Source organism: Haliotis rufescens, unplaced genomic scaffold, assembly GCF_023055435.1.
Source record: "Haliotis rufescens isolate VD_foot unplaced genomic scaffold, xgHalRufe1.0.p SCAF_4, whole genome shotgun sequence".
NCBI lineage: Eukaryota > Metazoa > Mollusca > Gastropoda > Lepetellida > Haliotidae > Haliotis > Haliotis rufescens.
This window is the reverse complement of record NW_025964112.1, coordinates 40,455,953-40,528,041: the sequence shown is the minus strand read 5'-3', so window position 1 is coordinate 40,528,041 and position 72,089 is coordinate 40,455,953. Positions and strand designations below refer to the sequence as shown.

Below are 72,089 nucleotides of genomic sequence, written 5' to 3'. Positions count from 1 at the left end.
TGAACGAGTCCTGACTGATGACGATTTATAGTGCTAGCTCACTGACATACCATGCCGCTGTTTAACATAATACCCCACTCAGACACAGTATACTGACTCCGAGCCGACCAGTCCTTGTTTTAACCCCTATCGGGGTAGAATAGGTCTTCAGCAACCCATGCTTGCCGTAAAAGGCGTCTATGCTTGTCGTAAGAGGCGACTGACGGGATCGGGTGGTCAGGCTCGCTGACTTGGTTGATGCATGTCATCGATCCCAAATGTGTGGATCGATGCTCATGATATTAATCACTGGATTGTCTGGTCCAGACTCGATTATTTACAGACCACTGTCATATAGAATATTGCTGAGTGCGGCGGTTAAACAACAAACAAACAAAAACCAAATCATAAATGGGACATTTCTGGGATTACCTTTCACGACCTTTGAACCCTAACAGCGTGAATATATATAATTTAAGGCATATAAGTATAAGGCAAAAGAGCAGTGAAACTTATATGCAAGGAACAATGAAAATCAGTGATGACACCAGGTGTTTGCGAAAAGGGTCAGCATGTCCAGCTCTACTGGTATCACCTGTCACGCACACAATGTATGTAAAACTAAGTCACGTTTGTTTGTTGTCAGAAGAAACCCACCTGTTTCTCAACACAGCAACTACGGTGATTTTGATCCGTAAGACACCCGAACCCGCTATGGATCCGGTTAATCAATTTTCTGATAGCACTAGTAGCACTGTTTGTCGGAACTACTTTCAGTCTACCTCAGGGCCACTATGGTTTTCAGAGCAAGGGATCAGGTGATGTGAGGTGAAATTGGTTTTAACGTCGCAAGATTATTGCACTTATATAGCGACGTGCATGCACGTGTGTGTGTGGCTGCTTGTACAAGTCCGGACTTTTGCCGATTTTATTGTGCTAGCCCACTGAAGTACCATGCCGCAGTTAAACATGAATACCAAAATCAGACAAAGTGTGCTGACTCCGAGCTGACCTATCCTGACTCCAGGCAGGGTAACAACAAGTACCATGTTAAACGTCTTTTGGTATGACACGGCCTAGGCTCGAACCCCCGACCATGCGCTCTTGCGGCAGACCACTAGACCACTGAGGCGGTCAATAGAACATTTGTCTTTTTCTTGTCAAAGTACGTGGTTACCTCCTCTCCTGACCTGCCGAGTTAACATTTTGACTAATGGCTGCGCCATTCCTGAAAATATAAACTTTGCAGATCACTGGATGGGATAAACATGTTGTTTCCTCAAGAAAGGACAAACATTCTCCACGTATTGGCAATGCTCAGATTCGTTCTCGCATATATTGGTCTTCCACTGAATCTTATGTATAAAGCTCTCAAGGTGGGAATAGCGATAAATTCAAATACATTTTAGTGTAAACGAACTCGGCCATGCTGCAATTTTGATCTTCATCTCATGGCTCATGGCTTCATCACTAGCTAGCACTCAACACACTATACTCTCCGCCAATCGACCAAAGATAAGGTTCGCAAGATGTAGGGTACATGTATGTGATGTGGCGTGTGTTGCGTGTTGTTTTATAAGGTGTGTATAATGCAGTGAATGTTATGTGTTTGAGAACTTTTTTTTGTGCAGTAAGTGCGTGATAAAGTGTCATGTGGCGTCTGTGATGCCGTGTGTGGTGATGTGTGTGTTATGCATGATGCGATGTAATGCATGGTATGAAGCAGGGCGCGGAGCAGTGTGTGGTACAGAATTTGATGCAGTGTTGACGTAGAGTGTAATGCAGGGTGTGGGTAGTGGGGTTTGTCGGCGTTGTGGTGTTGGGGGTTGAGTGGTGGCATGCAGGTGGCATGCAGGGTGGTATGCAAAGTGGTTGCAGGGTGTAATGCAGGTTGGTATGCAGGTTGGTATGCAAGGGGAATGCAGTGTGTAATGCAGGCGTTTGCACTATGTAATGCAGGGTGGTATGCTGGATTGTATGCAGGGTGGCATGCAGGGTGGTATGCAGGGTGGTAGGCAGGGTGTAATGCAGGGTGGTATGCAGTGTGTATTGCAGCGTGGAAGGCAGGGTGTAATGCAGGGTCGTATGCAGGTTGGTATGCACGGGGTATGCAGTGGGTAATGAAGGGGTATGCAGGGTGTAATTCAGTATGTAATGCAGGGTGTAATAAAGGGTGGTAGGCAGGGTGGGGTTGTCGGCATTGTGGGGTTGGTGTTTGAGTGGTGGTATGCAGAGTGGCATGAAGGGTAGTATGCAGAGTGTAATGCAGGTTGGTATGCAGGATGGTATGCACGGGGAATGCAGGGTGTAATGCGGAGGTTTGCAGGGTTTAATGCATGGTGGTATGCAGGGTGGTATGCTGTTTATATGCAGGGTGTAATGAGGGTGGTATGCAGGGGGTATGCAGGGTGTAATGCAGGGCGGTATATAGGTTGGTATACAAAGGGAATGCAGTGTTTAATGCTGAGTGGTATTCAGTGTGTCATGCAGGGTATGCAGGGTGTAATGCAGGGTGGTATGCAGGGGGTAATGCAGTGTGTAATGCAGATCGGCATGCAGGGGGTAGGCAGGGTGTAATGCAGGGGTATGCAGGGTGTAATGCAGGGGTATGCAAGGTGTAATGCCGGGTGGTATGCAGGGTGTAATGCAGTGTGGTATGCAGGGTGTAATGCAGGGGTTTGAAGGATGTAATGCAGGGTGGTATGCAGGGTGGTATTCTGGTGGTATGCAGGGTGTAATGCAGGGTGGTATACAGGGCGGTGTGCAGTGTGTAATGCAGGGTGGTATGCAGGGTGGTAGGCAGGGGGTAAGCAGGGTGTAATGCAGGGTGGTATGTAGGTTGGTATACAAAGCGTTTGTTCGTCACGCCGAAGACCCGGGTTCGATTCCCGACATGGGTACAATGTGTGAAGCCCATTTCTGGTGTCCCCCGCCGTGATATTGCTTGAATATTGCTAAAAGCGGCGTAAGACCATACTCACTTACTCACTCACTGGTATACAGAGGGAATGCAGTGTTTAATGCTGATTTGTATGCAGTGTGTCATGCAGGGGTATGCAGGGTGTAATACAGGGTGGCATGCAGGGTGTAATGCAGGGTGTAATACAGATCGGCATGCAGGGGTTAGGCAGAGTGTGATGCAGGTGTATGCAGGGTGTAATGCGGGGTTGTATGCAGTGTGTCATGCAGGGTGTAATGTAGGGTGGTATGCAGGGGGTATGCAGGGTGTAATGCAGTGTGTAATGCAGGGTGTAAGGCAGGGTGGTATGCAGGGAGTATGCAGGGTATAATGCAGGGGAGTATACAGGGTATAATGCAGGACGTAATGCAGGGTGTAATGCAGAGTATAATGCGGGGTGTAATGCAGGGGAATATGCAGGGGTGTAATGCAGCGTGGTATGCAGCGTGTAATGCAGGGTGGTATGCACGGGGTATGCAGGATGTAATGCAGGGAAGTGTGCAGGGTGGAATGCAGGGCGGTATACAGTGTGTAATGCAGGGTGTAATGCAGTCTGTAATGCAGGGTGGAATGCAGGGTGGTATTTAGGGTGTAATGCAGGGTGGTATTTGCTTGATTTCAATTTTGAATTGTTTTGTTTTACTCCGAGCTTGGCTGCTGTATATTCAATGTTCAATGGATTCTGTGGAATTGTTTACAATTTAATCAGCGAATGAAATCAGATATTCCATTACATCACATACAACGACATGTCCTACGTATGCCTAATCGTGTTCGGTTTTAGTTGAATAAAACGTTTCGATTGACAGGAACCAGATAACATTCAACTCCCATGAAGTTCGCGGCTAATCAACATTAGAGTGATAGAAACATCTTCGAGGAGTCTTAACACGAGCATGGTATTTTCAGAGTTATCTGTGGCTAGGAGGCGCGAGTCCCGTGTCTGGGAAGCAGGCACCACGTGATCTGTACGATGTCGGGAAAGATACATATGTGACAGAGCAATCTGGCGCTATCTGCATCCAATATCTTTGGCGGAAATTAATTACTGACGGTGCAGGACGTGATTGATACATATTTAAATGATATTTGGCATTGTGAAGGAGTATACTATTCTCAAGGGACATACGATATCGCATTTAGATCGCTCTGCTTGACTCCGTCTCGCTCATTATTGAAAAGGGGCATGATACATCTCGGGGGGACATTTGTTCACGTCTCCAGCCTTTATCTTTATATGCTGCGGCTTTATGTGAAGGGGATTCGTTGAGACATCTCAGTACGTCCCCGACACAGGGAATGTCTACTTTTCCCTCGTCACATGCGATTGTGTCGGTGTCGCATTCAGAAACATTATAACCCAAGACAGCCTCAGTAACTTGTTAAAGACATCTTGATTGCGTTCATATTGCCACGTAAAAAGAACCAGCGGGAATGTGGATATATTCATAGTCCACTTTGAAAAGGTGTGAGGCAAATACTGAAAGTTGGGGGATAATTCTCAGTTAATAGTACCTCACTAGAGCACATCAAACATTGTCCAGTCAACAAAAACTAACAAATGTAACGGATATAGTCAATATAATTAAGCAATGTCTCATAGATTTCTCAGCTTACTTGCAAAGCCAGTTTAATAACATTCTCCCAGTCCAATGTCAGAGATAGTCAGTTATGTCTCGGACAAGGTCAAGAGATAATCATCAATGTCTCAACTACGTGCAAAGCCAGTTTAATATCATTCTCCCAGTCCAGTGTCAGAGATAGTCAGTTATGTCTCGGACAAGGTCATGAGATAATCATCGATGTCTCAGCTTACTTGAAAAGCCAGTTTAATAACATTCTCCCAGTCCAATGTCAGAGATAGTCAGTTATGTCTCGGACAAGGTCATGAGATAATCATCGATGTCTCAGCTTACTTGCAAAGCCAGTTTAATAACATTCTCCCAGTCCAGTGTCAGAGATAGTCAGTTATGTCTCGGACAAGGTCATGAGATAATCATCAATGTCTCAGCTTACTTGAAAAGCCAGTTTAATACCATTTTCCCAGTCCAGTGTCAGAGATAGTCAGTTATGTCTCGGACAAGGTCATGAGATAATCATCGATGTCTCAGCTTACTTGCAAAGCCAGTTTAATAACATTCTCCCAGTCCAATGTCAGAGATAGTCAGTTATGTCTCGGACAAGGTCATGAGATAATCATCAATGTCTCAGCTTACTTGAAAAGCCAGTTTAATAACATTCTCCCAGTCCAGTGTCAGAGATAGTCAGTTATGTCTCGGACAAGGTCATGAGATAATCATCAATGTCTCAGCTTACTTGCAAAGCCAGTTTAATACCATTTTCCCAGTCCAGTGTCAGAGATAGTCAGTTATGTCTCGGACAAGGTCATGAGATAATCATCAATGTCTCAGCTTACTTGCAAAGTCAGTTTCATAACATTCTCCCAGTCAAGTGTCAGAGATAGTCAGTTATGTCTCGGACAAGGTCATGAGATAATCATCAATGTCTCAGCTTACTTGCAAAGCCAGTTAACAATGTCTCAGCCCAGTGTCAGAGATAGTCAGTTATGTCTCGGACAAGGTCAAGAGATAATCATCGATGTCTCAACTACGTGCAAAGCCAGTTTAATAACATTCTCCCAGTCCAGTGTCAGATATAGTCAGTTATGTCTCGGACAATTTCAAGAGATAATCATCGATGCCTCAGCTTACTTGCAAAGCAAGTTAACAATGTCTCAGCCCAGTGTCAGAGATAGTCAGTTATGTCTCGGACAAGTTCAAGAGATAATCATCGATGCAAAGCCAGTCCACAATGTCTCATCTACGTGCAAAGCCAGTGTAATAACAATGTCCCAGCCAGTGTCTGAGATAGTGAGCAATAATTCATCAAAGAGACAATGCATATGTAAATAATACAGTAGAACACTAATGGCTTCCTGGAGGTTCCGTCTCCCACAAACCGCTACAGTGTCTCTATAATGTCCTCATCGATGATCGCAATTACTGTCAGTGAATATCATATTTAATGCTCAACCCTTTTAATTGACGTTAATGTGAACGTGACAAAACAATGCAGTGTCAAATAACTGAAGGTGACGCTGTCTATTGTCCAGGACGTTATTGAAAGCTTTATGTGACTTCCAACATGCTACAGCAGTTTGACAGTACATGTGGGTGGAGCGTGTGTTTGTGTTTGTGTTTGGGTTTGGGTAGGGGGTAGGGTTGGGTTGGGGGTGGGGGTGGGGGTGAACACGGATCAAATATAGACAAAAGACTGAGAACATATTTCACTCATGACAAATTCTGCTTGTCCTACAAGAGATAAAAATATATGATAAAACGTGTTAGTTGGATTAAATTATTTTTTTAGACTTTTATTTATGTTTTTGTCATTTTGTTGACACTATTAAAGTAATAGGTGGCTAGAATTGGTGAAATATATTTTTTTAAAAGCTCAGTATACACACGCATTTCAAAGATGTAGAATCAATATTTGATCAGATAAAACTCGTATGTAATAATACATCCGCAGTGATGATGGGGCGAGTTGAGTACATCTGTCCAGATTGCCGGAGCCGTTCCCCTCGTGATGGTTCAACTGCCAATATCCTTTTTCATATACGCCCGTACTGAGAGACGTTTATGGTATAATATACAAGCAAAACTAATTGACACTTGATGAATTCCATTTTAGATTGTATTCCTGCATTGGTTTATGTATCCAGTTTACATACTATCCACAACATTTTCCAAAGAACAGTATCAATATATAATCAAGAGTAACACTGTCTCAGAACCGGAATCCAATAGCGAAGAAGTATTTATGATACGGACACAATGTTGGTGACATTCCGACTTTACAAGAGAACATGTAGAAATGCATACGATGAAATAAATCCCCCTTGACTCAGCCCATAATTCATATCTGTCGACAGATCACTGTATTAGGCATGCACTCAAAGAAATAACGTTAGACCCTCGTGTACCTCTTTTAATCTACAGCAATCACATTTCGACATCTTCCCCTTGCCCGTTTGATGGATTAAGCTGGAAATTATCTTAATGTATCTTATGCCCAGGCCAGAAGCGATCAGGTGGCCTTGTCGTGGCTTCTTCTGTTTTAAATCCTCCTCGTGGCCATCCATGCTGCCCACCCCACCCCCATCTAATGCCATTCCCCTAGTTTCGTAGGAACTGCGACATCGCCCCTAAATAAGAAACTTCAAAGGATGTGTTTATTTATGAACTGTAGGCCAAAGGCCGTAGTACAAATACAACGATCAGAATGGTTGAGTTTACGTTTGACAGTATGTGGTGTATAAACGAAGCCAAATTCTGTAGAAGCTGATCATTTGGTGTTGACCTTAGTAAACAAAATTTTTTAATTGATCGATAGGACGTATATTTAGATGAAAATAACGATTCCTTAGATCTCTATAATATGTACAGATGAGAAGGGCATGATATTTGTCTTCAATATTACTGTCACACATTCTACATAATTCTACCATAATGTCCAAATCCGGTATCTTACATCATTTCTGTCAAATCACCCACGCTACAACAGCTCACTGTGTAATAAAAGACAACAATTCTGTTCATTATCATAAAAGAAACAATAATTTGTTGCATTATATACATCTTAAAAATAATTCTGTCTGGTTACCACAAGCAAAGGTCAGTTCTGTTTATTAATATATATTACCTCCAACAACAATCATATCTTCTGAAACAAAAAAAAGAAAAAAACATCAATAAAAATAATAACGGCTGAACCCCAAACTTCCGCACTGTTACTTGTCTGAATACACAATACAAAATATTCACAGGATGTCTTCCAATGATTTTATTTACATGGAGCAGAAAGGATCCAGAAAGGGATGTTGGGGCTGCAAGAGTCAATCGTTGGTTAAAAAAATGTTTATTGAAGAGGCTGAAACTTACCACCGTAACCTCTCAATGTGTTATGATTCTGTAGCTCAAGAATGGATTCTGAAGTACAGATTGGCCTCTCCGAGCGGTTACTTGTTTTACTCAAGACGTTAATGAATTTCTGGACAACTCAACTTGAGATGTATTCGCAGTCATTTGCTTTTCAGTATCATTAAACCCTTTAAGCTTTTTGCTCAGCAAAGTGGGGTAATGTTGCCACCCTGGACCTCTGTAGCACAGATCCCCAATACCCCTTACTCATCTCCTTTACATGGATGACCTTGAACGTATTGCCAAAGGAGAATCTAAACTAAAAAAACAGATTTTTCTTGTCGAATCCTTATGGTTCGAAAAATGCATCATTCTTTATCTGAAACGTGGCAGGGTAGAAGAGAGAGGATCGGAAAGTTTACTTGGGGGAGGCTTTATTGATTATCTCGTGGAAGATCAGGCTTATAGTTCTTAGGAATGCTGGTTAGGGACAAACTCCAGCATGCCCATATCAAAGACAAACTCCGGGCAGCATATAAATGTTCACTCTGGAGTTCGGAGCTGAACGCTCGCACTAAAGTCAAATCCACAAATACTAATGTTATACTCGTCCTTTTTTCTTTTATTCTTTTGATGCTGTAGACTGGATGAAACAAGAAATTCAGGGTGTTGACAAACACACATGAAGAATCATGTCAGTCAACAGATCCCAACACCCTCGCTATCCCCAATCTTTTATATTTACCAATTATACTGGGAGGGCGTGGTTTGATTAACGTGGAGATTCTTGACAGAATTGTACTGTGCACATTTGCACACATTTATTTGTCTGATGACCTTTTTGTGAAGCATGTCAAAACCCATGATGAAAACAAGCATTCGATAGTTTCCTTAAACGAACCAAGGATGTGGGACGTAATCTCTCAATGTCAATGTTGATTTTGTTGATGGTTCTGTAGTGCTGGACGGTACAGAAACGAGTGTCAATCAAGCAAAATGCCATATCAAATCGGCCCAGACACAGTTTTTCTCGGAGTGAGTGAGTGAGTGAGTTGGGTTTAACGCCGCTTTTAACAGTATTCCAGTTATATCGCAGCGTGTCAGCTTTATGTGGGAAGAAAGCCCGAAGTAATGCAGGTCTCAGACGTTTACCACTTCAGTGAAACCCACGAGCACGGGTATGGTGCTGACAAACCTAGAAACATAATCGGGGCGAACCGGGATTCGAACCCACAATCATAGGTTTCTGGCGTGCCCAAGGGACGCAACTCTGCACAGCGAATCGCGGCGCCTTAGACGACTGGGCCACCCGTGCCCCCTGTTTTTCTCGGAGAGGCTATCTGAACGACCATAGAATCGAGTTTATGTGCAGTGCTTAGGTGAATAGTCACTTCCCACTCAAAACCGTCAATTTGTGATTTTGCGTCAAAATGTGAAAATATGAAATTAATGTAGATTATGCAATGAAATTAATGAGACTGTCTACCACATTGTCAGTGGATACCTACCTTTGGCACAAACACAGTATCTTAAGCGACATGATGTGGCTCGATCATTTTATTACCGTCTTCGCCATGCTTGTGGTTTTGACACAGCGGTCCATCCATGGTACAACTCAGAATATCTACAGGGCGTCATGGAAAATAATAAATACAAACTTCTTTGCAAAAGGCCCGTATATAGCCTCAGAAGTATCCAGGCCAACAAACCTGATCTTGTCCTTTTTGATACAGCCAATGAAATCAATCATACGAGGCCTGATCAAAAAGATCTAAGCCTACACAAACAAAACCAACAAATGTAAAAGTGTTTTTAATCAATTTTTTCAACTCAATCTCCCTGTTATTTAATACACTTCTCATATCGATAGTAAAGCTTTTCAATTCCAGTCAGGAAGAAGTTTTCTGAAGCCACCCAGAAAAAAACGCATTCACGGCAGCTTTGAGGTCATCGTTGTCGTCATAGCGCTTTCCACGAAGGTGTTCTCTCAGTTTAGGAACAGGTGGAAATCACTTGCAGTCAGGTCCGGCGAGTATGGAGGGTGATGAAGATCTTCGAACCCACATTGCCCCACAGCAGTCTTTGCTGAGAGGTCGGGGGAGAGGTATTGTCATGAAAAAATAGAACTCCAGCCGTCAGAATTCCTCACCGCTATTCGTTGATAGAATCTCCCAAGCGATGAAGCAAATCAGCATAATATGCACCGGTAATCATCTTTTGACGTCCTTTCTTCTATTTAAATTGTTTTTATTCATTCCAGAGGGTTCATAGTCATCGAATCATGAGAGGCATTAAATTACATGGTAAATATCATGAGAAATATGTACAGGATGTGATATGACAGTAAGTTCACCTTTGTTACATTATAATAATTGTAAGAGATATCGATTGAGTAAGCCACTGTTTTTGACTTTCTTAGCAATCAACAAGGATCACACCCATTGCATCCCAGAATACAGTGGCCATAACTTTCTTCACTGATCTTGATGAATTGAATTTCTTTGGTGCCGGGGAAGTGGAATGGTGACATTCCATGGATTGACGTTTTGAATGGTAATACTTATATCTGATAGTATAGGCGTTTCTGTCTCCTTGATCTTCAACCAAGAAGAAGAAGAAGACGAAGGAGAAGAAGAAGAAGAAGAAGAAGAAGAAGAAGAAGAAGAAGAAGAAGAAGAAGAAGAAGAAAAATAGTTTATTTAAGTGTCCAGCGGTGTATACATAAAATTACGTCAATTTATACAGTAGATAAAATGTATTAAAAGATATACATCGCCCGGCCAGCGTGGGCCTATTAGACACTAATGTTCTTAAAAGCAAGTGCTAAAATAGTTATAGTGGACAGTGATGAATTTATTTATTAATGGTGCACAAAATACGTGATAAAAGGATAATACTCATAAATTTATAACAAGCATTGCCATACAATGACATGTTTTATAAAATATACAGGGGCATATAATACTAGAATGGGTTTATGACACGTTGTTATATAACCTACGTTTGTACATGGATTTAATTAGTGCAGCTACAGAATAGGATAGATTATCGCACTTCCTAAGGAATGTGGTTTGATCTATAGGGGTCATGAGACAAAAATTTGGACAAAGGGACGAGGCATAACCCCAAACATATTCTCGTTGATCTGCATAAAGATTACACGTTGTTAAGAAAAGAACCTCGTCTTCGATACTGTTTGTATTACAGTGTTTACAAATACGATTATGTAAGGGCATTTTTGGTTTAAAGAAACGACCAAGTTCAATTTCAAGAGGGAGGGTACCACATCTAAATTTAGCAAATATACTACGATGTTCTCTGTTGGCTAAATTAATGACATATTTGGAGGTACTTAAAGACGTTTTAAACAGTTGATATGTTCTTAACTTAATACCACTTATTAATCCTCTGTCATCCCAGAGCTGTTCCAACTATAGTTCCTTATCCTTATTGATGAGTATATATCTAGCATGGTCGAAGTCACAAGATAATAGATTAGTTATAACAGAAGTAATTGATTTCACATCGAATAATTTCTTAACTGAATTATCCCATGACTTACGAAATTTAGATGACCATCTTTGCACTATATGCATTAGCCTGTTTTCATCTGCCAAACTCAGCCTTTTCCAGAAACGTACTATCTCAATTTTTTGCTTTGTATAGTTAGATGACCATCCCATTTCCCCCCTTACTGCCAAATTACGTGTTTTGTTGCCTACTCCCAAGAAAAAGCGGCAAGCTCTATTTTGGATAGCGTTAATACAACTAAATTCTTTGGTGCCCCAAATAGCTGAACCATACGATAAAATTGGTTAAACAATGTTATTATATAAAGTAGTGAATACATCATAATCCATGCCGCCCACCGCTTTAAACTTACTGAAAATTACCCCAAGTGCCCTACTGGCTGATTTAGATATTTCTTTTGCTGTATAATTCATATCTAAGTTATCATGTAACTAAAGCCCAAGATACTTATATGAATTTCTATATTTTCCGCACCACAAGTAAGGTGATAGGATGACTTAACAGAGGACATGTTACGATAATGAACAATTTTTGTTTTTTCGCTCTTATTTGAAGGCCCCATTTCTTGCACCAATTGTCGACACAGGTTTACATTGATTGTAATGACTTTTCATCGGGTGCTAAAAGAGCGATATCGTCGGCATACAATAAAATGCTGATTATAGAATTATCAACCTTTACTCCGCATTTAAGATCATTAATTTCTTTAACTAAATCATTGACAAAAACAGAAAAGAGCATAGGCGACAGAACAGAACCTTGTTTTACACCGCTAAATACAGCGAAGCTGTCAGTCATTTTACCATTTATAAAAACCCTAGAGCTATTATTTTCATATAGCGATTTAACTGATCAGAGGAACTTTCCGTTTACTCCCAATCTATGTAATTTATACCAAAGGCTTTCATGGCGTCGATATAACAGACGTAAGTTGGGAGTTTAACAGATTTACGGTTTTTTGATAATGGAGAAGTATAAATGTGTTCCGTTGTACTTCTTTTACTGCGCAAGCCGTTTTGCTCTTCTGCCAAAATATCATTTAATTCCAAACATCTAGAAAAACGAGTATTAAAAAAATCCGCGTATAACTTACATGGTATTGATATTAAAGAAATTCCGCGATACCCTAATTGGTCACGTGGGTCGGTATCAGCTTTTTTGATAATATAAATTAAGCTTTGACGCCAAATATTAGGGCAAACATTGTTATTAAAAAAATATGAGAATATACGCAATAATACATCAATACAGTAGTTATTTTTTAATGCCTCGGCAGGTATGTAATCTAAGCCAGCAGGCCTACCACATTTAGCACGATTAATTGCATGGAGGACCTCCTCGCGTGTTATAGATGCATCTAAAGAGCCTGTGTCCACAGTGCTGGTACATGTAACAAATCTTCATTGATGGAAGTTAAGGGACGTCCAGACCTCGGGTTTTTATCAAGGCTTGTTCTCCCACCTCTAAACATAGCTACCCAACGTTTAACAGTGGAATAGCTAGGGCACTTATCCCCATACACTTGTGACGTGCGGTCATGAATTTCTCTTAAATCAAAAACTTGATGACTGCTCGGTACTCTTTTCCATTTCTGTGTCCATTTGGACCCCTATCACGTTCAACCGGCTGTCACTTACACACAAACGGCCTCAACATTGATTGATTGAGTATGGTTTTACGCCGCTTTTAGCAATATTCCAGCAATATCACGGCGGGGGACACCAGAAATGAGCTTCACACATTGTACCCATGTCGGGAATCGAACCCGGGTCTTCGGCGTGACGAGCGAACTCTTCAACAACTAGCCTACCCGACCGCCCCCGGCCTCAACAGATCAAATACACTTGTAATGAACTACTCAAACAATGTACTACATTGACTAGTTCACCTTGTTATGGCCCATAATTGCCTAAAGTTAGTCAGGCTTAGAACTTTTTGACCAACCCTGGTATCATTGAATTTTCTCTCCCTTTCGACAATCATTTGATTGACAAGACTCAAGAAAAACACGGTAAATATGGAGACCTCGCTTTCGAAACTTCACGCTTGCATCCCAAGTACAAAGTTGTCCGACTCTCCATTGTTCTCAGTGCCTTAGGTTTGGTACCTCCCAATCTGTTGACTGACATAGAGAGAGAGAACCCGAGTTTGCTACAAGGAATACAGCCCTTCCGATAATCTGTGTAATACAGAAGGCTGCAGTGTTGGGGAGTCTCCACACTCTCCGAAAAGTTATGGATGGCTTCGACTAGGCGGCTCTTCCTGGGAGAAGTCCCATTCGCTGTCTGGGCTGCGTGTAAAGGGGGCAAGGGACCTGAGCTGATGATGAGCCTAACCAGCCACCTTGCTGCATTTTTTATGTTAATCTGTAAAGGTAAATGTTATATTCATCTCTTGTTAAAAAAACCCCAAACACTTCTACCTATACATATTTGATAGCCAGAAGAAAATAATTCAGATACCTAACTTATGGGATGTATTGTCCCGCTAGGATGGAGGACAAAACATGACCACTGATCAGCTAATACACAATGTCACCACTGTCATTAAAATCATTCGTTGCTGTTGGTTTTTGAGTTTGTTGTTTCCTTTATTCCCTGATGCAATCTTCATATGACAGGGAAACGAGCTGAATGTGTGTGTTGACGTTAAATCCGGCAATCAAACCTAACACAGGGGCAGAAACAGGTCTTCTGATTAGCGGAGCAGAGACGGTAATTGTCGCCGCGACATGTTTTGTCCTGTGCGTGTTTGAGGTCTTGTAACAATAACACACACTTATAGCCCTCAGTTTTCTTCTCTTTATATGTGCTGAGTGCACTACACGTGTCTGAATTTACAATACCATACATATTCCTAAGCTGTATAAATTTAAAGTAGCTGTGTTTTCTAGTGAATATGGAAAGGATTTTGCCGTTTTTATTCATGTACAACGTGTCTCTGATGTTACAATAACACCTATCTTTCTTAGCTGTATAAATTGAAAGAAACTGTATTTTGTGTTTTCTAGTGAATATGGAAAGGATTTTGCCGTTTTTATTTGTGTACAGCGTGTTTCTGATGTTACAATAACACCTATCCTTCAAGCTGTATAAATTTAAAGAAGCTGTTTTTGTGTTTTCTTGTGATTATGAAAAGCATTCTGAGGCCTCTATTTGTGTACAGCGTATTTCTGATGTTACAATAACACACATATTCCTTCATTGTATACCAGCCGCCTATGGAATATGTTACTGGATGATGTTAAGCATTCTAGCACGTACACCGGTTTTAATAATACATTAAAAACTTCGAAATAATATATTATATGTATATATTTTTACTTAAATTGCGGTACTCGATATTGTCATATTATCCAAGCACCTTGTGGAATTGGATAAAGCGATCTTAATAGTAATAAAAATGAAAGAAATATTTCAAATATTGCAGCATTCTTGGAGTCTTTACGTGGTTTCTTCCTCGCTGGTCCTACTTATCTAACATCAGAAGCACTACGTTCTACTGCACAAAAGGTTTTGATCTGAAACAAGTATTTTATGGTAACAGGAATTTAACGAGACATGTCAACTACAACATGCTTATGTGTGTCCATGTATATGGCATATATTGCATATGTGTTCAATGCGAATGGATTTATATCAGTCCTAGTAACACGGTGTGGTCTTCTTACTAATATGTAATTTGTATTGTTTCTTGACCTTAAAGATTTGATGTCTACACCAGTGTTTCTATGTAACATGAAGTGGAATTTAAATAAGCCAGTTAGGCCAGTTTCCCCAATCCCTCACAAGTAAAGTTGAATAAACATTTTTAAACCACATTGTATACAGAGGCGGTGTTTTCCTACACTGTATTCAGAAGTGATGTTGTGTGCATTGCGTGTTCCTGATGTTACAATAACACACATAGTTCTTCTTGGTATTCAGATGGGTTGAGTGTACTCTCTGTGATTGTTGTTACAACAATACACCCATTTCGTCACTGTATGCGGCGTGCTTGCGCCCGATGTTACAATAAAACACAGGCTGCTTCACTGTGTATTGATGTTTTCGGGAGCCCAGTGTTGGCTTTTCCCTGCTCCTACTGGCAATCCCAGGACCTCTAGGTATTCCAGTCATGTTGGCAGCCACATGCTTTGCTGATGTAACTACCTAATCACATTTGCTCAATTTGTTCCTATTGAAGGAACAGTTTTTTTGTTTTATGTGAATAGAATAAATTTCTTCTTTATATATCAAAATAAAGGAAATCCAGGTTTTACTCAATTACAAAGCAAGAAATTCGTAGGATGGGGCTTGAATGGCCTTAATGAACTGTACCTTTGTGTCTCGATCTAATGGAATACGTGCATTAATGAGGCCTCGTGACGTTGTCGATAATGAGTGTCCTAATTTGAAAAATTCCTCTGGAAAGAAGAATGTCTTTTCACCAAACACAGGGAAGTTGATGAGCCTTTGTTCACTTTATCTTTTACACACACAAAAACATTTAAAAGGTCGTTATATATTTTATGTGTAGTTTTAGTTCTTTTGTTTGTTCATGTTGGTTATTTTGTTTTCATTAGCTGAATAGGAATATATATGCCTTAAGGTTTACACGCGCGCAATAATTAGCTTCATTGTTTTACTTTTGTAAGGTTTTAGAACATCAATCAGAGTTATCTTTCTATTATGTTACTGTTACAACTCGACGTGCAGTCTCCAAATAGTGTATGGTATTTCACTAATCACTATCTGTTATCAGACAGCTTTCCTGTTATTGTTACTGAGATATTGGCATTCCTGGCTATCCTTGTCGTTTCCTAATTACACAGTTGCTTCCGGTGCTCCAAAAATAATGACCTAGATTACTTTTCAGCCACCCTATCCGCGCTTCGCCTGTGGACAGGTCCGAATTAATCAAGCTTTTCTTTCACATACGATAAAGACAACTGTTTATTCATAAATGACGCAAAATGCTCAGGTGTCCCTGTATTGAGATGGTTAAGTGGAGTTCAGATATAGTTGCACTTGCACCCTCAGGTAATTGGAACTAAGCTATTCGACTGCCTATGCTGACATTAGTTCATAGTCCATTGATACACTGTTACCTTCATGACAACATTACTTTTCCGATATCGATAAGACAATATAAACGAGTGCCCCCTGTAAGATACACTTGTAGCATACATTGCTACAGCGTCTTCCTGCAAAGATTCAAGTGTAAACTTCATAAACTCACCACACACCCATACAATATACGTGCCACTGCCATGACGACATCAACATCCCGATAAGATTCTGTAACCTCAATGAACACACTCCCATACGATACGTGTGCAACTGTCACGGCCACATCAATTTTCCGATAAGATTCATTGTAACCTTCGTGAGTATACTCCCTCGAACAAAAGCTACACGTGTTACTTTCATTGCTACACTGTCTCTCTGATACAACACACGTGTAGTCTTTTTTTACTAAAGTGCCCTCCGGCCACACACACCGACACCGACACACACCGACACACACACACACACACACACACACACACACACACACACACACACACACACACACACACACACACACACACACACACACACACACACACCTCCACTAGATACACGTGTAACAGTCGTGACTGCATCAACTTCCCGATAAGATGCAATGTAAACCTTCGTGACTATACACCCTCCCAGAAAAGATACACTGGTCATGCGCCATGACTGTGATAAATATATATTTATGAAAACAAAACTAATCTAGTTATATTTAAAAGGAAGTCTGGGTTACTCGTCCTATTCCACATGAAATCAGCTACAGGATAATATTTCATGAATATTATTTGTTTTACTTTTAGAGGTGATAAATGTATTGTGTAATACAATATTCATAGACTATATGATAGTCTAAATATACACGTGTCACGGCCATTGCTACGCTGCCTTCCTGATACGACACACGTGTTATCTTCATGACAACATGGCCTTCCCGAAAACATACGCGTGAAGCGAACATTACTACATCACCTACCAGATACGTTCACTGCAACCCCGTCTTGTCGCTCGCTACGATACACGTGTTACACTTGTCAGAGGGATACACAAAGTACGTGATCTACACTACTACTACTACTATCTAGTTGTCGGACTTTCATGTTTGTGGAAGCCTCGGTGGCTGAGTGGGTTTGATTGCTGACTTTGGGTGCTAGCGATTAGGTGCTTCACTCTGCCAGTCTTGGTTCGAATCGCGGGTGGGACTCAACCCCAAACGTACTAGAATCTGTACTTCACTACGAAAGTGCTATCCCATATATAACATTTAGTACGTGTACCGTACATTGTTACATTGCCTTTCCGATATGAAACACGTGTAACGTACCAAAATACATAGTTATTTGGAGAAGATACACGTACAAAAAAAACATCATCATAAGGTTTTTCATCAATCAAATTTCGGTTTCTGGTATTCACCCAGAAAGGTGTCCCAATACCCCCACTCCCTTGTACCAGTATTATTTTCCCCAATATATTCTAACGAAAACCCCCGCCTTAAAACTACTCGGCCGTTACATGACCTTCTCACTAATGATTCATTTACTGTGGCGTTCAGGAGACACATGTCAGGTTGGTTAGACTATATCAATACAAGAACTCTCGCCGGGGAGGCGTAAATGGTTCATCCGAGTGAAGGCTCACACTAATGCGACATTCACACACAACTGTGAACGTTCTGTTAAAGCTGTATTACACAACTGCCATGTTAACACTTCATCGCGATTGCGAGTAATTCCTTACATCCCGGCAGTTTATATAACGATTTCACAGTGTAGGCTGATCAGGCTTGCGACGTTTGGGAGTTATGGAGGAGGAATGCGCGTTGTATGCTAGTATTAATGTTGTTGTGACGCATCATACCTGGAGTATAAGAGGATCGGGGGCATCTAAATGGCGTATGTTTTCTGTGAGATTGTTGTACATGCTGGTAGACGTGAATGGCTGTCCAGTGAACGTAACACCGCACATACTGAAGCTCGTCTGCATATCCTCTATTGAGCGGCTGTAAGGTAATGACAACAACTTCCATTGTGTAAATATTAAGGTTTCACGTGTATCCTATCGGTTAGGCGGTTCAGTACTGAAGGTTTTGTACGTTAATCTTATCAACAAGACATGTAGGTTCAACTTGTGTCCTATCAGTCCAGGCAATCTAGGCCATATTTTCACTCAACTTGGAACAAATTGTAACCGAATTTATTTCACCACAATGCATTTCTACAAGGTCCAAAGAACAACACTCATTGTCCCAAGCAATCCTAGTTCGGGAAATATGTCTAATTTGCATAATCCAATATGGCCTCCCATTATCAATATATCTTCCATATTTCAGATGAGGTTCAATCTTTTGATGAAAAGAGGCATGTGTTCTGTTACGAAAAAGCCATATTGTGTTTCTAAAAAGATATTCACAATTGCTGAACCATTTCAACTATTGATTAATCTACGAAAAATCAAGATGACCGCCAATTTCAAAATGGCCGACACATTTCGGTAAGACGGAGAAGACATGAAGGTAACGCGTGTATGTTATCGGTAAGACGGAGAAGACATGAAGGTTACACGTGTATGTTATCTGTAAGACGGTGTAAATATGAAAGTTACACGTGCATCTTATCGGTAAGGCGATGTTGATTTTACTCGTGTGTCTGATCGGTAAGACGGTGTAGACATCAACGTTACATGTGAGTCTTATCATTAAGACGGTGTAGACATCAACGTTACACGTGAGTCTTATCAGTAAGACGGTGTAGACATCAAGGTTACATGTGAGTCTTATCATTAAGACGGTGTAGACATCAACGTTACACGTGAGTCTTATCAGTAAGACTGTGTAGACATCAAGGTTACACGTGAGTCTTATCAGTAAGACGGTGTAGACATCAACGTTACACGTGAGTCTTATGATTAAGACGGTGTAGACATCAACGTTACACGTGAGTCTTATCAGTAAGACGGTGTAGACATCAACGTTACACGTGAGTCTTATCAGTAAGACGGTGTAGACATCAACGTTATACGTGAGTCTTATCATTAAGACGGTGTAGACATCAACGTTACACGTGAGTCTTATCAGTAAGACGGTGTAGACATCAAGGTTACACGTGAGTCTTATGATTAAGACGGTGTAGACATCAACGTTACACGTGAGTCTTATCGGTAAGACGGTGTAGACATCAAGGTTACACGTGAGTCTTATCAGTAAGACGGTGTAGACATCAACGTTACACGTGAGTCTTATCAGTAAGACGGTGTAGACATCAAGGTTACATGTGAGTCTTATCATTAAGACGGTGTAGACATCAAGGTTACACGTGTGTGTTATCGGTAAGACGGTGTAGACCTGACGGGTGGACATTATTCATAAATAATATATTTAGCGACAGAAAAATATACTTGTTAATTGTGCACCAAGCACATAGAGTCTGAGGTTGAAGCTATACTAGTGGCAAAAATATTCTCTAATACGTGATACAACTCTTGCTCAAAAGCTGTTTGATCAGGGTTACATTATTCAAGGACTTAGTAAAGCTTTTAAGATGTTAATAACTGACATCTGGAGGACATGTCAAATTTGACGCATCAGTGACCAAAATGATGTCAGATGCAATTCCAGAGTTTGTTCAGAACACTTGACTTGCCGTTTTATATGTTTGTGACGGCTGCCACCGGTAGGGCATGCTACACTCATCTTCCCGCAAACACCTGATATCATCACTGTTGGAGAGTGACTCATAAACACATGCTTATGATATTGTCGGATTCATACAATGGACATTCAAATGTAGGAGTTATTATGGTTGCGGAAAGTATTTTTGTCGCTGTTATACACGATCAAATTTCGTGAAAGAAGTTGCATATACTCTATGCATAGTGATATTTCTAAGCATATACATTCTTCAATATCCATGTAAACAAGAGAACACCGGAACATCTGACGACTAAACGTTCGTACTTTTTGACACCATGAGCTGTTGAATGAATTGCTGTCGGATTGTTATTAATAATTCAATTGTATGAGATTTTACGTTATTGATGTTGACATTGTTTAGGCGATGGACAGTTTATAAAATACGGAATGATAACATTATGGTCTGATAAATGCAACCTATTGTCAAAACAGGTCCAAGTGATTTGAATAACATTACTCTGGTGTGGCAGTAGACAGTACACGTTTATTTCTGATGATTGCTTGCTTGTTTGCTTGAGCATCGAACTACGCATTTGGGATACGATGACATGCATCAACCAAGTCAGCGAGCCTGACCACCCGATCCCGTAAGTCGCCTCTTACGACTAGCATAGTCGCCTTTTACGGCAAGCATGGGCTGCTGAAGACCTATTCTCTACCCGGATCTTCGCGGGTTTCTCACATACCAGAGGCAGCTTAAGAGATACCTCCTTTCGGTTTTTGTTGCCAAACTTAACTTGGTTGTTCGAGAAGTTTCGAGAGGTAACAGTTTCTAGAAGGTTGGCTGTATCTATATACGAGCAAGAGGATTCGTCTTCTGCGACCTGACTTGTGTCAATGCGTCCATGCCCAATGCGGATGGGATGCCTATCTGGAAACACCGACTTCCTGCCAACTTCTTACCGTGTTTCCGATTCAAGAATGGAGCACGCGACCCTTTCAAGCCATTCGACAGCACAACTTCTTGACATTCGTGAGTTCACTGATGTTTATTATGTGGCCTGTTACCTATGGCTACTGCCACGTATTTGGCACTCTGTATAACAGTTTTTGTTTTTAAAACTAAAACTGTGTGTTTCAATTATAATATGGTCAATGATCTTGTATGGTTAACGGATTTCATACCTTAGTTCTGTAAGTAGCGATTTCTAGGCCAACCTTTGCGTTTCAGTGAGAATCACTGAATTGATTACCTATGTGGGTATGTGGGCTAAGCACCTCATATCATAAGTTGGTTTACATATCAGTATCATCGGCAGATATGTGAACTTAAGAAGGAAGATGAACTAAATCCCCGTGGATGCTGTCGACCTCATCACAGTTGTGATTATCCCCTCTGCCCTTAGTGGAACTGTCACTGATTGATGACTCAATAAATCCCGAATCACAAACAACTCACTTCCTTTGCTGATTGCAGTCAAACAGATGCCTACACCTCAACAACAGCCTCATTCCTTTCTGGTTAGACTAACGAACCTCGAGAAAAGAATTGGAAGAAATTGTCAGATCTTACCGCTTTGAGGAACATGGAGACAGTACTTATGTTATATTATGTCAATCAGCTGCAGGTGTTTCTATTTCTGAGATAACGTGCAGCAAGGAAATATAAATAAGGTGGTTATCACAATGGTGTCACAATATCCCAATGTTATAACTGGTAATGAACGCCTGAATACTTCTTGTTCATGTCAGTCAATGTGTATCATGGTTGACAAAATTATTGTCAATGTCAAAGCATGGTCTTAGTTTAAAACCCCTTGAGCATGTGTTTATGGACCACTATCAAATAGTAATGATAGCAGGTGTTCGCGAAAAGGTGAGCGTATCCTACCCCATCGGTGTCACACGTCACAAACACTTGCAAAGGCAAGTCAATTGTTCACTTGACAAAACACAACTAAACGAACCGTGTTAGATTATATGATTTCTGGAGCTCGTAGATCTAGAGTTCTGTGAAGACTGGGGGCCAGCTGTATTACTTCTACGCGTTCTTAATGGCGTTGATTAGTGCGGTAGTGCGTTAGCAAGTCCTAGTTCACCTTTTGATACTGTGGACATTCATGGGTTCATCGGGTCATAATATGCCTTATTGAATCTTGAGATTTATTGACACGGGTCAATTTAATTGAAGCTTGTGTCACTGACGTTCAACTAATCAGATCCTATCTAAGACTGATTTGATAGTTGTCCTAAGCTATCTAAATAGAATCTTCGTCGCATCACTTAATCTCGCATGGGAATTATCTGTCAGGAACGGTGAAGGTGAATCAAGTATTTGACACGAAGGTCGTAATTTTGTATGAAGGGAAAATAGTCACCATCTTTCCCGAGACACAAACAAAAGCATGTTGCCATCTTCTCCATCTCCGCAGGATCGACCCCGGTAATCCAGTTTCCTCTCCTGGTGACTAGAAGGTCTATTTGTAGATATTAATTGCACGTGATGTAGCTGTGGGTGCGGAGGGATCGTTACGCTACTTGCTGATGGAGCTATATATGTCACCACACTATAGCAATGTTGGCAGTAGCACAGGCGTATAAATTACTGTGTGGGGCATATTGTGTACAGTGAGGTTGAAATGGATGTTTATTGTTACAAAGTAGCTACGTTCGCATGACTGGTTGGTAGCCACGATATAACAAGTATAAATATGAGGCTACATAGAACACCTGATCTATCAACTCGGCGTGGGCGACTACGACGTCAACGACTACGACGTCAACATCTACATCAGCACTTTCCCCACAACGTCTGGAAACTGCAAAACAAGAAATGCATGAATATTTATTGACTTGATTGTGACCAACCTAACAGCCTATTGACATTGCTTATAGATTTACATGATCAGAAGCTATGCACTTGTACACATCAGACATAATTCAAACCTAACATAGTTTTAGTTTCAGTAAATGCGCTATAGTGTTACTGGAATATCTCGTCCATCACTGGATTTTCTGCTTAGATTTCAGCCGCCGTCGTTTCAGGCCACAAACAAACACTGTTTTATACAAATAAAGTGGTGGGTCCTACTGGTAGAGCACAGGACATGCTTACCCTTTTCGTGAACACCTAGTGTCATCACTCATTTTCAGATCCATTCATATAACTTTTCTCTTTACGCCCAATGGAATCTATTTCGGCGGCTAATCATTATTCCCTTGCGTTGACGTGTTATATCATTCCTTAATACTCATTCGAGGTAACCTTCTACACAAATAAATAATTTCACATTATGCCCTTCGCTGTGTGGGGTTGCGTCCTTTAGACGTGTCAACAACCTATGACCGTGGTTCGGATCCTTCCTTCACCCTGATTGTGTTTAAAGGTTTGTCAGCACCATGCCTTCGTGGGTTTCAGCAAAGTTGTTAACGTCTAAAACCTTCCTCCAATATCAATCCGACACAGCACGATACGATTTAAATACCGCTCGGAGCAGACATGAAACCGCAGTATTTACTAGCATGATTCAAATTATCCTCAAGGCCAAAATATGAGCTAGGACGTCGTTGAGATTAAAAGTGTCACTTTCCTGATTTCTATGATAAACACAGCATTTCCTAGCCTTAATTACGGGAAGTTTGAAACATGAACACGGGGGTATCTCTCTAGGATCTGAAATGAAATTAATCCTTAAGTATTAATTATTTTCCTTGTCTTTGCTTTATCTGTATGACGTCTATATACACGTCTTAACTATGTTATGCTAATGTTCTGACGAAAACATTCCATTGTTGTTCATGTTGTTCGCCCCATAAATCATTTCACTCGTTCGTAAGAAATCGTTTAATTTGCCAATTGTTAATACGATTTTTTCACTGTGATAACCTTTTCTTATTTCGTCCATTTATGACCGATGATCAATTTTCATGCCATATTCGTGTCTGGTTTATATATACGATTGTGATTTGACAAGAATATCGGCCGTGTAATGCAGGAGATATATGTATGAGTTTGACACTTCAATCACCCTATGCTACTGAGAAGGCAAGTTCCCGGCAAAATTCCTTCACAGAGGAAACCATATGTTATGTATTATTCCCAACACGTTTCCGAAGAACTCAGACAAAAGTCATTGTTTTACTCCAGATTTGCCTTTGATGAATACATAGACGATCTATCTGATCAGCCATGATTTATTTATATGAGCTTTTCAAATTCTGTCTGTATGTGTGACCCGTGAGACAGACGGCTGGCGACGTTAACGCTGGGAACTGGACAATTCAATTCAGTGGCTTCCTACATTAGAATATTACATCATTTCTACATGACCTCAGGTGGCGCGCACTAATTCCTTCAAAGAAGACATCACTGCACACTGTGACATCGCTCAGCCGATGCTAGCGTTTCCGTGAGGAACATTATCAAATGGGTCTTATGATTTCATCTGTCGTTGTGCTGTATACATACTATATACATGTAATACAATTCCAGTCGAATTCCTGTCACATCTCGTATAGGTAGCAATGTTTTTTTGCTTGGAAAAATCCTAATTCTATTTTTTTCTTTACAAGCAAAATGAACTGTAAATAATTTTTAGGGCTAAAAAATGTGGAATATTTACATCGCAATATCAGTATTAATGTTCCATTATATTTAAAACCCAGATTGTTGTTCATGGTTATATAATCATGACATATCTATAAGTAGTTTATCAGAAATTAGGCTATTGAAAGTTTTTTTGCCGATTATTATCATCAATATTACAAGTATTTTTTTGTCCGAGATTTCAAAATTATACTTTTTATTTTGACAATGAAATAATAACTCTATCCATAGTAATCAAATTAACGTTATTTTATCCGTACCACTAAAGGGGTTGGACCACCATTACGCTCATTACTCCGCCATTTCTACAAACGTCATTCTATCAACACAATTACAAGCGTTGTTCTATCTTAATTGTTTCAAGACTATTCTATTCGCACTATTACAAATTTATTATTTTATTACATTTTCAATACTTCAAGCGTTATTATATCTTCAATACTTCAAGCGTTATTCCATATCCAATACTTCAAGCGTTATTATATCTTCAATACTTCAAGCGTTATTCCATCTTCATTGCTGCAAGCATTATTCTATCGACTCTATTGCAATATTAATGTATCCCCATTATTCTATTTTCTGTAGCATTACAAAATTCTCTTTCGTGTGAAAAAAATAACAACATAAGTTTGTAAACATCTTTACTCTTGTTTATATGAGTGTTGAGTGAAAAGTGGACATTGTTTCTGAATGACAACGAATATATAATTTCATATACAGTAAAGTATGGTTATAACGAACTCAAAGGGACTACTAATTTTAGTTCGTTATAACCGTAGTTCGTTATAAGCATATATACAGCATAACTACAGCAAATAGTCGGGACCAAAAAAGTAAGTTATTTATATACGTAAGTTCGTTATAAGCGTGTTCGTTATAACCGTAGTTTACTGTAGTTGAAAGCTCGATGATCACACCGAGTCGCAGGTTTTATGCAACGTTTCGATGTTTTTGTCTGTCGAACATATGTCACGGTCATATGTCCTTTTTCCTAAATGACTACAAAAGTACATTCTGATGTACCTTGCAAGTACATCACGAAAAAAATCAACCAGCGCAATAAGAGAGGTAACTTGAAGCGTGTTGTTGGCAGCGTGAGCTCCGGACAGCGTCCTGTAGCGTGATTGACCTGTTGTATAGGACGAAGTAGCACTTGAGTTGAGCAGACATTCTCCTTACATCGACCTAGCTTTAATTGCTCTGGATTTAGCTTGGCTGCGCATTGTCTTGCCTCTCTTGAACCTGCAAGCAGCGGGAGAAGATACCGATGAAACAGCGCAATATTGCTAAACAAGTGCGCCTACTTCTTAATTGTCGCCTTTAACTGGCTCAGTTTTTGTCCTTATAATTGAATTTACAAATATTCCAATACAAGAGGAAAAAGGAGAAATGCATGGGCAAAAACAGGATGTCCTGAAAAAATGTGGCGTACGTGGTTCCCCTATTTGCTTGCCGCCTCCTTTCAGGGAATACGTTTCACAGCTCCCGCTAGCTGGGTATAGCAGAAAGTGAGGGGATTTTACTACCACCCATCTCTAACCATCCATCTATTACAAAATATCTGCAACAGCCATCTGCTGCCACCTTTCTGTAAACAAGAGCGTCAAAACCCTTTCCATATTCATAAGACGTCTTTGCCAAAACCCGATTGTACGAATCCGACTATCTCATGGGCATAAGTTTATGAATCACTGTCAAATAGTCATGATTCCCGGTGTTCGCCAAAAGGTGAACGTTATCTACCTTACCGGTAGCACTCGTCACAAACACTGGCAAAGGCAAGTCAATTGTTCACATGAAAAATACACGGGAACATATGGAACCACACTTTTACTACCATCCATCTTCTACCACACGTCTACTACCAACGGTATACTACCACCCATCTGTTACATCCATCTTCTACCACACGTCTACTACCAACGGTATACTACCACCCATCTGTTACATCCATCTTCTACCACACGTCTACTACCAACGGTATACTACCACCCATCTGTTACATCCATCTTCTACCACACGTCTACTACCAACGGTATACTACCACCCATCTGTTACATCCATCTTCTACCACACGTCTACTACCAACGGTATACTACCACCCATCTGTTACATCCATCTTCTACCACACGTCTACTACCAACGGTATACTACCACCCATCTGTTACATCCATCTTCTACCACCAATCTATAACCAACCATTACCTATCACATTTACTACCACCAATCTTTAACCACCCATTTACTACCACCAATCTAAAGAGACCCATTTACTACCACCAATCTGTGACCACACATTTACTACCACCAATCTGTAACCACCAATTTACTACCACCAATCTATAACCACCCATTTACTACCATCAATCTTATCACCCATGTACTACCATCAATCTAATCACCCATTTACTACCATCAATCTAATCACCCATTTACTACCATCAATCTAATCACCCATTTACTACCATCAATCTAATCACCCATTTACTACCACCAATCTGTAACCACCCATTTACTACGACCAATCTGTAACCAGACATTTACTACCAGCAATCTGTAACCACCAATTTACTACCACCAATCTATAATCACCCATTTACTACCATCAATATGTAACCACCCATTTACTACCACCAATCTGTAACCACACATTTACTACCACCAATCTGTAACCACACATTTACTATCACCAATCTATAACCACCCATTTACTACCACCAATCTAAAGCAACCAATTTACTACCACCAATCTTTAACCACCCATTTACTACTACCAATCTAAAGCAACCCATTTACTACCACCAATCTGTAATCACCCATTTACTACCACCAATCTGTAACCACCCATTTACTACCACCAATCTATAACCACCCATTTACTACCATCAATCTAATCACCCATGTACTACCATCAATCTAATCACCCATTTACTACCATCAATCTAATCACCCATTTACTACCATCACTCTTATCACCCATTTACTACCACCAATCTAATCACCCATTTACTACCACCAATCTTTAACCACCCATTTACTACCACCAATCTGTAACCACCCATTTACTGCCACCAATCTATAACCACCAATTTACTACCACCAATCTGTAACCACCCATTTACTACCACCAATCTGTAACCACACATTTACTACCACCAATCTATAACCACACATTTACTACCACCAATCTATAACCACCCATTTACTACCATCAATCTGTAACCACACATTTACTACCATCAATCTGTAACCACCCATTTACTACCACCAATCTGAAACCACCCATTTACTACCACCAATCTGAAACCACCCATTTACTAACACCCATTTACTAACACCAATCTGTTACCACCCATTTACCAACATCCATCTGTAACCACCCATTTAGTACCACCCATCTGCTACCACCCATTCACTACCCCCCCTTTTTCCACCAACTATTTACTATCCAGCGGTACCATTTTTACAACCAGATATGTACAATTGTTGAGGTGGCAAAAATACATAAATACAAGAGAGATATCTACAAGTGCAAGATAATGGCGCTAATCCGTGGAAATCAAAGTAACTTACAATTTCCATAAATGAATAAGGTAGATTAAACCGCTAGAGAAAAAAGATTTACGGATCACCAATTCTCTGACAACGAATGTAAAGATACTGCCGAAAGGTGACAGAAGCCGAACAATTCAGAGTGAGGAAGCCGTGCAGTCACTAGACCGTGACTAGACTGGTTTACGACCAGGTGACACTATAACCACCCATTTACTACCATCCATCTGCTACCACCCATTTACTACTACCCATTTGCTACGACCATCTGATACCACCCATTAACTACTACCCTTTTGCTACGACCATCTGATGCCACCCATTAACTACTACCCTTTTGCTACGACCATCTGATACCACCCATTTACTACTACCCTTTTGCTACGACCATCTGATACCACCCATTAACTACTACCCATTTGCTACGACCATCTGATACCACCCATTAACTACTACCCTTTTGCTACGACCATCTGATACCACCCATTTACTACTACCCTTTTGCTACGACCATCTGATACCACCCATTTACTACTACCCATTTGCTACGACCATCTGATACCACCCATTTACTACTACCCATTTGCTACGACCATCTGATGCCACCCATTTACTACCACCAATTTGCTTCGCCCATCTGCTGCCAATGCAGGTGGGCACATATTATTAATAATGGTCCCATCAATCCGCGTGGAATCAGGAATAATACCACAGAGAATATATACCCTAATATCAATATACAAAACATTTACTCACTCACTCATACAAGTTCGACCCATTTCATTTTAGATCAAACTCTTGCCCCTCTTACAGTTTTTAGTCGCTCCGGTTCCAAAAGCGTAAACTTTATTACTCTTTGTACCCTAAGTAAAAGCCATGCGTTCGTGGTGTAATCAGTGCTTCCAAAAGACATATGGCTGTAATACATCCGCTTTGCACTCAAAGTGCATTCCATAAACGCCTAGTGCGAATACCTTACATTTCAGAAATGCGCTGTTATTACATAACTCATTTAAACAAATTACCCATTTCAACTACGGAATATAGTTCTGTCTGTTCACCACAGAGACAACAGCAACATTAATGCCTAGTGGGTAATCCGCCTCTCTGCCACAGGCAATTTAAGCATGTTAAGAGATTGGAAGCCTTATTGCAAAAAACGTCTTTACTTGATTTAGTTTACGAGTTGGCATGGAACACACTGAGATGAAGGCGAGGAGAAGGTCGTTTTTGAGGCATAATAGGATGACGGCTTCCACTGCAACCGAATAACAAGAGCAAAATGCAGTTTGTACATAATGGCGGCGGTGCTGAATGGTTGTTGGCAATCCCGAGATGATCAGAACTAAAGGTTGTTTACCACAGTGTTTTCTTCTTTTTTTCATATCATCAGTCAGGCAGCGTTGTTTCAAAAGCCTGATACTTTAACCAGAACTCAAATGTACAAATAAGAATATTTATACTGACAAAGTTATTCATTAATGAAATCAACGCAGCGATGCCGGTTAGGCTATTTATAAAATTGGTGCCTGTTGAAATACGCCAACTTCTGCGCATGCCAATGTTTTCATTCCCGATCTAATCCAATGCAGCTTCTTTGACATTGACGTAAGTAGATGCTTTCTGCGTCAAAATACACCTTCAGGGCTAACCTGATCTCACAAGGCGGAAGTTGGTGATGGTAAACAGTATGGCTTCTCATTGTCCTGACACCCGGTGTCTACTATTGCGTGAACACCTCTAGACTTACCCTTGCGTCATGTCCCGAATTACTGACGTTACAACAGCATGAAGACTACGGACCGAGCTCGCTTTATTCAGCAACGTGTGATTCGTACTCTCATTTCGTCAATGGACAGAGGGTACCTGGCAGTACTTCACAATAATGGTGGACACACGAGATATTGAGTTCTAATGACCATGTGCATGTGATGTCTTACCACTGATGTCCTCTGATGTTTGCAATAGTCCAACCCTCATCAGATGTGCAGCAAATGTGTGTTACTTCCCGTTCTGAACAGTAAGGTATGTGTTTATATTTTCAAGTGTATGTGATATTAATAAAAGCAACAAAACATATTCATACGACATCTCTTCCGTAGATTCCGACTATATCATGAGCATATGTTTATGAATCACTATCATTATCATGCCAATAAAACGCCTTGCGAATGTTTGCACGGTAACTCAGTATGCAAACTGAAGGAAACCCATAAAGTCACTGAGACAGTTTCAAATCAACAAGACGATGAAGTGTGTGAGGACCAGTAGCTACAGATCCCTCCTGAGGATATCTCAGCAAGACGTATCTCGATGTTGTAACCTCCAGCAAACCCGAGACTCTCTCGTGGTTTTATCCCATCCAAACTGAGAAACCTATTTTCGAATGTTCATCAATTATTCCAGTTTATTTTGTCAGACTTTTACGATAATAAGCATTCAATGTGCATCGCAGAGGCGATGTACAATAATGAGGTGTTTCACCATGCGATACTTAGTTCTAGTATCAGCACTTGTTCATAAACACGACACTTCAAAGAGCTCATTTAGTGAAATACTCCAATTATTTTTTTTTCCATTTATATTTATCGGCCACCAGTCGGCATTGTGAGGTGACGAATGTAGGGTCATGTCAACATGGTCTGCACACTCTGCACAAAGTCGTCCCATGGTTAAATGTAAAGCATGATGCTACAGGATTCGTTACAGTTTGCCGCAGGGAACACGTCAGGAACGTGTGACTAACATGTTGTTTCTCATGTTTTTGTATACGAAACTTAAACACAATCATGCAAATATACTAACGGTAATCTAAACACTTCGCCGAGTCTCGTTTTACTTCGAATGTTATTTTTTGCATGTTTAGTGGGAATTAATGATGCACAAGACGTTTACCTCGAACAGCCATACTCATTTTCTTACAGTTAAAGCGAAATAACCATGACCTGGTAAAAAAATATAGGCACGAAGTGTCCGTTTTGATTGTAATGGTAGAGATCTACACACGCGGAGATGCCAGCACGTTTTTAGAAGATAGGTTTGTGCTTGGCCTCAGGCAAATGAATTGCAAACCCCTTTAGACTCTATCAGCAGTCTTTCCAAACGTCCATGCATTTTATATCAGTAAGAAGCTGTCTGTATTCATGATGATTCGTTTTGAGTGAGTGGGTTAAAATTATATCTGTTTTATTTCACGGTGTGTCAGCTTTAATTAGGTAATACTATGAATGACCAAAGTTGAGATACAGATGGACCACGGCTCATAATTGCTAGGAAATGTGGATTCGAACTCACGAGCGGCTTATAAAGGTTTACACGATTGGTAATATGGGTTCCCTTGCAGTCTATTCCTTCTTATAATGTCAGAATGTCAGTGGGCTAGTCTTCTACTCGTCATGATACCACGATGTCCATTTAAACTGATTAAATTTATTTTTTAATTATTGATTTGACATCACTTAAATATTTAATTACTTTCGCTTTAAAGTTTTCTTATCCTCAAGTTAGAATCTCATATATATATATATATATATATATATATATATATACGTATTTTCTAATGTTTCGTTATCAATTTTATTATTTGATATTAAACATAGCATTTATTTGATTAAGTCCTCGCATTTTCTGTGGTAGCAGATGGTCGTAGCAAATAGGTAGTAGTAGTAGTTGGTTGGTGTGTTTGTTGTTTAACGCCGCACTCAGCAATATTACAGCTTTATGACGGAGATCTGTAAATAATCGAGTCTGGACCAGACAATCCAGTGATTGACAACATGAGCATCGATCCACGCAATTGGGATCGATGACATACATGCATCAACCAAGTCATCGAGCCTGACCACCCGATCCCTTTAGTCGCCTCTTACGACAAGCATAGTCGCCTTTTACGGCAAGCATGGGTTACTGAAGACCTATTCTATCCAAGATCTTCACGGATCTAGTCTGTTGGTAATGTTTCTTAATTCATATAGCAATTCTATGTTAAGATATTTCAGACTATGTATTTCGTGATATTGTCAAAACCAATGTCATATTATGCGAGGTAAATGCTGTATTAATCATTTGGCTGTCATATGGCAAGTTTGGCAAGTAGATATCCCATACAAATGATGCAACTTGTTAAAGAGGACAAGACATTAGACATGACATGCAACTAGTCCTAAGTATTACAATCAATTAAACGCTTTTGACTACAATGTAATGTGAATATATTATAAAATCTGCTAGAATTGTGTGAGAGACCGGTGTTTCCGGTTGAACAGGACATGCTTACTCTTTTCGCGAACATCTGGTGCCATCATTGCTTTCGGTGATCAGTTCATATTAATTCCATCACTATTGTGCCCTTTGCGCCCAATGGAAACTGTTGCGGCGGAAGGTCGAGACTACCTACTCTGGTGTGTTGACGTTTGAATTTACTGAAAAGAATGAACGACTTTGCGATCTTTTGGAGAATTCATAACTATAAGCAACTTCGTGATCAAAGATGAATATAGCACTTTACTTTGGACCAAAGGCTTGTTCATCTTGAACTTTTAAAAATATGAACATTGTAGCAGCAATGGGGGAGACATTTGTTTGTGCATGCATTGCTGATACTTTACCAGACATTTGTTTGTGCATGCATTGCTTATACTTTACCAGACATTTGTTTGTGCATGCATTGCTTATACTTTACCGGACATTTGTTTGTGCATGCATTGCTGATACTTTACCAGACATTTGTTTGTGCATGCATTGCTTATACTTTACCAGACATTTGTTTGTGCATGCATTGCTGATACTTTACCAGACATTTGTTTGTGCATGCATTGTTGATACTTTACCAGACATTTGTTTGTGCATGCATTGCTTATACTTTACCAGACATTTGTTTGTGCATGCATTGCTTATACTTTACCAGACATTTGTTTGTGCATGCATTGCTTATACTTTACCAGACATTTGTTTGTGCATGCATTGCTTATACTTTACCGGACATTTGTTTGTGCATGCATTGCTGATACTTTACCGGACATTTGTTTGTGCATGCATTGCTGATACTTTACCAGACATTTGTTTGTGCATGCATTGCTTATACTTTACCAGACATTTGTTTGTGCATGCATTGTTGATACTTTACCAGACATTTGTTTGTGCATGCATTGCTTATACTTTACCAGACATTTGTTTGTGCATGCATTGCTTATACTTTACCAGACATTTGTTTGTGCATGCATTGCTGATACTTTACCGGACATTTGTTTGTGCATGCATTGCTTATACTTTACCAGACATTTGTTTGTGCATGCATTGCTGATACTTTACCAGACATTTGTTTGTGCATGCATTGCTTATACTTTACCGGACATTTGTTTGTGCATGCATTGCTTATACTTTACCAGACATTTGTTTGTGCATTCATTGCTGATACTTTACCGGACATTTGTTTGTGCATGCATTGCTGATACTTTACCAGACATTTGTTTGTGCATGCATTGCTTATACTTTACCAGACATTTGTTTGTGCATGCATTGCTATACTTTACCAGACATTTGTCTGTGCATGCATTGCTGATACTTTACCAGACATTTGTTTGTGCATGCATTGCTGACACTTTACCAGACATTTGTTTGTGCATGCATTGCTTATACTTTACCAGACATTTGTTTGTGCATGCATTGCTGATACTTTACCAGACATTTGATTGTGCATGCATTGCTGATACTTTACCAGACATTTGTTTGTGCATGCATTGCTTATACTTTACCAGACATTTGTTTGTGCATGCATTGCTGATACTTTACCAGACATTTGTTTGTGCATGCATTGCTTATACTTTACCAGACATTTGTTTGTGCATGTAATGCTGATACTTTACCAGACATTTGTTTGTGCATGCATTGCTGATACTTTACCAGACATTTGTTTGTGCATGCATTGCTTATACTTTACCAGACATTTGTTTGTGCATGCATTGCTGAAACTTTACAAGACAATTGTGTGTGTATGCATTTACCATATATTGGTCTGTGCATGTATTGGGCAGACATATGTAGTGGATGGTTTCGTTGGAAAAGGAATACGAATCTAATCATTTCATCGCACATGTCATTACAAGATACGAGATCTATTAGGTATCCTTGGGTATACTGATACACACACGTATGAGACACCGCCCACAAACGGACATAGAATCCTACAATCGACTCTGCTTTATGCAGAGATTTATATTGGATATGGAAAGTAAAGGGTTTTGTCGCTATATTTATGTGAACTGTACATCTTTATGAAACTATGAGGAGTATTTGTTCATCATATACAATAAAAAAAACCCATATAATTTTAGATGAGAAGGGTTTAAACATTTATCATATTTTTTCTGATACTTTGATTAGATCTTTTTCACAGATATATTAAGGGGTACATGTGTATCAAACCTGACACCGACTGGTTGTATCATGACATCGATCGCTGAGTTGAAGTGTCGGTACGTTGATGAGTACGCTGTCCCGATATAGCCTTACGCCACTGGGAATTACAGTAGGGATTATGTCGTCCTAGTGATAACGAAAATAGTGTGTTGGTAACAGGGCGACAGACGAGATGACGGAAGTTGAAGGTCTGTGTACAACACGATTGTCTTGAATGAAGTACACGGTGAACCAAACTCTTTAAAAAGCATCAGGAAGCTATGGTATTAAGAACGTGTTTTACATAGACTGTTTTAAAAAGCAACTTCAAGAACTAAATATTAACGCTGAGAAAGGAAGAGGGGGGGGGGGGGGGGGGGGGGGGAGCGAGAGAGAGAGAGAGAGAGAGAGAGAGAGAGAGAGAGAGAGAGAGAGAGAGAGAGAGAGAGAGATGGTTGGTTGGTTGGTTGGTTGGTACTTTAACTCCGCACTCGGCAATATTCCAGCTATATGACGGCGGTCTGTAAATAATCGAGTCTGGACCAGACAATCCAGTGATTGATATCATGAGCATCGATCCACGCAATTGGGATCGATGACATGTATCAACCAAGTCAGCGAGCCTGACCACCCGAGAGAGAGAGAGAGAGAGAGAGAGAGAGAGAGAGAGAGAGAGAGAGAGATGCATGAATAACTTGACTTTTAGTCAGCCATTAAGAAAGCTTGGGGTCGTTTATGTCGCAGACATTGTCCAATCTTGAGACAAGCCTGGCTGTAGCTTCAGCTGTGAGCTTTTATCCCAGGCTTATCCTTGAGCCTTGCTGCGTCGCCAAGACAGGGTACCTTGACCTCGTGTATTAACTGTCACTACAACTAAATTGTTCTAAACCCCTGTGTTGATAAAGGATGTCAGGATGGGGCTCAGTCGTAGTGACTACACGCTTACGCTGAACGTGTCAGTCAGGGTGACGTCAAATATTGGTGCATATGTACTAACGCGCAAGTCGTGAACATATACTCTGTACAGCATTTCTGTTTTGTTGTTGATATGAGACTTTATAGTAATACACTTGAAAGCGGTTAACTTGATATAATTCCCACATTTTAAGACTTTCGATGGCTGTACATAGTACTAGGATCGTTTTATGGAACTATAAACTCAAGTTCAAGTGTACTCGAATATCAATATTCTTGGAACTGTCAAGTCCTTTCCCGAAAGAAGTCATAATTTGCTGTAGGTAACTGTACAGTTTTGAAACATAATGAATGCAATTTATGAAAAGAGTTGTCGTGAGTGATCATGGTTTCATGTATATAACCTTTCATGGCAAGACTCAGAACACAGCATACTAATGCCGTACGTGTTACATACAAAACAATGTACACACGCCGTAGACTGTATCACAACAACACCAAATAGTAGTACTGTTTGTGATACAAAAGTTTTTCGACCATCCCTGTACTTTTGTTCATGGAGTACTCAGCTAATTAGTAAATTGACAATAGAAATGCCAGGATATTGCCCGCAAAGAATATGTGTACTTTCAACATAGAGCTGTGTGTATAGCTTAGCTGATAATATCCCCTTTAAGAGTAAAGATCAATCCATAAACATATCAAGTGTATTTGCCAACAGACTTAAGTTGACAGGTTGGTATGCGTCTTATAAGATGAAAGAACAACACCGAGCTAAGAGCATATGCATACACCAAAACAAACAGTTGCGAAGTGAAGTTGCCACAACATCGCAACACAGTTAGACCTCCAGCCTGGTGAGGTATGCAATGGGGACGACAGTAACGACATCTGGACACTTCCTCAATCAATATACGACACCATTCCTGCTGCTGATGACACCTGGCACGATATGTACCCATGGTGTTGACCTCTGGTAATAAGCATCATTGATTACCAATACTCTTCAAGTGTACAGCCCCCAAGAAGGAAGCAAGGGTCGGATGTCTCACAAGAAGGGACGTGTGTTACGTCACGGACTACAAAGACTGCTTCCTCTGGTCAATAGAAACATAAGCAGGATGTATACACTGAATTACCCTTACTGGATGCAGCGTGAATGTATTGTTTATGTGCAGTTGTATAGAACTACTGAAGGGTTATGCCGGGGTTTTAAACAACAAGTAATTAATTAGTAAGCAGTTTAAGGTTTGATTTAATTAGTTGCCTTTGATAAGGTCTCGTGCAGATTTAAATCCTATGTTCTATTCTCATTGTGACAGATGTGTGACACAATATATACTCGACTGAAGCAGGTTTTTGGACAATATTAATGCTACTGTTTAAAACTCTTTCGTCAGACGTGAAGACTTGGAGCTTCAAACAAAAAACAACCACCGGCCACATTGGAAAAACACTCAAAGAGATATTCAAATTAAGCAACCAATATAGAATATTTGCCTGAGGTAGTTTTACCACACTTTTGTATGCATTCAATCAGTTCCTCTATTCTTTTTAAAGGATCGATTCAGAAAGGCATGAAAAACTAAGTACTTCGCGGTATTCTCACTCAGGTGAATTTGTTCATCAGTATCGTTCCCAAAATAATTTTGTCATATAGCATACTACTGTTGTCTTATTAAGAATATCAAAATTGTAATAGGTTGCCTGGATTTGGTTTACCATACTTTTGTGTTTATATGCATTCAATCAGTTCTTCTATTATTTTCAAAGGATAGATTTAGAAATGTAATATGAAAAACTTCAGCGTATTCTCACTCAGATGAACTTCGTTCATCAATGTGGATCCAAACATGATATTGTCATATAACATACCAATAATGTTATACCACAATTGTCATATTACATTCCAATATTGTCATATTTCATACAAACGTAGCTTGGGTTGTATAATTTTTCGGGGAGTTGGGAATGAAAATCGAGAGCACACTGATTCACTGACCAGTGTGATAATGTTAGCTGTTTGCGCATGCACCAAACGTATGGAGTCCAGCGCAATATATATATTGCGCTGGACTCCATACGTTTGGTGCATGAATATATATATACACACATTATTTTTTTATAAATTCTTTTCATATATCAATATTGTCAAACGAACATTGTGAAAAATCATACCAATATGGACATATTGTATATCCAAATTGTCGTATAACATACCAATATGAACATATTGATTAACCAAATTGTCATATAAAATACCAATATTCATGCAAGCTATGTTTCAAATAGGAGAAACGATAAGGACTCACAAATTGGTACGACACACAAATCAAATAAAAAACTTTTATTGTGCCTCAAAACCATTTTAGGATAGGTTATACATGTATTAATTAGTTTTTTAAGTTTATGGAAGCGTCTTGCCTAAAGTTATCGTTCACATTTAACAAATAAAACGACTCCTTTTCTCAAACTATATGCATTGAAAACAGAAACTATTGACAAATGCATATTTTATAATTGCATATGGCCCGGATTTCTTGAGATCTCAGTGAATGCAATCTGTTAATTATTGGCGCATCTGAATGCTAGCATGACATTTATCGTCCTCACGAATACTACAATACTTCCCTCAGGCGTTGCATGTTTCTCTTTGAGCTACCAGTAAAGCTTTATTATAGAATTCTATTAATCCAAGGTTCCAAGCAATGTCCTTCAACTGCGTGACGACCACAGTAAATACGTACCATTGCATAAATATTTGCATCCAAACAATGAAATTACCTTGAGAGAGATGGTGATGGCCTCATTCTGGACAGAAGCTCTGTCCTTTTGCTATATCATATCATGGAGCTTTGTGACGCGGTTTTCAATCATTGTTTACAAGAAAAACGTTGACGCCGTGTTGGCCATTCCTCATCCTGGCTTTTGAGAGGAGAGTAACTGAAAGAACACTCATATTGTTGATCATAAAAACAGTACTAATGGCCGCTCAGCATAGAGGGGCACTTAAGGGCACTACCTGGGATAGAAACGTATTAGCGAAAGGTTTAGAAGAAAAACAATGCCACCTCTGCATTCCGAGTGCTCTGATCATACATCTGTGATGGTGACCCAGTGAGAAGATGGTGTGGCTGTCACGGGGTTAAATTACTCGGAAAACGTTGGTCGAATCTTGCTTGCTCCATGTGTGACCATTATGGACATTGCTAACCACAGCATTGACCTACATTCATTTAGTCAACTGTAACGCTGTTGTATCTTTATGGTTTTATCCGTTTAATTTAAACTTCAATTTCTGTTTTGTTTGTTTGTTTTGTTGCATAACGCCGTACTCAACAATATTCCATCTATATAACGGAGGTCTGTAACTAATCGAGTCTTTACCAGACAACCCTGTGATTGACATAATGAGCATCGATCACCGAAATTGGGATACGATGACTGCATTAGCGAATCGACCACACGATCCCGTTAGACGCCTCTTGCGACAAGCATAGTCGCCTCTCATGGAAAGCATGGGTTGCTGAAGACCAATACTAAACAGGATCTTCGCGGGTTCCGTCTTTTTTTAAAATATAGGAACTAAAATACCTTGTATTTTGGACTGTAATTAACTGCGCTACTAGGTCAACTATATGACGATACAAAGTCAGCGTCCACACAGGCGTGACCATTTCGTTAACACACACACACACACACACACGAGATAACATAGCTGATGGTAATGGAATAAATGAAGCTTATGTTTCTAATGTATGAGATAGGCCGCTATAGATACGAGTATGTCCAAAGCGACCACTAATGTTTATATCTAAAGCATGCACTTCATTAAACCTTCCACAGAAGCGACAGATGAGAGGGTCGCGTTACTGTCATATCGCTTCTGAAAACATTGCCAGCTGGTTATCGTTTTAAAGGGAATTTTATTTGAGGGAAGACATTCATGACCATTCCGAGTTATTTTTACATCAGGTTGACAGACCATACTCTAAAAACATTTTGTCGTCCCGGCGATACTTTAAAGCAAGACTTAAGTCATCTTTATTCTGAAAAAGTATAAAACTTGCATAAGAATGATTGCTTTCTTTTGTAATTATGCTCAGTAATCTCGTTGCATGGGTTGAAGGGTGTTTTTTTATAAATAGATCATCTTTCACTAACACACCGATGTGTGTGTAGTGAGCATGAAATACGTGTAAGTTGGTTTAAACGCAGCTCTGAGCAGCAGTAATTCAGTAATTTCACGGTGTGTCAGCTCAATATGGGAAGAAAGCCCATAGACAGGGAGACCGTAGATGTATAGTATAATTAAACCAAAATGCAAAATGTTGTTGACAGAACAAGGGACATACTTGACTAAATCTGTGGTTCTAATCCAAGAACAAGGGATCTTGTTTCGACTAAAGGAAGACACGCAGCACAGCAATTCATTAGGCTGCAGTACTGCCGGGTCCCATATCAAATATATACAAGATAAACTGAGAGAAGATGACACGAACATTGAACGCCATTTGATTACACCTTGATGCGAGCGAGTACTGGAACTCAAATAACCCCACGATCCACGACAATTCTAGCATACATTGTGGCTACACTTTGGACTTCATGAGATAATTGTATCCATAGATTTCAGTGGGAGGTCGCATGACTGCCATGCTACAAACAGAAAGAAACGACAGAATATCAACATGGTATGAGGGTCAAAGCTGCTGCTGAAAACATCACGTTTGTGGGGATTGTGGTCACTGTAGATATTTTCCATACTATTCAAGCCTGAACGAATAAACGATGAATGCATTCAACGAACGATAATCACCATTCAGTTTTAATCAATGTTTAATTGTGCAGATAGATAATGCAAATTGCAATCATTGTGCAGATAGAACATGCAAACTGCATTCACTTTCCAGATAGATAATGCACATTGCAATAATATACAACAATCCTTTTACGATTTTCGAATACGAAAAAAATATATAGATCGCTAACTGCTTTAATGCAAACACTAATCGTTGATCTGCAATTATATGCATCCCTTTCAGAGTAACATTTTTGATACATTTGCAAGGCTAAAGTACCACCGCTGTTTTGAAGCATCCATCGGCCGTCATGCATTTCCACTGTCGTCACTCAAGACAGACGAGTCAGGTTCGTGTCTGTATTCTATAATGTACGTGGACAACATTGATGGGTGCAAAGAACTAATGAAATGTGAATAAGCGCATCCCTAGTTCTGGCGTGTACTCCTCGCAGATAAAAAGATTCATTACAAGAGATTTGACAAGGATGTGCTCATGAAAGGCAGGGCGGCTGGCTCTCCTCCTCCACAGGTTAACGCGCACTTTCCGTAACTACAATGTCCTTTGTCTAATTACATAAATCCCGGTTTAATTCCGTTATTATTTTCTAATCTTAGAACCCGTATAATCTGGTGATATAAATAATTACATGATGAAGGAAAAAACCCTTTGATAAGGCATTTTATGTATGAAGTAAATGTGATAAATAACAAAATCTATCACCTAATGAGTTCTGTTGACACTTCGACCGTCTACATGGTGTACTGGATAGAGCATCAGCCCGGAGAGCGGAAGTTTGGGGGTTCGATCCTCTGGCCGCGTTTATCAAAAGACATTAAAGGTGGTTGTTATTTTGCCTGTCGCTCGACATTAAGGGGATGAAAAAAGGCGTCGGAGTCAGTATAATGTTTCTGCCTGTGGTATCAATGATTAACTCCACACAAAAGGCATGCACGTCGGTATATCAGTACAATAATCCTGAACGTTACGTTAAACCCCATCTCACCTCACCTCACCTCACCTCACCTCACCTACGTGTACATGTAGCCCTTCCCTTTCTCTTATATATCTCTTTGCCTCCCCATCCCTATCTTTCCCCAACAACCACATACAAACACACAGACATTACATCCCCACTCCTTCCCGAAATCTCACAAACAACACACACACACAGACACACACACAGACACACACACACAGACACACACAGACACAGACACAGACACACACACACACAGACAGACAGACAGACACACACACACACACACACACACACACACAGACACAGACACACACACACACACACACACACACACACACACACACACACACACACACACACACACACACACACATAGATTCAATCTGTTGCCCAATTATCCGAACAATCATTATGGTTCTTTTTTTTAGAAAATACGCATTTGCATCTGATATCACCACAAAGGTATACAATATTATATAAATATTTCCCTTAGATGAATAATCTACCAGAGGTTTTAGTTTATGACTGCAAATATGTAAATATGTCAGGAGTTCGTAGTTCATATAATAAACAATGAAACATATTATGTTTTTCGTCTTCAATGACATGACCGAATGAACAATTTGCCTCGATATATTCTGAATCATTAAAACACAGACAATTTCTGATATTTTTTATTTCCAGAAAGTTAAATGAGCTTCTGAATGGCAATGCCTTTCCAAATTAACTGTTGTTAATACATTACATACGTGTATGCACGTAGCTATATAGGTGAAATAACCTTGAACCCGATGTCAAACCACATTTCAACTCACCTCTGGAGACACTTGGATTGGCTTCCAAAAATTACCTTACATTCTAATAGTTGCATTTAAAGGTGTGCGCCATCTTATTAGTGACAATCCTTGGCTTGAGACCTACGCACATCAATGGATGCCGTTGTCGTGGTTCTGTCTGCAGTGAGACGCAAACTCGATGGATGTAATCGACGAAATCAGTAACACTGTATTCGATGGCCGTTGACTGACCCATGCGCCCAGCGGTAAACACGGCGACATATGTAGCTTGAAATTTTTGTCCCATGACAGGAGAACTTCTGTGCGGTGTCAGGCAAAAAGCACATACATTTTTGTGCAAATTGTGTTTGATGCGGTGCATTTTCGCGAACACCTGGTGTCATGAATCATTTTTTACATTTACATAATTTTCAGCGCAATTTTTCCTATTACGGATAACGTCGGATAGCGAGACTGGTTATTCTCTGCTAATGTTTGTTTTTCTCTGTACAGTTCATGTATTCTCGAGCACAAGTATGACATATATTCAATCTTTATGTTTAACGTCGATTCGTGAAAAAACACTATGATTCATCATACAAATAAGTTCTTGTACATGAAAGGGAGCCGAGAACTCTGTAGCACTTCCAGATCGCCTGCGTGGTCCAGTGGTAGAACGTCTGCCCGGACAGCCGAAGTGTCATACCGGTACCAAAAGACGTTAAAAGAAGTTGATTAAGGGTATAAACAAAGACTAGTCGGTTCTGAGTCAGTGCACCGTGCCTCATTGTCAAACTGCGGCATTGTATCTCAGTGGGTAGCACTACGAAATCGTCAATAGTCCGGACTTTTACACACACACACACACACACACACACACACACACACACACACACACACACACACACACACACACACACACACACACACACACACACACTCACACTCACTCACACACACACACTCACTCACTCACACACTCACTCACTCACACACTCACTCACACACACATTACATCCCCACTCCTTCCCGAATTCTCGCAAACACACACACACACACACACACACACACACACACACACACACACACACACACACACACACACACACACACACACACACACACACAAAACAAACAAACAAACAAAAACAACAACAACAAAACAACACACACACACACACAAACACACACACACACACACAAACACACTCACACACACAATGATTAACTGCACACAAAAGGCATGCACGTCGGAATATAAGTGCTATAATTTTGAAAGCGACGTTAAACTGCATCTCACCTAGCACTTCCCTTTCTCTTATATATATCCCTGCCTCCCCATTCCCAACTAGCCCCCACACCATCATCCACACACTCAAACACTACGGGCCCACTCCTTCACTAAATCACACAAACAACACAAGAACAAGAACCGTTCCTTTTCTGGCCGCCCTCTCAGAATAAAGCTTCTAGTTGTTTACGTACGCTGGGGTTTTTTTTAAGGAAAATGTGTAAGGTGATAACGTCGAATGTCTTTATCTTCCATCATATTTGATATTTGATATTTGTTTATACGAAGAGGTATTAATAAACGCATTCAACACTTGTTTGAAAACGGAAACTCTGTGAAAATAAGTATACACATTGACATACTCAAAGGCAACAGGAACGATACACTATGATATTTAACTATGAAAAACAATCCTAATTTATTGATAAAAGAAATATTACAATTATAAAAACTGGTCAGTAATTTAACGTTTTATACAATAAACCATCCGTCAAGACACTGTAGGGTTGCATGCAGAAAGCCACATCAATATGTTCATTTCCCTTTCAAACTGCTGTTTATATATTGGCGTGAAAATAACAAGTAATTATCTGTAAAAGAATTTGTTTAATTCTTTTAACATTAGAAACCAATGACTCCTTGTGTAAATCAAACACAAGTCCACTCGTTAAAGAAAAAAATAAGGATATTGTTATGTGTGTACATGTCCACCTTATGATAGATTACAAGGTTTGCCTTTAAGTATGTTTGAATGTGCACACTTTTGAAGATTGCATGTTGGCCTGCAGACATAACTAGCACATATCACCTGCTTCAGATCTGACAACTGGGGAATCAAACCTCCCAACCAAACAACCTACAGGGCCCCACGACTTGCACAAGTTTCGCTAATTAATACACCAGAAAACTGATTTGCACGAATCCCAAACCATCACGTTCCTATAGGCACCTATTTTCACCTTTATTTCTACCTCCGAGCGTTGCAGGTTTCCAACATGGCCTAACGGTTCTACTCTGGTAGTAATTACATGCACTTCAGTGCACGAAGATGTAACCGATTTCCAATCAATGACGTGATTAATACAAGCATAACAAACCAAACTCCATATTTTCATACAGTTGGACATGCAACGATTTCACCAGAGAGGCTGAAGTGTTGATAGATACAACTTCTACCTGCACAGCCCACCAACAGTGCTATATCTAGCGGCCCTGTAGTGTGTAGGAGCGACTATATGCCCCGCTCTCCACCAGCTATCAGCCAGTCCCTGTATTGGAGCTTGTCGTGCTGTTGACTGACTGGCTGCTGCCTCCACTCTACCACAACGTCGCTTATAGTAACCACTAGCATTGATCTCGTGACGACGTCAGTGGCGGCACATTACGCGCACGGCACATACATCCCTCATTGTAACTGCTGGCGAAGTGTTCGGCCTCTACTTTGCAGAGTTTCACGAACACCGTAATCAGGAGAATGTATAAGACCGGGCTCCTGAAGGTGTAGGGCAACCGCAAAGTCTTTATAAGTCTTTAAACAAGGAACACCAGAACGGATAACATTTACACTGGAACATTTATTGAAAGAACACACAGCTGACAGTTTGGCTTGTGTGTGTAATGAGATTCTAAGAGGAAATAATTGCTGTTCATTAAGACGCGAGACGTGTCTGTTGATGCCCTGTAATCTCAACACTCAATCTGGAGGAGGTACCCGAATACGATACACAGTGAGTGGGAGTTGGTGCGACTTCTATGATTGTTTTCGGAAGCTTTAGTATTGTTTCGGGCGTTGCGTGGATGTTATTCCAGCCATGTTGACAATACCTTCTGGTGGTCAGTGTGCGTCGGCGAGGACAACCGACAGATAAAGAAGGGCGTCCGGTCAAGAAAATCTGGACACCTGTCGGAGAGGGATTTAACGCTTGTAATCCTCTCTTTACAGCCTGCCACTCCAGCAATACGGTGAGTAAGTCGTTGCGGTGACTACAGCAGTTGTTGTCTAAGTTCCGATTGTGACTGATGATTTCCCTGCCTTTTTATATCCATGCGAAACTATATTAATTTTCATTATTTTGATTTTGCAAAAAGTGACCTTCGTTATTTGTTTCAATGTGAAAGATATTCCAGAAAAATGTAAATGCGAGGATGATGTACCGATGTTGTAATCATAGTATGTCATATATGATGCCCTATGTCAGTCTTATATAACTGTTGTTATAAACACGAAGGATATAAACATTATGTTTTTTTATAGGTTTGCGAGTGTAACTGAGTATTCAATACACGGAAAACGTTAAAAGATCCGGTAATCGAATGTTCAATCAATAATTACCACAAACCTGAAAACACATAATGATTATCTTAATTGTGAAATACAAATATTATCAGTAAGTTTCCGGACCCCCTCTATACCTCACTGACAGCCATGACGTCAGTCTGGATGTTATGACGTCATGATACAATGTATTACGTCACATCTATAAACACCTCTTGTTGGCAGAACATGGAGGCAAACACTAAGTTGAAGTTCTGATAACTATTAATCAATACAGTATACATATCGAAAAGCCGAAAAGCATGTTTTTCAAATTTTTGGATTGAGAAACAATAGATTCACAAGAAAAATATTTATATGCAATGAAACGTCTACAAGATATCCGGTAACTAATTCCTGTCATAACTTATTTTGCACCAGTCAGATGGCACTACATATTCATAACAATGAAATTACAAACCGTCCTTTCAATGATTATATTTTTGTATACAAAGTTAATAAAGAGAAATGTTTGAGTGAGTGAGTGAGTTTGATTTTACGCCGCTTTTAGGAATATTCCAGCAATATCACGTCGGGGGACACCAGATATGGGCTTCGCACATTGTACCCATGTCGGGAATCGAACCCGGGTCTTCGGTGTGACGAGCGAACGCTTTAACCACTGGGCTACTCGACCGCCCCAGAAATGTTTGAAAAATTGTATGGCTGTTTCATATCGCTGAGCATTCCGGTTCAGAAAAGGCTCCCAGTACACAACACTTATCGATTTTTTGTGTGTTTGTTGTTTACCGCCGCACTCAGCATTATTTCATAATAAATAATCGAGTCTGGGCCAGACAATCTAGTGATTGACATCATGAGCATCGATCCACGCAACTGGGAATCGATGACATGCATCAACAAAGTCAGCGAGCCTGACCACCCCGATCCCGTTAGTCGCCACTTACGACAAGCACAGTCGCCTCTCGTGAAAAGCATTGGTTGCTGAAGACCTATTCGAACCTGGATCTTCAAGGGTAGACTAAAATGGGGATTTGGTGTCATCGTAACCCGCTGGCGGCTCTCTGCTCTGGTTTTCAGTCATTTGTGTGCCTGGTCTAGCTTCATGTGCGGCTCATGGCGATAGAACTGACGGCGGCGTTACACAACACTCACTCACTGGGGTGCAAAGCAGCATAACTTCTCTACGAAAATTCAGCTATGCCCATCTTGGCTGACATGCATGTCTCCGTTTGCATGTACACTGCCGGGCAAAAGAAAGTACACACTTGAACATTTAATTTGACCTAACATTACGAACGTCATCAAAACTTTACAAGGCTGACTGACTGAGCATGGTTTTACGCCGCTTTTAGCAATATTCCAGCAATATCACGGCGGGGGACACCAGAAATGGGCTTCACACATTGTACCCATGTCGGGAATCGAACCCGGGTCTTCGGCGTGACGAGCGAACGCTTTAACCACTAGGCTACCCGACCGCCCCTTACAAGGCTGAAAACAGTCGCCGAAACGTAAGGTCCAAAACAACTGTGATACCCGTATCAAATACATCACCATCGAATAACCATTTCTTGTTTGTTCATTTTTAGCCACCATCAAACATGGGTGTGTACTTTATTTTGACCAGCAGTTTATGTGTCTACAGTAAATTGAGCTGTCCCTAATTACTATATTCGCCGATACCCAATTATCTGAAACTTGTCAACTGAATATAGACAGGTAGAGATTTATATTGACCCCACTCTATTGATTCTCATGTTAGCGTTGTGGTATGTCACGCATGGTTTACCGACGACTCATTACAAGTTCATTTAGTACTATCAATAGGATCAGTGATTATACGTGTTTACAACCATACGTCGAAGCGGTGTCAGATCAGACCACATGTTTTTTAAAATGTGTGTGTCATTTTGTTTTCATTTTTTACTTATCTATTAACACAGGAGAATGCTTGTTCCGATTATTACAACAAGGTTTCAGATTCTGTATCAGCAGATGTTAGAACAATACATTTTGAGCGAATCATGGTCTGTGATTGATAGATGTACACACGTGTCTGCATATGCTAATCGTTATGTTTGTTAAAAATGGAAATGTAAAATATATAACTTTATATTCATAAATCGATATATACACGCACTATTTTTACATTATGTATTGTTGTTTTGCTCGTTCAGATCAGGATTTATTCAGGCGTTCGTGGAAATCGTGTTTTTATGCATGAATGTAATACTAGTACGTTATTATTATCTGAATAATGGTAGAAGAAAAATATGCTTCTCTGGAAACAATAAATAAAAGAAATTAACATTCTTGCCAAATAACATTTGTCGCACGCCATGCTGTATGAAGTTCGGACATACGCCCGGCTGTTTGAAGCTTTAACGTTCGTAGGGTTGTCAATATTATAAGCCATACTTCATTGCTAACTGAAGTTCTGACTAAATTACATCCTTTTGAAGTTCTTAATATAAAGCGTAAACACCAGAGAATAATCGTTCACGATTATCCTCAGAAACAGACTCCATGGGGCGTAAAAGGAAAAATTGTGGTGAAAGTTATAAGAATGGATCACTGAAATCAGTGATGACGCCAGATGTCCGCATGCCCTGCTCTACGGACATCATGCTGTCGATATAACAGTGAGTGAGTGAGTGTGTGGGTGGGTGGGTGAGTGAGTGAGTGAGTGAGTGAGTGAGTGAGATGTTTGGCGCTGTGTTGAATCTTACATTCAGCTGTATCATAACCAAGGAGAACCGAGGTAGAAAACAGACTTCAAGTCGATAGCTTCCCGTAGATACAATTACTGACTATATACAAGTAAATACACATAAGAAGCACTATGTGCCAGGACAGCACATTCTGCTAGTAGTGGTGGTGTTGGTTCCCCGGAACACCTAGTCCTAGCTAGGGACGGTTGGGTAGTCTAGTGGTTAAAGCGTTCACCCGTCACGCCGAAGACCCGGGTTTCGATTCCCAACATGTGTACAATGAGTCACGCCAATTTCTGGTTCCCCGCGGGTGCACGGGTGGCCCAGTCGTCAAAGGCGCCGCGATTCGCTATGCAGAGTTGCGTCCCTTGGGCACGCCAGAAACCTATGCTTGTTGGTTCGAATCCCGGTTCCCCCTGATTATGCATCTAGGTTTGTCAGCACCATACCCGTGCTTGTGTGTTTCACCGAAGTGGTAAACGTCTGATACCTGCATCACTTCGGGCTTTCCTCCCACATTAAGCTGACACGCCGCGATATAACTGGAATACTGTAAAAAGCGGCGTTAAAACCCAACTCACTCACTCCGGTTCCCCGCCTTGATATTGCTGGAATATTGCTAAAAGCGAAGTAGAATCATACACACTGACCCTAGCTAGGCCAAAGGTGAGACCTGCCTTTTTGTCTCTTTGTTTACTGACTCAATCTAAAGACTTATATTGCCAAGGTCATCTGACACGGGTTAAGTCATAAACATATTAAACAATTGTAAAAAACATAGTAGCACTGTTCCGTCAGGGTGGGTGACAGAGCATGTACAGTGACGATTAACAAATGGGAGTTAGCATGGCAGCTGAGTGATTTTGCTAAACACATAAGTGGCATGACTAAATGGTAAATGACCTTTGTAATAAAGTGTTCATTCAGACAATGGTTGTCATGACCAGGTCACTTTGACAGTACTTATGGTTAACCTCGGTAACGTTACGACGTCATTGTTAACGCTATATGGCGTCAGTTGCCAAGTACTGTTTTTTTCACGATCTTGATATGTATACAGTGGCGGATTACTTTTTCAATAACTGTTATTTATCCTGCATCATAAATAGCAGCCCACTCGACACACGGAACTGTTGTTTATGTTTTATGTTTGTTTCTCTGCCAGTAGCATAAACCAAAGTTTATTTCATGTCAAATAGGTTTTGTTGTGTTTGTGTATCGTTTAACGCCGCCCTCACAATGCTCCAGCTGTATAACGGCGGTCTGTTAATAATTAAGTCTGAACCAGACAATCAAATGATTTTTGGCATATTGAAAATCGATCTACGCAGTTGTGATGGGATGACGTGACTCCAGAGAATGGTTCCACGAGGCAAACTTGAGATGACACTTTAGTCAAAGAACATCGTGAAACGGATCCTGTTTCATGTATACTCACCGCCAAAAGAAACGCGAATACCGTACATTTTGGAAAATACATAAAGACTTATGAAGACTCATATACAAGAGATGTTAGATTGGTTCGATGCTCAAACGGACATACTAGTATGTTGCGTGAACCGATGCTCATGAACGCATCGCATGAGACCCCACAGATCCGTTACTCGAGATGCATAAATCTGTCTCGTGCAGGATAAGCGTGTAAAGTTTGGAAATCACGTGCAACACATTGTGATAAGAATGAACTCACTCAGTGGTAACGCTTGACTGATTGTTAGTTTTGTCGTTAATCGGTACAAACATCTCTTCTTAACGTACACGTTTCTCTAAATGTTTCTTTTGGCGGTGAGTATACTTCAACCACAGATGTAGCGTGTTAAGGCCGCCAGTGCCTATGAACTCATGATCACTCAGTGTTCCAGACGGACGCATCATGAAATCAGCATTTCTGTTTCTGTGTAGTGGGTTATCTAAGCCACACAGTGAGAATCCCGGTGTCCTAAAATCATAACATATCGATTTATGCAGTTGTACACAATTACAGAGATGATGTAACGCATGGGGTCAAAAGGCTACATCCAACTAATCGTTGCATTAATTGGACAAAACCATAAATGTCAATGCCCTGTTTTACACATGACAATGTGAATATTTATGCTTATAATGTGACATCAGTCAAAACCAAAAGAGATACTTAAATTCAGAAAATACGCAATCATTATAAAGTAGCTACAATAGCATCACAAGAAAACTCCCAGTTAAGCCCGTCTTTCTCGAATCTCATATGCCTTCAGATAATGGCAACAGATTTTCGACAATTTTGACAGGGTACCATCCATCTTCTCCGACCAAGGTCAGTGAACCAGACTTAATTATAAGCATAAACATCAAATCGGACAGAAGCTGGAACACATGGTGGTTTAAAGGGGCAGCGTAGATTGACAGAACCATACATATTCACCACTGAAACCAGAAGGGGCGCATCAGGGTAATTCCGTGCAATAAAACCATACCAATATAACATGCAGTTCCTTGATGAGGACCTGCTTTTTATTTGCTTGCCTCAATAGTTGTGATTTAGAGAGCAACTGGAGGGCTTGGAGGATATTGTTTATGTGTCCTGAGCGTGGGACTGTTGCATGATTTATTCACGAGACACTGGTGATTTGTCATTCCTTGTTTCGAGTATGCTATTCTGTATTGATTACACATTGCCAGTTCCTTAAAGAACCTACAGGGAGGTAACGAGATGTGTCTACGAAATAAAATGAATCGGATCAAACTGATTTTCTAATGACATTAAGGGCGATTTCTTATTGACAAGAAGACAACCAACTGTGAGCTGCGAAGACTGACAACATTAGAGGTACTTCCTGTTGTCAATTAGAACATAATGACCTCACTGATAAACAACTGGACGCAGTGACAACACTCAGGTCTTCACACTAGAGATACTTCCTGTTGTCAGTGAGAACATAATGACTTCATGGATTAACAGCTGGACGCAGTGACAAGACTCAGGTCTTCACACAAGAGGTACTTGCGGTTGTCAATGAGAACATAATGACTTCATCGATAAACAGCTGGACGCAGTGACAACACTCAGGTCTTCACACATAAGATACTTGCGGTTGTCAATGAGAACATAATGACTTCACTGATAAACAGCTGGACGCAGTGACAAGACTCAGGTCTTCACACATGAGGTACTTGTTGTTGTCAATGAGAACATAATGAATTCACCTATGAACAGCTGGACGCAGTGACAACACTCAGGTGTTCACATAAGAGGTACTTGTTGTTGTCAATGAGAACATAATGACTTCACCGATAAACAGCTGGACGCAATGACACTTAACCTATTAATACATGATTTAATGGGGCAATGTTCCTTTCATTAGAACGTTAAATCACATTTGTGCCAGAATTGCCTTCAGTTGTATTGCAACTACGTTTTTAATTAAAGAAAGATAAGACTTGTCTGACAGACAGATATTGTTTTGGTGTATGATTACATTAATTTTGTATGTCAGCCAATTATTAACCAGATAACTGCGGCAATAACCGTGTCTACCTCTTGTCCGTAGTGTCATAACCTGCTGCAATGCCCGCGTCTACCTCTTGTCCGTAGTTTCACAACCTGCTGCAATGCTCGTATCTACCTCTTGTCCGTAGTGTCACAGCCTGCTGCAATGCCCGTATCTACCTCTTGTCCGTAGTTTCACAACCTGCTGCAATGCCCGTGTCTACCTCCAGTCCGTAGTGTCACAACCTGCTGCAATGCCCGTGTCTACCTCTTGTCTGTAGTGTCACAACCTGCTGCAATGCCCGTGTCTACCTCTAGTCCGTAGTGTCACAACCTGCTGCAATGTCCGTGTCTACCTCCAGTCCGTAGTGTCACAACCTGCTGCAATGCCCGTGTCTACCTCTTGTCCGTAGTGTCACAACCTGCTGCAATGTCCGTGTCTACCTCTAGTCCGTAGTGTTACAACCTGGTGCAATGCCCGTGTCTACCTCTTGTCCGTAGTGTCACAACCTGCTGCAATGCCCGTGTCTACCTCTCGTCCGTAGTGTCACAGCCTGGTGCAATGCCCGTGTCTACCTCCAGTCCGTAGTGTCACAACCTGCTGCAATGCCCGTGTCTACCTCTTGTCCGTAGTGTCACAACCTGCTGCAATGTCCGTGTCTACCTCTAGTCCGTAGTGTTACAACCTGCTGCAATGCCCGTGTCTACCTCCAGTCCGTAGTGTTACAACCTGCTGCAATGCCCGTGTCTACCTCTCGTCCGTAGTGTCACAGCCTGGTGCAATGCCCGTGTCTACCTCTTGTCCGTAGTGTCACAACCTGCTGCAATGCCCGTGTCTACCTCTTGTCCGTAGTGCCACAACCTGATGTAATGTCCGTGTCTACCTCTCGTCCGTAGTGTCACAGCCTGATGTAATGTCCGTGTCTACCTCTAGTCCGTAGTGTCACAACCTGCTGCAATGTCCGTGTCTACCTCCTGTCCGTAGTGTCAAAACCTGCTGCAATGTCCGTGTCTACCTCTAGTCCGTAGTGTCACAACCTGCTGCAATGCCCGTGTCTACCTCCAGTCCGTAGTGTCACAACCTGCTGCAATGCCCGTGTCTACCTCTTGTCCGTAGTGTCAAAACCTGCTGCAATGTCAGTGTCTACCTCCAGTCCGTAGTGTCACAACCTGCTGCAATGCCCGTGTCTACCTCTTGTCCGTAGTGTCACAACCTGCTGCAATGCCCGTGTCTACCTCCAGTCCGTAGTGTCACAACCTGCTGCAATGCCCGTGTCTACCTCTTGTCCGTAGTGTCAAAACCTGCTGCAATGTCAGTGTCTACCTCCAGTCCGTAGTGTCACAACCTGCTGCAATGCCTTTGTCTACCTCCAGTCCGTAGTGTCACAACCTGGTGCAATGCCCGTGTCTACCTCTAGTCCGTAGTGTCACAACCTGCTGCAATGCCTTTGTCTACCTCTAGTCCGTAGTGTCACAACCTGCTGCAATGTCCGTGTCTACCTCTAGTCCGTAGTGTCACAACCGGCTGCAATGTCAGTGTCTACGTCTAGTCTGTAGTGTCACAACCTGCTGCAATGTCCGTGTCTACGTCTAGTCTGTAGTGTCACAACCTGCTGCAATGTCCGTGTCTACCTCTAGTCCGTAGTGTCACAACCTGCTGCAATGTCCGTGTCTACCTCTAGTCCGTAGTGTCACTACCTGCTGCAATGCTCGTGTCTACCTCTCGTCTGTAGTGTCACAACCTGCTGCAATGCCCGTGTCTACGTCAAGTCTGTAGTGTCACAGCCTGCTGCAATGTCCGTGTCTACGTCTAGTCTGTAGTGTCACAACCTGCTGCAATGTCCGTGTCTACGTCTAGTCCGTAGTGTCACTACCTGCTGCAATGCTCGTGTCTACCTCTTGTCCGTAGTGTCACAACCTGCTGCAATGCCCGTGTCTACGTCTAGTCTGTAGTGTCACAACCTGCTGCAATGCCCGTGTCTACGTCTAGTCTGTAGTGTCACAACCTGCTGCAATGCCCGTGTCTACGTCTAGTCTGTAGTGTCACAACCTGCTGCAATGTCCGTGTCTACCTCTTGTCCGTAGTGTCACAACCTGCTGCAATGCCCGTGTCTACGTTTAGTCTGTAGTGTCACAACCTGCTGCAATGCCCGTGTCTACGTCTAGTCTGTAGTGTCACAACCTGCTGCAATGTCCGTGTCTACGTCTAGTCCGTAGTGTCACAGCCTGCTCGTTATGACTGTGTCCATCTTGTGAGGCAGTTACATCCATCTTGTCCATCCAGTTTGTAAGGCTACTACCTGCTTTAATGACCTTGTTTAGATCTCGACCGTAGCGCAACCTGCTGTAATGAAGGTTCTATTCCAGAGTGTCACAGCCTTATGTAATGACGTGTTTGTGTATAGATCGTAGGGCCGCTAGTCACCGTAATGACCATCTCTACCTCCCGACTGCTTGAAGCGTTAACTCGTCAAGCCAAAGAACCGGGTTCGATTCCACCCAAGGTTACAATGTGCGAAGCGGCGCGAAACCACACTCACTCACTCTGTTATGTTGGGCCGCTAGCCGCCGCATTGATAGTGTCTGCCTCTATACCGCTGTGTTTCCTGTTGCAATATCTACTTCTTGTCAGTAGTGCTGCTACCTATTGTGATTTACATTCTTTTATTGCTTTAATTACTGAAAGATAAGACTTTTATGACAGACCGACGTTGTTCTAGACATCCCAGTACCAAATTGTATCGTCATAAAATTGTCACAAAAGCCAATTATGAAAATATATTATTATCCTCTAAACCGCATTACTACCTGTTGTAATGACAGCATTGCTGGCACCTGTTGTGATTTACAATAACTTACTGGTCTCAACCTATTTAATTATCATGCAACCTGAGGCCATGCCGGTGAATAAATCCCCAGCGAGCCAAATCACATTGCGAGGCCATGCTGTGGATCAGAAATATATATTTCCAATATGCTGCTGCGAAAGGCAATTCCGTTGTAGCTTTTGTCCTCCACAAGATGTCGAGGTTAATGCGAATGTATTGATAAACTGAAAATCATAATAAAGGCAATAATCACTTTTGGTATAGATCTCCGATGCCCAGCAACCTTCCCTACAATTTCATGTTTATGCAAAAATCGCATGCACAACTTATCCTTGTTTTATAAATTCTAGCCCTTTTAAGGTTTGAAATACAAATGATATGTTAACTTAATTTAATGTTCCAATTTAGTATACTGTAACATAATCGTACGCCCACGGGCGGATAGCAGCATGAGATTTTGAGTTCATCTGACCCTTGCTAGAGTGACTCACTGTTACAATAGCTACATATCGATATACAGAAACTGGTAACAGTTTAGGGAACCTTAGCAGATTATTACTATTTGATAAGTGATCGAATACCTGATAGGAACGCAACCGGTTTCCTCTTGAAATTATGTATCTTCGGTCAATACATGTACATGTACTCTGTATCATTTTGTTTGTATGGTTGTATTGTGCAGTCTGATCATGATGTACGAGAACAATCACAATAAAGTACGTATATAGCCTGGTTGTTTTGTCAGAAATACCTGAACACTTTGAGGCTTTTGTGAAATAATGGCTAAGCTCAGAGATTTATCCTCAGTGTAAACCTGGACGTCCATGCATGTAATTAGTTGTCAGAATACGTTACTGCAAGCGGCAGTAACGGGGGCAAGTTAAAATTTGTCATGCTCTGGACTCTGCCAATTATCTCAACTGATAGCCCATCCTGTATGGTCCACACTAGACACAGAGACACAACACGAAGCTAGCCAACCCTACTGATAAACGTACTTTGGTATACGGTCGTTAATGTTCTCTTCAGTGCTTCTTCGTGTGTTCTCATACCTAGGAAATCCATTGCACATCGACTTTTCCTCTGGGGGACGTCATCACTTATACAAAAATACGACTTAAAAAAGCAATAAGTGTATTCATATGTGAACTACTTTCATGCGAGCTTATTTTGTATGTCAACGCACAAGTGGCAATTGGCATACGTCACGAACAAGGGTCATGGTCTATATAAGTGCTCACAAGGGATGTATTGTATGCTTTAATTAACAAGGTGCCTGGTTTACATAATTACTCGCAAGGGACATATTGTATGTGTTAGCGATCATGGTTTGGGGCATGGTTTGAACAAGTTTGTACATAGTGAAAGAAAGTATACACCCAAGGCTGAAATGAAACAAAACAAGAAATGGTTATTCGATGGTGAATTATTTGATACAGGTCTCATATTTTTCATAGTGTTTTTTTACCTTCAGTTTGCTTTGTTTTGGTGTTTTCAGCCTGGTAACGTTCTGATAACGTTCGTATTTTTTATCAAATACAATTTTCAAGTGTTTACTTTATTTGACCCGGCAGTTTAGTTCGAGAACAAAAGACAATCGCCGCGAAAAGCTGCAAGATGGCTGATCTGGCGTTAAGCAATGCTCACACACCCACAAATGACAAATAGTAACGTCAACGGACAATAAATTGAGGCTATATGTTTCCGAACAAGGGACATTGTTCTGTATTTCAGAAAAGCACAGTGGTTGTATCCGTACATACATGTATTGACATGTTAATTGACAAGGAGCAATGGTTAAGTATTATAAAGGTTATTATCTCTACGGTTCAGTTTGGTTACACATGTATGCTCCCTTAAAATTATATTCACGCTGTACTATGTAGGTTAAATTGAAAATAGTATATCGCCCAATGTAATATTAAACGAAATTCAAAACTGCAAACGCACTATGCCCTCATGCGTAATCAAGTACGTGGAATACCTATATCTGCAACCTGTTCCCTGACAATCAATAAAGGAATATAATAAAGTCGCAGCTGCCGTGATGCTGCCTATATGTGATTGATAATATTGTATGGACGATGACCGTACCATAACTAAGTCCCATATACTTAAAGCTTTGAAGTAGACAAACTATTGTTTATTTCATTGCGTTGTGTGGTACAAACAATCTGTGAACTATTACGATAATAGTGCGTCCCTAGTTTTCATGGATTATTTGCATAGCCTAGATCATATGTTGGTACGGTGCCACTGCCCTGTTTGTCGCCAGCATTCAACGACTATTCCTTGTATCAAACATTCACGAAGCACTGTTTTATTAATTTGCAATCTATACCTTCAGGATGCAAATGCATCCATCTATATGTCTATCCCTCTATAAGTCTTATCTGTTTGCAATGTTCTATGACGCACTTCTTTACACGTGTTCGCATTCAACATCCATGCACTGTTCTCAAACATTGCCAAGGTTATCCCCAATATTCACGCACTGTTCTACACATTTGGCAAGCGTGTCTCAAATATTGATAATAACGCGCTGTTCTATAAATTTGACAAGACTTAGTATGTCCCCAATATTCACACACTGTTCCAAAAAAAACCTGCCACGTTTGTCTCCAATATTCATGCACTGTTCTATACATTTGACAAATGTCTCCGATATTCATACACTGTTCTATACATTTGACAAGTGTGTCTCAATATGCATACACTGTTCTATACATTCGATAAGTGTGTTTCCAATATTCATACACTGTTCTATACATTTGACAAGTGTGTCTCAAATATTCATGCACTATTCTCAAACATTGCCAAGTTTATACCCAATATTCATGCACTGTTCTATACATTTGGCAAGTGTGTCTCAAATATTTATAATAATGCGCTGTTCTATAAATTTGACAAGACTTAGTGTCTCTCCAGTATTCATGCACTGTTCTCCAACATTGCCAAGTATCAACTCCAATAGTATTGCACTGTTCTAGGACAACACCATATGGTCCCCTATAATGAATGATGTTTCCACCCTGACATAAGTTCCCTTACAACCCTACAGTAAATTATTTCGCAACGCCTGAAACGCACCGCCGTGCAATTCTAACGTGCTAACTAGAAGACATCAGTGCTTTGTAAGGTTTTGTGTCACTGACGTGGATGACTCTGTATAATAGGGTCAGCTTTTTACGTTATGTCAGTTTAAATACGCAGAGTAGTAATGATAAGGATACAGAGGTTGTTTTGATGTGAAACCTAAATGAGTTCACTCATCAAAGGCAGGGTATTGTCCATACACGGAGTTCATGCATCATCCCCTCACGCGGTCTTAATTGAAAATCAATGTGTCTACACGCACCAGTTCTTAACAAAAACCACATTAGCGTTTACGGCTGTTCTGATGCTCGCTTGCGTCGCTATCCAGACCAAATAAGCTTATTTGGCTGAACATAACACAGAGAGCTTATTGCTGTTTGTGTAATCCAACATGAAGCTCCACTGACTCTAACCAAACCAAACACATGTGCACTTATTCAACCTACTACGGCTTTTGAAACCAAATAATGCCATAATGAAAATTGTTACTAAACGCTAATGTGAGGTAATTGAATGAAGTAATTAAAATGCCAAAACTCCTTTCCGATAAAATACAATAATATATTTTGACTCTTAATTAACTCAGCGAAAGAGAGTTTGTTTTAAAGAGTAAGATATGCTCACACACCTTAATACAGTCATATAAAGGATCAAGTGGGATCTAAATAGTACTAATACATTATATTTTTATCAGCTTTCGGAAACATACATGTACAAGGACCGATCGTTTTATTATTTAGTGGGGGCGTGGTGGCGGTTTAGGGGGTTCTGAAAACAGTAATATGTTTCCGGTAAAGCAATTGTCCTCAGGGCTTGCAAAACCATTCGTTCTCTCGACGTGTTTTTTTGTTCTGCAAGTGGTGGATTGTGAGTCCTAAATCATTTACCTCCGACTCTGCGAGATATAAATTGAAAGAACAAGGCAGAATAAGGGACATTAAAACAAATATTGGCAACTTCAAATGAATATATCATTTTTGTACACGGTCGGGCTAAATGTGATGGCCTTGATAACCTCAAAGCGTAGAATACTCATCAGAGTATTGCAACATAAAGCTGTATTGCACTAATAACAATGTCACCAAAAGTCAGCCACGTTAAGAACGTATCTCAATTACAAAGCCAATCAATTACCTGCTTATCATCATGCACGCGGTAATCTAGCCTCACCTGTATAATATACAACAGAAACAGTGGACAGAAATGAATATTCGTAAATAACAAGAATATGTTTTATTGGAACTACAATTTCTGTATAGTTTTGAAATATATAAGAGTTATTTATTTGTTTTACGCCGCCTTGAACATTATTCCTGTTATATCAACGGCGTGTCAGCTTATCGTGGGAGAAAGGAGTGATGCAGGTCTAAGAAGTTTACCACTTTGGTGAAACCCACTTTCTCGGGAGATAAATCAGAAGTGTTATGGGCACGCACTATCTACAATTCTACCTTAAATTTGTAAACTACTTGATTCTGATTTGTCAGAGGTTCAAATTACATTGAAAACCTTTGATTGAAACAGTTCATTTGACGACCATATGACCACGGACGACAATATGAATAAACAAGTCTTCAATTTAAGTCATTATGGGTAGGCATTCTAAAATAAGTATGTGTACAATTATAGGTTAAATGCATATTTGCGGTGATTACAATATCCAAACTACGTGTGGCAATACATTTGTACTGAAACGCAATAGCAATCGGCCGAGAGAGTGTATTTAATATTTGTGGGACATCTTGGGAAAGCTTGATATTTGGCACTTTGCTATATAGCCGACTGTGACGCCATCATTTGTGTCACAATGACCCGTGTGACATCATAATAGTGACGCACAGTGTAGAACTGAGCCTTGAAAGGCTCGCTTACATTTCTTTCAGGGTACCGACTTCACGCTTACTTACGAAGAAGCTGTGCTACACATTTTCGATGCTTGCCATAAATGCGAGTAAGCATACTACAAAAGGAATCTTCAGGCATATAAAGTGCAATCGTTTGTTTTAAGTGTATTGTCGGTATTTCATGAATTGAACTCGACAGCTCATTCAAAATAATGAACAAAATCCTTGCCGTTTCCTTGCCCCAAAGAGTTCGCGTATAATTTAATTTTGTCAAGGTAGAATGGAAATAATTGTGCGTGGTTATATCTGCAGGTAATCTCTAAACTGAACAAAACACAGTATATATCTCCCACATTATAAAGTCAAATAAAATACACAATCCCAGCACAACAACCCTCGAGACAGTTCAAGTGAGGATTAATGCAGCATAGGGCACAAATCACAAGCTATATGCATACATCTCGAGTGTAGAATTCCAAGTTAAGTCACTGGCACTGGCTGCAAAGAGAAACGCTTCGTTAAACCAGAAAATTATAACTCTTTCCCTGATCAAAGCTAGGGTAAGCCATGCAGATGTGAGTCAAAAGTACACAGAAGTACCGATATATCCAGCTCTCATTTGTCATGAGACCAATATTTACCAGATTACTTGTATCATTACTTTATGAAGACTCATGTATCTTATTGTGATAATATTGATGGAAATGGAAGTAGGTATATCCAATTCCACATTCTGTCAATTCCAAAATGACACTCGCAACTTGAATAAGTTCCAAATAATTCATTCCATTTCAGCTATTCTTCGTGCACAGTATAATAGATAAATTAACATTATGTTGTTAACTGTCTGGGTCATGTGCTGTTATCACATACAAATTTAAAACGTTTTAATTATGTGGACTTATTGTTTCTGTTTCAGCAATGCTGCAGATCATTTAGTCAACATTTACCTACCTGATGGAAAAACTTCTAACGTAGATGCCCTACAGCAAGGGATTACGATAAAGATCTTAGGAGGAACGCAAGGAAACTAATCGCGGTTCGTTAGTGCTGACATCCTAGGCTAGATGTTCTCTGGTAAAGGGGCTCTTAAAGAAACCTGAGACCCACATTCGCATTGGACCTCCCTTGATGAGCGGAGGAATGCATTCACACCTGCCTCTGTACCAAACACCTGTTGTGAGGAGCCGAGATGGGGGAAGAGGAAGTACTACTCATTGAAACCAGGAACCCCAACTTTACGGATTACCTTCCTTTGGATGACCACATCACCGGTGAATGGTCAATGACCACTCCCAGAACCTCTAAGGAATATGTGTGGACCCCGGAGGTTAAGGAACGTATCACTGTCGTTGCTATTATAATGGTATGTACGATTGTTGGCAATTCTGTGTTGATGTTGATGCTGTTGTGTAAGCAGTCGAGAAGGATTAAAAGGGTGAATGTGTTTCTTGTCAACTTAGCCATTGGAGATATAGCTGTAGCTCTCATTACCAACACAACTGAGATTCTCTTTCTTGCCTTTGGAGATTGGGCTTTGGGGCCTGTTTTATGCAAGCTCTCTGTTTATTTACAAATAGTGACACTAGCTAGTGCGACCTTTCTGCTAACAGCCATGAGTATTGATAGATACCAAGTGATCGTGAAACCTATGCAGACTTTAGCCAATCGACCTAGGATATGGTTAAAGGTGACAGTTGCCTGGACGATGGCCTTTGTGTTCGCGCTGCCTCAGTTAGCTATATTTGTACAGGTGAACAAAGGTGTAAAGTATGACGGGACGCCAAAACGCCTCTGCCTCAGTCGAGGCTACACAGAGGAATGGCAGCGCAAGTTCTATTTTACATTCATGACAACATACATTTTACTGGTTCCAGCATGTGTCATGTTATTCTGTTATACTAATATCATTACAGTTGTGTGGGCTCGCGCTTCCACAAACGAGCATCCAAGTAGTAAATCACACTCTCTTTACGGTAAAAAACGACCTACTCCGACACCTGCTACCACAGGACAGGATTACCCAAGGATATCCGTTCGTCGGGGCTTAGTCACAGCATCCAAACGAAGAGCAATTGTGATGACCTTGACCGTGATCATCGGTTTTCTCGTGTGCCTCACGCCATATTTTATTGTCACGTTGATGAGGATATATTCCAATTATAAGCTAAAACTAAAAGATGCCTTAGTCGTATCTGAGAACATTTTCATGACCCACAGTGCTCTGAATCCAGTTCTCTATGGCCTCTTTACATTACGACCCAAACATTTGAAGAGAATAGGCCGATGTCTGTGCTGTAGCAGTAGAAACACACGGAAATCGAGCGAAAAAAATAGACTTATAAATGGAGGTACGCATCGAAAGTGTCAAGCATCTGAAGTTACCTTCAAGACCAAAGCGAAGCGAATTCCCCTTCCTCCTCCGGAAGTAACCAACGACTTAGTGGCTGAAAATACGCATGCGCTCATGTTGCTGGATAAAGGAAATACGACAACGAGCGTGGGTGACGGATATGAGAGAACCATTGACGCCAAAAGAGCTCTGTGCAGTGAAAGTTACCGGAAGTATGGTCCTCAGGAACAGTGGATGGCGAGTCGCAAGATTAACAATGATGAATGCCTTAGTGCAGTATAATTACAAGAGGCTGATTTGCTGCTAATGGCATCCCTCTTGGGAAAGATTTCATGCTGCACCACTAGTTGTGTCGTGCCATTATGTCGGACATACACATACATACTACATCATCTGGACTTTCAACAGACCATATGCAAATATCAGGAATGGGTTCAGCGTTATTAAGTGTATGTTCTCCATTCCATATTTAACTTTTAGCCTCTCCTCTATTGTTTTAAAATTTTAATCGGTTCTATGAGACTACAAGCATTAAATTACTCATTACAATATCGTGATACGGATTTTTTTTATTTATGGTGATATTAGTGACACTGTATATTATGCCTCAAAGTGAGACTGACTAAACAAAGAGCCGAACTACTGGCCGTCAATTTACATCCAAGATGGTTGTTAGTGACCTAATGTGAGACCCTAAACAGTAACAGCCAACAAAGATTTTCCAACACCCACCTCGCATATTTTACATAAAAATACTGGTACAGAAATTCGTTATTCGACACTGTTTGTGTTTTTATATAATTAATTGTGATGTGCAGACATTAATTTTTAAAGAAACCACGTTCGTGATTTTCTTAATACAAATTATATGTCACAGCTGATCATTTGAAAGACAATGATTGTCTTCGAAAGTCACCTCAGTCGTCGGTGATGTCTCGTATTTGCACAGCTGTTGGTATAAACGTCAACACCGGAGAATGATCAATATCCAATATCTGCCGAAACAGATTTCACAGGCCGTAAAATGCAAAACATCGATGAATAATATCTCAATGAGGCCATAATATGTCTGTAATGATATAACAATAATATGCTACTTCATGACTGCCAAAACAACACCTGGCCTGGCGTCGTGTTCAAGGCTTCACTGTTACTTCAAACCTTTTCATGGCTTTAACTCTTATCGCCGGGATACGGATATAAACTGCTGGGCAAAGGAACGTACTCATACGTACGAAAATTGGATCTAAACGATACCAGGCTGAAAACAGTCGCCGAAACACTACAAACCTAAGGTCCAAAAACACAATTATGGTACCCGTATGAAAAACATCACAATCAAATACTAGTAACCATTTCTTTCTTTTTTCATTGTCAATCACCATTAACGTGTAGAAACTTTCCATTCCCCAGCAGGTTAGGTCTTGAACTTATATCAAACGTAAACATAATATTGTATCTTGTTACATTCACCCAAAACATTTATTCTTTACTTCAGTCTCACTCGCTTCTTGTCGTGATTCGCCATGTTCATCCATAACAGTTATCGTGAATCTCCCCTGACCCTGTTTTTTTAAACTCTATGAATGAACTTTATTCCAGGGAATACAATATTTAATAAACTTTAAAATCATGTAAGGACACATCCCTGTGAAAATCTGAGCATTACACACTCTGCTGGAAATATTTGACTGCGGACTGAGGCAAACTGTGATGACGTCTTCGACTGCAGACAGCTGTAGACGCTAGTGGTTTATTCGACTGAAGACGGCAGTAGGCACTGGTGACAAGTTCGACTGAAGACGACGGTAGACATTGGTGAGGTATTTGACTGTGGACTATCGAACCTAGTGGTGATGTATTCGGCTATAGACAATGTTACAACTTATTTGACTGCAGACAGCGATACATGCATTAATCGACTTACCTCCGTAGAGTCCCTCTTGTTTATTGCACCGCTTCTAAAGTGACAGATGTGGCATAATGTGTTTTTCGGCCCGTCTACTGAGTTAACAGATTCAATAATGACTTCAAAGTAGGCCAGTAGGTTAATAGAAGTATCCTTTTACCTGCCATTTCCCACAGATTTGACCTATCACGATCAGCGACCAAACTGATGTCCTATTCAATTCCCTATATGTTCCCGTTTATTGTTCAGGTAAACAATTGACTTTTCATTGCACGCGTTGTAGGGGCAGGATACGTTCACCTTTTTGCGAAGACCTGGCATCATCACTATTTGAAAGTGATTTATAAACACATGATTATGATGTTGTCGGTATCGTTCAACACTGAGATTCGTTTGCTTCTGGAAAGGCCGCAATGCATAGCTCCAAGTCACAGGTTTTAATTAACTTTGACTTCAGTTAAATCTAAATTAATGCCAGAAATAGTTAGGGATTTGATCCTTTCGGTAAGATTTAATTTTTTGAAGGGCTGTTGAAGTTGGAATTACTAGATAGGTTGACGATTTTGGCACACGTGTTGGACAAGCAGTCAATGTAAATCTGTTATAAGAAGAGTCTTGTGTACGCTGACCATCTTTAGAAACACTAATAGAAGCCGAGGGAAGGGTCTGGGGTTGGTCACTCGAGCTCAGGGGAGGATGTGGAGGGGGTGAAGGAGGCACTCACACTGCCATCAGACCCAACACGGCATCTCCTTTAATCAATTACCCTGGTGTCCTGAACCGCCATCGCCCAGCTACACTCCCAGACTGTACTTGTCTGTAGCAATGTTCGTCCTCATCAGAACCAACGTCTGTTGCCTCTTCGCACTGCTGGAAATTGTTAATTGAATGTGTATAACGAAATTTGAAGGTATTATCTAAAATGGTTCACTGTCAACATCAAACATATTTGTTTTCATCTTTTAGGAACGAATGTAAGCTTTGTTTTGCCGTGAGGACATTATGTACATAGTGTGAATATTGTAGTTAAAATGTTATATGCTGACATGTTGCTATTAAAAAAACAGTATATGTAGGCTTAATTAAATCAAAGACAAATTTCAAACATGAAAAGCAGACAAACCAGGAAGTAACTTTTTATGTGCAGAGATATTTCACAATAGGTTTGTATAAAAGGACATTAGGGATGACAGATAAACATACGTAAAATCTATTTCGCGTTGAGGCTGGCTAATCTGCAAGTTAAATCAGTTTTGTCTATGTGGAGATGTATGTATGTACAATGTATGTACTGGTCTAGTATGTTGGTATCGGATTAATCACTCTGCAAAATCAGTGATGTAATCTATTCAAACAATTAATTAAGTCATATATTTCCAAATTTGAAACATATTACAGAAATTAAATGTTATGACTTTATGGTAGCGTTGCTCGAATGTGATAATATCTTTTCTCACTCACGAATGTCCCAAGTATGAAAATAAAAAGAAACATACCATCAGGATATTTCACATGTCTCAAATGCAAATGACCCTTCCATCGCTCATTGATGCACGCACATCTATATCACCCAACAATAAATGAAACGTTATCATCTACATAATCCAACAGTAAATGTAACAGCACATGCATTTCTATATTACCCAACAGTAAATGAAACAGTAACCGCTTCAAAAGACAACAGTAAAATAATGAAACAGTTCATTTATCATTATCACCTACATTGTCTAACAGTAAATGAAACATTATTACCTATAATATCATCTAACTGTAAATGATACATTATACCCTATGTCACCCAATAGTAGAATATTGTAAGTTATCCCCATTATCACCCAACAGTAAATGAAATATTACATGTAATATTAGCCAACAGTAAATGAAACGTTATCATCTTTATCCTTCACAGTAAAATAATGAAACAGTAAATTGAAGAGTATCACCTACATTATCCAACAGTATATGACACATTATCACCTATACCATCATCCAACAGCAAATGAAACTTTATCACCTCAATCATCCAACAGTAAATAAAACATTATCATCCATATCATCAAACAGTAAATGAAATATCACTTCTAAAATTAACCAACAGAAAATGAAGCATCGCGTTTATTAAACAACAGTAAAATATTTAAACAGTTAATTTAACATTATCACCTCAATCATCCAACAGTAAATGAAACATTATCACCTGTAATGTCATCCTACATCAAACGAAACGTCATCTTCTTTGGCACTGAGCATAAATGAAAACGTTATCATCTTCAGCACGAAAGCGTAAATGAAAGATTATTGCCTATATACTACCACATTGATCCAAATAAAAGAACTATTTCTTTGACCTTTTGACTTTCACTTACGACAGGAATTATCGATAGATAGGGACGTGCTCATCCGCTTCTCGAACACCTCCATCACAATTGCTGTGTATCTTTATTATGGATACTGTATTTGGCAGCGTTTCTCTTGGATTATGTTCTGTTTTAGTCTTGTGAAAGCGTTATGAGAAATGAATTGCATCCCTGAACTCGTTTGTCTTCAGTGGTATGTTTATATCAATCATGTTATCGGCTAGTGTGATACAGAACAGTGTGACACAGTTGTCATATATATGTTCAAAGTAGCTCTGGCGAAGAAGAAAAAATGGCGTTCACTTCATTTTACGGTGAGGTGAGGTGAAATTTGGTTGAACGTCGCGTTCAAGATATTTCACTTATATAGCGACCTTCCACTCTCCGAGCAGACGCTCTACTACTGGACCACGGAGGCGGTCACTTGATTTTACGATCGTGCAAAGCTGGATAGTGTGTGTTTTAAGCACATGATGTGTATGGAAGTTCAGTTTCAAATTTTAATCTTTCAATGTCACATTTCCATTGCTTAATAACGTCAAACGAACGGGTGTCATGTCACGCATATGCTATCATATCTAGTACACGTGTACTCGTACTTAAGAATGTTCAAATAAACCCACACGTTATATTATTATGTATAGGAAAATTATTTTGCTGGTTGTTTTACAGAAATCATCTGATCTCCAGAAACAACATTAATGTTTATCCAGTATCATGAAATTAATTATTGAAATGATTTTAATCAGTTAAAATACTAAACAAATGTATGGCAGCCTTTCTTCGGCAATTTGTATTATGGTGATATTGTTACGAGGTCATTTCCAAATTGAACTCCAGCAACAGATAACTCTAATTCTGGAGTAAAAACTTTCTTGAAAGCTGCTGTTAATGTTGCTGCCGATAGCACCTGCTACTTTTACGATCGTATCAATTATTTGCTGCCACTGACGATAACTACAAATATATTGACAACAATGTTTTTTATACCACCGCTACAATTACTGACGCATAACGATTACACAATTGTTGTTCCCTATACACTTGTATTATTTAAGTAGTTCCAGCCTTTGGTGTCCAAATAGCACAACTTTTTAGGTTTAATCGAGCATGCTCTATCTGCGAAGACTTTCAACAGCATCACTGGACTCTTGCACAAAACGTTTTGATCAGGATAATGTCATTCAAGACCTTGTCAAGCTTTCGAAACGTTTTATGGCAGTGATTTGGATGCTATTTACATGATATAATCGAAATCGTACAATGGATTTTGCTTTTGGCGGAGATTTCTTATGATTATTGAACTATTTTTGTCTCTTTTATTTGAAAGACATGAGGCAAGGTTTCAATGTTTGGCCCGTTACTATGGTAATGCAACAGCTTTTAAATCTATATGTCAATAATCACCGAAGGGGCAGGATATGCTCACCTTGAATCAAGTGTTCCTGTGTATTGTGAACACTTGTCTTACCTTTTTGCTTGTGTGACGGGCCCCACCATGGGGGTACATGGGGTTTTATGCGTCCCGCGTTAGGTTTTATACTACGAGCTGGAGGCGAGTTATCGTGGAAAGCAATGCAATTAATACATGCGGACTGTTGAGGATGCACTATACATACTGCGTAGTTAAGCTCAGACCTTTCAGCCTCCTCTCATGCTTTCCGTATTTATAATAACTATTGACTTCTGAATTCTACATTGTGTCATGGCTCATTTGCCTTTGAGCCTTTTAAGGGAAGCTAGATTCTGGAAATTTGGCAGTCCTAGCATTTCTGATCAAATCGTTCAAAGAACACTTTATTTGTCTACTAATCCAAACTTTATGATGTATATCAATCTGGCGGGTATTTACTACAAATAGGCATGTCTAACATGGTTCATCAATTACAACGTCTACATCTACAAACAATATAAAAATCTGATGGTTTTTAAAGTTGTAGAAAATTTCTACATAACGGGTTTCGGTTGTTTTTTTGTCCAATATGGAAAGTAGGCTTTTCGTGTGGTGGTGGACATGAGCTTGGGTGTTCGCCACATTTCAAGTCTACACTGAAAAAATTGAAACGGGATTCAATTATGGATTGAATTAAACAGTCTTAAGCAGTTTACGAAGGAAATCTGCAAGTAGAAAGAACTCGCCAGACTCTGATTAGGCCATGTTTTTAACGTTTAATGCTGCCTTGAAACACTGCAGGAACAATAGAACGCCCGCCGCTACATGCAGGAACATAGCTGACGGGGAGCCACATGTAACGGGTATGAACTGGAGGCTCTGTGTGCTGTGTGTGTTGCTCACTCTCTGTGTACATAAATCAGCTGGAAAAGCGTCACCTTGTAGCACGTTCTAAACACGGTTCATTAACGTTATTTCATCCTGCTGTTTTAAACATGCTTTGGTTATTACATTGGATTCCAAAAACGTCAACGCCAGAGAACAACCATCTGCAATCATCCAACGAAACAGACTGGTGCAAAATGCGAAACTGTGGCGAAAAAGACACAAATGGATCACCACCGATGACACTAGGTGCAAGCATACCCTGCCCCACCAGCAGCAACAACAACCCATCACAATCAAAGTGCAGCCCCAATCATACAGTAGCTTTATTACAATTGTAATACAAACAACAACATTACCAGCGTTGATAGGTCAACATTACCACCAATGGTGTAAGGCTAATGCCATGATTATAACCAATGGTGTCAGAACAACGACATTATAACCAGTGATATATACTAACAGCATTAACACCTGTTGGGAGGCCTCCTTCTTTACTATCAGTGTGTATACATGCGTTTATGAATCACTATCAAATAGTTGTGACACCAGGGGTTCGAGAAAAGGTGAGCATATCCTGTACTACCGGTGGCACCCGGCACAAACACGCGCGAGGGCAAGTCCAAAGTTCACCTGGGAAAACACGGTAACACACATGCTACTTAAGTAAAAATAGGGAATTGCATCAGACATCATTTTGTCACTGATGTCATCCACGTGTCTGCCATAAACCTTTTGAAAGCTTAACTAAGGCCCTGAATGTTGTAACCCTGGGTCATGTGACGCTCTTTGAAATTTTTGTAGAAAGAGCATGCTCGATTGTATCTCAAAAGTTGTGAAATGTACACATCAAAGACTGGACCAGCTGTCAGAAATAAACCGCCAGAAAATCTTTCCTTTGTTTCTCTGACCTGCCGCCGCCGCCGATGTGCAACATGGAACACAGAGAGGATGACAAGATAAAATAGACGATGGAACCAAATAAAACTACCAATTCATTTTCCTGAACATGTATGCAATTACACTATGCATCATTAACATGCACATCACAGTCAGCGTTAAAGAGGTTTGTTAAACATAGATGCAGAAAGGATCCACAAGTCTTATAACGAATGTAACATGGCGGCATGTTAGAGGTTTTAGAGGTATTTATGTGAAAGTTTTAGAAGAGAGATTTACGCAACAACAAATTATACTGCTTAAAGAGTATCTTAGGTCATCATTGTGTCTGCCGTGGAGAATGTGTCAGGTATTGCGCTTTAATGTAGCCACTGTGCTTTCACGACGATTTTACCCGCACGTGGCCACCCACTGTCATACACCCTCAAATATCAACAACACCTCCGCAGTTACGCATAGCCACTCATCAGCATACATCACCACACATCACCACACGCTGATACACGTTGTCGCCCACAACGCAGCGTCAAGTTAAATGTTTACTTGAACATAAAGAGCATGCTCGATTGTACTCCAAAGTTACGAAATGTAGTCACCAGAGTGGGAACTGCTGAAATATTGCTCAACATAAAGATAAAGTTGACAATTGAAATTTTGAAGTCACACCTCTTGTTATAAAGTCTTGAGGATAATTATTTCTCACTACGAATCTTTTTGCATGGATCTAAATATGAAGACGACGAGGCTGTATCTCTGACTTCTTCTTCTTCAAACTCAGTTGGGAATTAGGCATTATCACATACACACACAAAATGTTTGCATCCAGATCTGCATGAATGTTTTCGAAATACTGAATTTGTCAACTCGAACTGGATTCTGCATTTACCTGAACACAGACTTTGGACTTTTAAGTGAAACGTTTAGGTTGGTTCTTGTTTTTAGTCCTAAATGACTTTGTTGAATGTAGGTAAGAAGTTTCAAATACTTAGGTAACTGAGGTACTGTGGCAATATAGTTTAGACAGAAAACATGAATCGAATGTGCAATGGCTCAGATAAGGTATTACATGAACGCCAGAGAGTTTGTTATTTGGTACTCGTAATTTATCAAACAACTCACTATGTTACTGTCAGTTTAGAGGAAAAGTTTAATATTGTTGGGTATAGGTGATAACCGACTTTATTGCTAGTAGCCTTTTTCGGTGGTGTCGGAAATGACAAAGCTTAGCGAACCTAATTAACCGTTATTGGTACAAGCAAACACTACAAACTCACAAGGGATATTGCAAATATCACCAGTTGGCGTCAGTTATGACCATTCAAATCGACAGCTGCCTTATAGACAGGGAGTACCGCGTGAGATTGCCCAAACGGTAAGGAGGCACTGGTGAAAAGTGAGGTACAAATAACACACGATGACAGCAGCAGAGTCTGGGCTTGAAGTGAGGAACATGTACTGGGTTATTAATGTGCATTTGTATTTGGTTCCATCGTCTAATTGGTCCTGTCATGCTCCAGGTGCTTTAAGCCACATCGTTGGCGGTACAGAGAGTCACAGGGACAATATTCTGACTTCCTCGGGATTAGCACTGTCTTTTCTGATAATATTGGAATAATTGATCTCGACATACGGGTTTACATTGAGTTTCTGGGAAAGACTTTACACATATTTAGACCTGTTGAACACATCTGAGAAGTCTCCTGCTATATATCATGAGTTGTAAAAGTACAAAAAGTTCAAATATAGTTCAGCAGTTCCTAAAACTTTCTATTGGTTATCTGTCATACAAATGAATTCTGCTCCAAATGCAGCTGCATCTGCAATCCTGATTCATTGCTAATATAAACTCAATAGGAGCAACAAACCCAATCGTTACCCTCACCCTGGGGATCATTGCCGATTTACTTGTACTCGATAAAACCAAACCAATGGTAACAGGTCCTTTTCAACAGTAGCATCTGTACTGTTGAAGAATCTTCCCTTTAAGCATTACTGATTATCATGAGAATGACATTTTAAAAATAACAATTGTCATACTGTGGCCATCTAATTTCAATCCATTTGAAAGTTTTATAAAAATGTCATCATATTCATTTTGCTTTTACCTTACAATAATCAATAGCTAGTTGGTATCGCATGCGCATGTATAGATCAGACAACACCTGATAGCTATGATAACACAACTGGGATCGCTCTTAACTGACAAGACTCAAGAAGAATATGACATCAATATCGTCACTGAAATAACGTCATCCCATTTGTGGGCGGACTGTGATGAATCCTCAAGTATCAATTTGGAAACGGCCATGAGTATTTTTATTGCTTAATGTCTCTCGGCAATGTATGTAACAGAATGATACCTAGGTATAGCTTAATGAGATAGAAAGATGCTCTTAGTTTTCCTTCATTGCCATCTCATAACGAAAAGATTGCAGGGAAATCATAGTGAGTGATGGTTAAATCCATAGCCAGATCACAAGATGAAATATATTTGAGGTGAGGTGAGGTGAGGTGAGGTGAGGTGAGGTGAGGTGAGGTGAGGTGAAGAAAACAGATAGGATAGGATAGGACACAATATAGGCATCCCAACAGACACCATACGTACTTCCCTCCTCGCACATATGTTTCTTTAAGAATTTGGCGAAGAAATTTAACTTAAGTTTCAGGTATGTTGATGAACTGATATCGTTC

At 40.2% G+C, this 72,089-nt stretch overlaps 1 protein-coding gene across 2 annotated transcripts; it reads left to right on the top strand.

Moving 5' to 3' along the window:
* Positions 1-29,750: 29,750 nt before the first annotated feature.
* On the top strand, positions 29,751-62,511 carry LOC124118417 (neuropeptide S receptor-like). Of its 2 annotated transcripts, none has more exons than XM_046480524.2 (2): positions 29,751-30,241; positions 60,521-62,511. In XM_046480524.2, exon 2 carries the CDS (start codon positions 60,794-60,796, stop codon positions 62,234-62,236), a length of 1,443 nt encoding a protein of 480 aa, XP_046336480.1. In that variant the 5' UTR covers positions 29,751-30,241; positions 60,521-60,793; the 3' UTR covers positions 62,237-62,511. The 2 variants fall into 2 exon arrangements, with proteins under 2 accessions (XP_046336480.1, XP_046336478.1); XM_046480522.2 differs by lacking the exon at positions 29,751-30,241 and adding an exon at positions 44,633-45,340.
* Positions 62,512-72,089: the final 9,578 nt, after the last annotated feature.

Coding starts and splice junctions, on each gene's coding strand:
- LOC124118417 (XM_046480524.2), top strand. CDS start 60,794: ATGGGGGAAGAGGAAGTACTACTCATTGAAACCAGGAACCCCAACTTT.